The 63087-nt window shown below is 37.7% G+C and overlaps 2 protein-coding genes, 1 long non-coding RNA gene and 1 pseudogene across 4 annotated transcripts in view; 2 read left to right on the forward strand and 2 right to left on the reverse strand.

The window, feature by feature from the left end:
* The window catches only part of LOC121033388 (placenta-specific gene 8 protein), a 26931-nt gene extending 19829 nt beyond the window's left edge, over nucleotides 1-7102 (forward strand). Inside the window, exons 4-5 of the mRNA XM_040479552.1 lie at nucleotides 1931-2049; nucleotides 6821-7102. Of these exons, the coding sequence (XP_040335486.1) occupies nucleotides 1931-2035 (105 nt within the window). The 3' untranslated portion in view covers nucleotides 2036-2049; nucleotides 6821-7102. The remainder of the gene's footprint in view (nucleotides 1-1930; nucleotides 2050-6820) is intronic.
* A 5264-nt stretch (nucleotides 7103-12366) lies between these two features.
* Nucleotides 12367-53780, reverse strand: COPS4 (COP9 signalosome subunit 4). Of its 2 annotated transcripts, XM_040479543.1 has the most exons (10): nucleotides 53508-53772; nucleotides 39059-39138; nucleotides 37008-37159; nucleotides 35949-36052; nucleotides 31433-31586; nucleotides 31119-31269; nucleotides 27050-27220; nucleotides 20828-20943; nucleotides 18887-18971; nucleotides 12367-12891 (listed from the first exon to the last, which is right to left on the reverse strand). In XM_040479543.1, the coding sequence occupies exons 1-10, from the start codon at nucleotides 53579-53581 to the stop codon at nucleotides 12758-12760; spliced, it is 1221 nt and encodes a 406-aa protein (XP_040335477.1). In that variant the 5' UTR covers nucleotides 53582-53772; the 3' UTR covers nucleotides 12367-12757. The 2 variants fall into 2 exon arrangements, with proteins under 2 accessions (XP_040335477.1, XP_040335479.1); XM_040479545.1 differs by lacking the exon at nucleotides 18887-18971 and having other exon boundaries at nucleotides 12835-12891; nucleotides 53508-53780.
* LOC121033397 (uncharacterized) lies at nucleotides 28493-31112 on the reverse strand. Its single transcript, XR_005791865.1, has 2 exons — nucleotides 30155-31112; nucleotides 28493-29918 (listed from the first exon to the last, which is right to left on the reverse strand). It is a non-coding gene; the product is annotated as an uncharacterized LOC121033397 (long non-coding RNA).
* Nucleotides 45274-45734, forward strand: LOC121033377 (60S acidic ribosomal protein P1-like; annotated as a pseudogene).
* Nucleotides 53781-63087: the final 9307 nt, after the last annotated feature.

The following is a 63087-nucleotide window of genomic DNA, read 5'->3' on the forward strand; positions in this document are numbered from 1 at the left end:
CACAAAAACCTGGATGAATCTCAAGATAAATATAATTTTAAGTTGTGGGTAAAAAATGAAAGGAAATCACTAATCGGATAAAAATTAGTGGGACGTCTAAAGGGAACGAAAGGAATCAGGAAAGACCTCTGCAGCAAAAGGAAGAAAAGAACTAAAAAAAAGAAAAAAAAACATTCAGTGAATACCAAACATAGAACAATTGGCTATCCCATGAGTGAGAGAAATTTAGATTTTTCTGCTGTGCTAACATATCTTTACCTTTTGTTTACCCTTTGTTTAAGTGTGTCTTAGGGAATCTGATCTCTTGGAAGATAAGTGAAGAACGGCCCCAGTACTTCCCCCTCTCCTCTCCTAGGGCCCAAAGCCCACATCAGAGTCCTCTGTTAAGGTTATCTGCATGCTGTCTCCCGGGGCAAAGCCGCAACAGGTGGCTCTGGACTGGCCCCAGTGCTGCTCCCCAGCCTGTTCTTCTTCCTGAGTTTCCAGGTTTTTGAGTTCGCTATTTATCAAATGCCCTGCCCGTGACCCTGTTAGGTTTCAGGTTCCCTACCTCTGTTTTACCTTCTCCATCAGTGTAATCCTATCTGCTTCCTATTTCCAAAAAAGTACTCAAAATTTCTGGCCCACTAAATAACCCCACTCCTGTTTTCTAGTTTGGCTTTAATTTACTTACCACAGCTCTGCAAGCACATAGTTTTTTTAGATTATCTAATTTTGTTTTAAGTTTATTTATTTATTTTGAGGGGGAGGGGGAGAGAGAGAGGGAGAGAGAATCCCAAACAGGCTCCATGCCGCCAGTGCAGAGCCCAACTCAGGGCTCAGTTTCACGAACAGGATCATGACGTGAGCTGAAATCAAGATCAGACGTTTAACGATTGAGCCAAGCAGCTGCCCCAGGTTATCTACTTTTTGTTAAGAAAAACAGTAGTCCACAAACTTCTCTCCCCTACTGCCTCAGTCCCAGAACTCTGTGAGTGTTTCCCTCCGTATCTCCAAATCATAGACTGTATTGCTACTTTTTGAGTTTTAAGTTTGGGGCATTGTCTATAGACCTCCCGCTCTGAAAGATTAGAATTTATTTCCCTTTCTTCTCCTTCTCCACCCTCTCCCTACCCCGGTCCTTCCAATATTGTTATATGTAATTTGGGTTAAATCCATGTTTGGTACTTACATTATGAGACTTCTGTTAGCTCTTCAGAGTTGTGTCATGTAGTGAACTATGATTGCCTTTCCTATTAAACTTTGTTTTTCCTGGTCTTAATAATTCTTGGCATTTTCATTAGTAATTCTCCACTTAGCCACGAGTAGTTTTCCACTGACTTTACCTCCAAAACTACTCTTTCCCAGTTTTCTAAATTTCTTTTCAACACATTCAACACATTGGACATTCTATCATTTTTATCTTCTTGATGAAATCACTCCCTGACTTAAACTACCCTTTGAGCTAGTTGCTCTTCATTTCTGATGCTTAGATCTCACCCTGGGTTCTCCTTCACCATGAGCCTGGAGATTTCATTAGCTTCTTTCCTGGGTTAGGCTCCTGTTTCTTATATCCCACGTCTTCCTCTTTCTAGGTCTCCTCCCTCATTGTGATGGAGGTATCCTCACATAGCTTCCTGAGACAGGGATGGGGTGTGGGAAGCAAGAATTTTGAGATTTTACTTTCTGAAACTCTTTGTTTTTTCCTCTTACAGTTTGGTTGATTGATATCTTCTATTTTCAATATTACAAATATAGGAAAACATTCGATGTCATAAAAAGAGGAGTTATACGGAAAAATCAACTAACATTTTCCCAAATGTATCCATCCAAACTCTGAATTCCAAGGATCGGTTCCTTCTGCTTCTCTTCAAAGTGTCTTGAAAATCCACAAGTTCTAACTTCCTAATAGGTGGATTTTAATTTCTATTTCTTTTATCTTTTCAACCAGGGATCCATTTGTGATGACTACCTGGTGACCCATTGCTGTCCTCAGTGTTCTCTTTGCCAAATCAAGAGAGACATCAATAGAAGGAGAGCCATGCGTACTTTCTAAAAAAAAACCTAATGGTAGGTTCCAGAAACTGTGTTTTTAAAAAATATGTATAATTAAGGGATTTGTAAATTTGCATTATTTTGAGTAATGATTCAATAATAACAATTCTTTACATCTTTCAAATGTTATCTTCACATAAAGATTGATCTTGGTTTCCTCTTATGAAGAAAATAGCTGTATTACGTTACTTGGGCCACCATAACAATATAGCATAGGGTGGGTGGTTTACACAAGAATTTATTTCTCACAGTTATGAAGGCTGGGAAGTCCAAGATCAAGGTGTGGGCCAATTCAGTTCCTGTGGGGGCTCTCTTCCTAGCTTACAGGTGGCCACATTCTCACTGTATCTTCAAATGGTGGAAAGAGATCAAGAAAAGAGATCTTTTCTTATGAAGACAGTAATCCCATTGTGGGGGCTTCACCTTCATGACCTTCTTTAAATCTAATTATCTCCCAGAGGGTCTGCCTCCTAATACCATCACACTGGGGGTTAGGGTTTCAACAAATGAGTTTTGCTGGGGGCACAAACATTCAGTCTATAGCAATAGCTTTATGTTTTGAAATCATATTTTAGTAAATAAAGGGATGGTGACTTTTCTAGACTTCTCAGAATTCTCTTGATCCATTAATGAAGAACTTACCACTTATAAAATAACAGAGTGTGGTGAGATACAAAAAAAGTACAAAATAAGCCCCCTACTTAGACAAATTGACAAAAGAACTTAGTAAATAACTACAAAGTAGTAGGACAAATGAAAATTACACGCTTTGTAATATTTGAATTGATTGCAGCATAAAGCATCTATCAATAATGAGGTGAGTTTAAGCTGGAAAATCCTATTGGAAAAAGTGAATCCTGAAAGTGGTGGTTATAGAATATAGAATATTTGAAAATGCTATATAGAATCTGAACTTCTGACAATCAATCAACTCATTTCCAACTAATTTTTCCAGGATGCTCAGAATTAGCTATTGAAGATGTAGTAAAGTAGAAATAAACATGATTTTGTCAGTCCTCTATAGAATGTATCTTGAGTATGGGGAAAAAAACGTTAATTTTCCCACTCTTAGTAATACGTCACTTTCTTTTTCAAGGGAATGCGAACTCTGTATAGGTTAACAAATATAACTCATGGAGAATATATTTTAAAATATCATTTATTTAGCAGATAATGTATCAAGTACCTAGTATGATGCAGGACACTGGTAGGTCCTGTGGGGAACAAAAATAAATAAGCTGGTCTCCTTGTCTTTAAAGACTTTATACTCTAAAAGAAAGGATTAGATAGCCTTTAAATAAAATGACAGGTTTGACTAATGACTTTAGACCAAGTGCTATTTTAAGTTCAGAGGAGGGAAAGATCATATTCTACTGACATGTGTAAATGAAAGTTTCTTGGGGGCATCTGGATGTCTCAGTTGAGCAGCTGACTCTTGGTTTCAGCTCAGGTGATGATGTCATGTTCATCAGTTCGAGCCCCTGCGTTGGGCTCCATGCTGACAGAACGGGGCCTGTTTGGGATTCTCTCTCCCTCTCGAGAGAAAGAAAGAAAGAAAGAAGCGAGCAAGTTTCTTGAAAGAAGTGGTTTTTTATTCTAAAGTGAAAGTGAATATCAAGGTCACAACAGGAAACAGATGGCACTGAAATTGTAATAGTACGAGGATTGAATGAAAACTACTTACAATAAAGGTGTGGGTGGGAGGTAGAGGGAAATGACCAGGGATGGTGCTGGAACCTAGGCTAGAAACAGTTAAACTATATCACCCCTTAGGGGCACCTGGATGGCTCAGTTGGTTAAGCATCCAACTTCAGCTCAGGTCATGTGGTTCCCCGGTTTGAGGCCCGCCTCAGGCTCTTTGCTGACAGCTCAGAGCCTGCTTTGGATTCTATGTCTTCTCTCTCTGCCCTTCCCCAGCTTGTGCTCTGTCTCTCTCTCAAAAATAAATAAAAACATTAAAGAATTTTAAACTATACCACCCCTAGGCCTCAGAGAGGCAAGGAAAGAGAAGTTACTTGAAACCCAAAGGAGTGAGCTATGAGAAGGAGAAGGCGGCCCTGAGAGGAACAGTAACCTCTCACTAGAAAGACAGGAGTAGCGTGGGGCAACCTCATAGGAAGGAAGTAGTCAAGAGAAAAAATACCCTGATCTCACTTTCTGATGTCCCATCTAGGCTTCCCACTGGCTGAACCCACAGGAAGGCAGAGGGCAGGAAAGTGGTGCTGTAATATACAGGTCAGCCTCCCAGAAGATAGAGCAGGGAAGACAAGGATGAAAATGGATCAGATGGGACAAACATTAAAATTTCTGACACAAGATGTGGCTTTAATTAATAAAAATGGATGTGGCTTCTTTCTGTTTTTTCTTCAGCATTTTCACTCAGTTGCATTTTTTTTTAATTTATTTATTTTGAGAAGGGGGGGGTCAGAGAGAGAGAATCCCAAGCAGGCTCCAAGCTGACAGCACAGAGCCCCACATGGGGCTCAAACTCATGAACTGTGAGATCATGACCTGAGCGAAATCAAGAGTCAGATGCTTAACCCACTGAGCCACCCAGGTACCCCTGGATGTTGCTTCTAATCAGCAGCAGCATTCATGAAACTGTAGAAGCAAAAAAGGGAAAACATCTTTGTGAGTGTAGGTCCACTCAACTTGGTAGGAACATATAAGTAGGAAAATAATGAGAAATGAAAGACTTATAAGTGAGTTGGGCCATGGCATTTAATGTACTGAAAACTGGGCTGATGATTTGGCCTTTGATTTGGTAAGCAGTGGGGAGTTACTGTAGGCTTTATGTAAGGGGGTAACATCAATAGAGCTATACTTTATTTTTTTTATTTTTTTATTTTTTTAAAGTTTATTTTTATTTTTGGGACAGACAGAGACAGAGCATGAACGGGGGAGGGGCAGAGAGAGACGGAGACACAGAATCGGAAGCAGGCTCCAGGCTCCGAGCCATCAGCCCAGAGCCTGACGCGGGGCTCGAACTCAACGGACCGCGAGATCGTGACCTGGCTGAAGTTGGACGCTTAACCGACTGCGCCACCCAGGCGCCCCTAGAGCTATACTTTAGAAGAATTAATCTGATAATGGTATATAGCACGAACTGGACAGGATGAGGTCAGAAGCAAACATGTGGAATTAGACCAGTTTAACACTGTTTATTTAAGTAAACACATGAGACAGGTTGGATGAAATATATACCCACACATACATAATGAATCCTAACATCTGACCTATTTCTTTTAACCCCAGAGAAATTATCTTACTGAATCAGTGGGTTTGAGGTAAAATACCTTGGTGGTCTTGACTCTGGTGCATCACCTTTAACCCTACATTATTCATCAACAGTGAATCTTTAGATATACAAACACCTGAAATGGGAGAATCAAGAGACAAAGATCAAAGAAGAACATGATTTATGTTAAGAATAGGTTGGAAAGGGGTACATGGGTGGCTCAGTTGATTAAGCGTCCTGCTGACTCTTGATTTTGGCTCAGGTCATGATCTCACGATTCATTAGATCGAGCCCCAGGTGGGGCTCTGCACTGACAACGCAGAGCCTGCTTGGGATTCTCTCTCTGCCCCTCCCACCCTCAAAATAATTAAAGAAACACTTAAAAAAGTAGGTAAACCAAGGGGACATAAAAACAACTGAAAAAGCTCCCAATTGTGAACACTGGAACAATTGAGGCAACAAAGTAAAGTAGTATTAGATTATAAATGGAAAGATTATAGCCAAAATAAAATATCTATGAGTCATACTTCTATAAATACATGATTACACAAACAAATAAATGGGGGAGAGCAGATGAATTTTCCAGAAGTACGGAAGAATTCCAAACAATGTATGTATGTGTTCCTCCCTCAAGGCAACGGAGTGTAATTCCTACCTCGTAAGAATGGGTTTGCACAGTAACTTCCTTTCAAAGAGTATATATGAAAAGGAGGAAAAAAGAGTAGCCTTATCGTGGAGAAACCTGACAGAACTACTTCAGCCAAGTGACCAAAGTGAACCTCATCAGTGATAAGTCATGTTGATAGCATGTCCCCTTGAAATGATGTGATGAGAATGGCACTCTACCTTCAATGTCTTCTCTCAAAACCCCGTAACTCCAGTCTAACCAGGAGAAACACATGGGCCAAATCCAAACTGATGCATAGGTATTCTGCAAAATACCTGACCAGATCTCGTCTAAACTGTCAAGGCCATCGCAAAGAAAGTCGAGAAACAATCACAGTTTAGAGAAGCCTGTGGAAACATGACAACTGAATGTAATGTGCTGTCCTAGATGGGATCCTGGAACAGAAAAAAGACATTAGGTAGAAATTGAGAAATCTAGCTAAGGTATATACTTTTATTAATAATATTATGTATCAACATTGGTTCATTAGTTGTAACAAACCTACCATAGTGAGATGTTAACTGGTAGGGAAACGGGCAGGGGATGTAAGAGCCCCCTGTACTATCTTTGCAACTTTTCTGTAAATCTAAAATAATTCTAGGGCGCCTGGGTGGCTCAGTCGGTTGGGCGTCCGACTTCAGCTCGGGTCACGATCTCGTGGTCCGTGAGTTTGAGTCCCGCGTCCGGCTCTGGGCTGATGGCTCAGAGCCTGGAGCCTGCTTCCGATTCTGTGTCTCCCTCTCTCTCTGACCCTCCCCCATTCATGCTCTGTCTCTCAAGTAAATAAACGTTAAAAAAATTAATTCTAAAATTTAAAGTTTATTGAAAATTAAAAAGTAGATTGAGGAAGCTCAAACCTATTCTTTGTGTATCCCTTATAGGTGAAAAGCTCTCACTGAAGCAACTAAAACCAGCAGGCATACACCTCTTCAGTATGAATCCTTCTCTGCCTTTTGCAAATGAAATATGACAGATATGCTTAATCACAATCAATGGGATAAAAGAATGGAATTTTGATTTATTTTAAATGAATGTTTTTGCTTAGTTTTGCTAAATGGTTCAGCTTAGCTTCTCCTTGCTTTCATATTATTAAATTTTCTGGCTTATGAATTTTGTGTTACATTTCATATATAAACAAAATAAAAGATTTTACTAACAAGATACTATATGCTTCCTTGCTGTCAATGTCTTTAGGTCATTAGTTCATTTTAAGGGTCCATATCATCTTTTGTTCTGGTAGTTTGGTGTCTTCACAGGAGAGTTTGGTCCACAGTAACTCGGTTCTCTTTCATCTAAGAACTTTGAGATAGAATGAAAGACCATGGGTAGCTATTATAAGACACTTACAATACATTTAACTAATACTTTTTCTCCTTATCATGTTACCCAATAAGTATTATTAATGCTGACAAAGTAACAACACTCTATGTCCTGCTTCCCAGCTACACCTGATGGGTTCGTTGTGTTGATTTTCTTTCTCTTTTGAAAATGAAGTATCAGGACAAGTAACAAAAATTCAGTGATCAAATTCAGTATGACTATTTTGATTAAATATTGATGATAAATGTGTGAAGCAAGAATTTTTTTCACATTTATTACTCTCTATGTTCCACATGCAACATTTTGCCCTGATGAAAATCTCACTTTCCCAGTTTTCCTCCTACCCTTGAATCCATTTCATTTGTTGGGGTAGGGGAAGGGGAGGCAAAACTACCGTACAGGTTTATTGTGAAATTTCAGAGAGATAAAATGTAAAGGCACCTACAGGGCACCTGTGTGGCTCAGTCGGTTAAGCGTCCAACTTTGGCTCATGATCTCGTGGTTTGTGAGTTCGAGCCCTGCATTGGGCTGTCAGCACAGAGCCTGCTTCAGATCCTCTGCCCCCTTCTCTCTTTCTGCCCCAGCCCTGCTCATGCTCTCTCTCTCTCTCTCTCTCTCTCTCTCTCTCAAAAATAAATAAATATTTTTTAAAAATTAAAAAAATGTAAAGGCACCTGGACCTTAAGCTCAGCAAACTGGAGTGCTCTGCCCCTTCTTTTATTCACCTCATAGATTGTGGCGCTTTGCAAGGTTGTATCAGGGATCCGCTCCTTTTATAGCTCACGTTCTTCCTAGTGTCATCTACTCCTATGGCTTCAACTGCCTCCTATAAGTCAAGGAGGACTGTATGTCCAATCTCCCCACCTTACTATTGGTGTTCTGAATGACTCTTCAGCTGCCTACTAACCAAGTCCATCTGGATGTCCCCTAGGCCTTCTCTCTACCCAGCATGTCAAACGATACCACCACTTACTCAAATGTTCAAGAGCCAAACATCGATGATTCCTGAGTTGTCTGATCACACCCTTCTTCCTTATCCTCACATCTAATCAGACACTGGCTTCTGTCCCTTAAATTCCACTTGACATCCCCAATGGATGACCTATTTTGTTTGTTGCTATATCCCTAGTGCCTAGAACAATGCCTGACACCTGCTAGATACCCACTCAAATCATTTATTGAATGAATCAATCTGACCTCTTCTCTTTATCTTCACTGCCATGAATGTAGTTCAAACCCTAATTATCTCTTTGGAAAATCAGGCACATAGCTCCTGAACTAGTCTACCTGCCTCTAGTAACTGCCGTTCCCATTACCATCTTTCCACTCCATCATATAAACTGCCTGCCACAAGTTAAACTATGAACATTCTGAAAAAAGACCCCAGATTTTCCCTGGTCCTTCATAATATAGCCTCAGTTTACCTCTTTAGCCTATCCTCCTGCCACTTCTTCACTCATATAATTCCCTATTTTCGCTACGTTCAACACACATACATTTCCAAATTTCAAATTCCACTGTTCATTGACATATATAGGAAAGCCATGGACTTTTGTATATTAACTTTGTATTCTACAACTTTACTATACTTGTTTTTTAGTTCCAGGAATTTTTTTTTTCTGATTCCTTGGGATTTTCTGTGTAAACAATCATGTCAACTGTGAACAAAGACCGTTTTTTCCTCCTTCCCAATCTGTATAAGTTTAATTTCTTTTTCTGGTCTTATTGCATTCTTAGGACTTTCAGTATGATGTTGAGTAGGAATGATGAGAGTAGACATCCTTGTCTTATTCCTGATCTTAGGGGGAAAGATACTGGTAATCTATTTTCTATTAAATATGATGTTAGCCACAGGATTTTTTGTAGATTCTCAATTTTAGGAATAAATAATCTAGCAATCTATTTTCTCACCATTTTAAAAAAGGTTTATTTGTGCTCGCTTTGGCAGCACATATACTAAAAAATGTTTATTTTTGAGAGAGAGACAGAGAGACACAGAGCATGAGTGGGAGAGGGGCAGAGAGAGGGAGATACAGAATTCAAAGCAGGCTCTAGGCTCTGAGCTGTCAGCTCAGAGCCCGACCTGGGGCTCAAACTCATGAACTGTGAGATCATGACCTGAGCACCTGAGCCAAAACTAAGAGTCAGATGCTTAACCTACTGAGCCACCCAGGTGCCCAGTTTCTCATCATTAATATGATGTCAGTAATAGGTTTTTCTGTAAATGTTATCAAGTTGAGGAAGTTCTCTATCCCTAGTTGCCTGAGAGTTTTTATCATGAATAGGTGTTGGATTTTGTCAGATGCTTGTTGTTTTTTTTTCTGTGCCTGTTGATACAATCATATGATTTTTCTTTAGCTTGTAGATTCTCTTAGAATATCAAATATATATATATATTTAAAAATTTGACAGTAGTTGCCTTCCAGTTTGCAATATACATTTCAAGTAATCTAAGTTCATGTTTAAATAACGCTGTACTGTTTCATGGGTAGTGCAGGAATCTTAGAATATTCCCAATTCCTGCCTCCCAACATTGTTGTCAATTATTTTACTTACCATACAGTATAAACATTCAAAAATGGTTACCATTGTTAGTTGGAACAAAGTTATCTATTAGACCAAGTAAAATTTTTTTTTAAAGATTTTATTTTACCTTCATCTATTTGTCCCCTGATGCTCTTCCTTTATCCAAGTATCATTTCCTTTGCTCTGAAGAACTTTTAGCGTTTCTTGCAAGGCAGGTGTCCTGGCAACAAATTTCCTTAGTTTTTCCTCAGAGAGTCTTTATTTTTCTTTCACTTTTAAAGGATAATTATGCTGGATTAATATCCTACATTGGTAAGTTTTTTCTTTCACCATCTTAAATATCTACAGTTTCTTGCTTGCATGGTTTCTGACAAGAAATCCAGTATAATTCTTATTCATGTTCCTTAACAAAAAAGGTTTTCCCCCCCAGCATCTTTCAAGATTTTCTTGTCTTTGTTTTTTTGCAGTTTAAATATGATATGCTTAGGTGTAGATTTTTTTGGTATTTATCATGCTTGCTGTTCTCTAAGCTTCCTGGGTCTGTGGTTTGGTGTCCCCATCATTAATTTTGGAAAAGTGTTAGCCAGTATTGTTTCAAATATTTCTTCTGTTCCTTTCTCCCTGGTATCCCCATTATACCTATGTTACCATTTATATAATTGTCCCATAGTTGTTGGATATTGTTTTTCTTTTTCTTTCTTTTTTTTTTTTTTTTTTTTTTTTTTCCTATTTGCATTTCAGTTTGGGAAGTTTTTACCTACATATCTTTAAGCTCACTGGTCTTTCTTCAGGGTGTGTTCAGTCTGATGATTAGTCCATCAAAGACATCTCCATTTCTGTTTTTTATTTCTAACATTTCCTTTTAATTCTTACAGTTTTCACCTCTCTACTTACATCACCCATCTCTCTACTTACATTGCCCGTTGCCTACTTTTCCCATTAAAAACCCTTAGCAAATTAATCATAGCTATTTTAAATTCTTGGTCTAATTAATTCAAACATCCCTGCCACACCTGTCTGATTCTGATGCTGGACTTGTGTCTTCAAATTGTGTTTTTGTTTTTGTTTGTTTGCTTTTTCATTATGCCCCTTGCAGTTTTTTGGTTGAAAGGCAGACATAATGTATCAGGTAATAGGAACTGAGGCAATTAGCCTTTTAGTATAAGGTTTTATATTAATCTGAGTAGGAGCTGGGTTGCATTTAATGTTTGCTATACCTGTGTCAGAGACTTCTGTTTCCTCTATTTTCGTTTGTATTCTTCCCTGTTGTATTGTTTACCTAAGACTTCTTTCTTTTTTTTTTTTTTAATTTTTAATTTTTTTTATTTTTTTATTTTTTTATTTTTTTATAATTTTTTTTTCAACGTTTTTATTTATTTTTGGGACAGAGAGAGACAGAGCATGAACGGGGGAGGGGCAGAGAGAGAGGGAGACACAGAATCGGAAACAGGCTCCAGGCTCTGAGCCATCAGCCCAGAGCCCGACGCGGGGCTCGAACTCCCGGACCGCGAGATCGTGACCTGGCTGAAGTCGGACGCTCAACCGACTGCGCCACCCAGGTGCCCCTAAGACTTCTTTCTTAAGGAGTGTGTCCTGCAGCTCATGAATTCCACTATTATTACACTGGAGCCCCGTTTGATGGAACAGATTTGGGAAGCAATCTATAATCTTTGATTCTATCTCTGTTTTTTACTAACTGAGTCCCTGGGCTGTGATCTTCAGAAACCTCCCGCCACCTTCTCTTACATGACACAAGAAGACTCAAGAGGGCTAGAACTGTGTAACTGCACTTGCCCCATGTCAGACAAGGCTCTGGTAATGGTATTTTTCCTTAGAGGGCAGGTCTTTGTCATGGAAAATCATCCAGGTGTATTTCAAAATAGTTACTTTCCCCTCCCCTCCCCTGCCCTGCCTGAAAAACAAGGGGATCCCAATCACACTCCTGAGACTCTGATGGGGTTCCTGGGGATGAATCCTAGAAAGTGTAGGGGTTCTCCTAAGAGTGGGCCCTCAGGGGGCTTTAACCTTCCAGCTAGTTTACACTCAGCCTCCAGTAATTTGTCAGTTACCGTTTCACGGTTCATATCAGTTACTGCTCCAGAAGCTTCTGCTCCCAATAAGTTCTCTCAACTGCGATTCTACCTGCCTGTCTTTCCATTTTGTGGTGGTCTGTCCCGTGACCTCAATTCTCCAGTGGAAATAAGAGAAGCCATTGATTTTCAGCCCGTTCAGCCTTTTTCTTACTGTGAAAATAAAGTCAGGCCCTCCAAGCTCTTCACATGTTGGAGCTGAAACTGTAACCTGCCCACAAATTTTTTTAAGAAGTCCTTTCCCCATTTTCCCTGTAAAGTTAGCCTGCAATAATCCTGAGAGGCCTTCCCTGATCTCTCTGCTACCCAAAAAGCTCCTCCCCATGTGATCTAGTACTTGGTGCAACTGCAAGTATAACACATACCATCTATCGGCTCTGTGACTCTGAATGCCTGGAGAACAGGCATTACGGTCTGTCTTTGCATTTCTAGCATATGGTATAAATCGATGTCTGTTGAATTGAAAGGAAAAATGAACAAAACACCATTCACTAACTAGAAACAAAGTACTACTTTTATTTGGCTCACTTCTCCATTTATTAGAATTACCACATTTGGAGAGGCACAAAGCACTTAAGTTTTACATGACTACAAAGTTATCACAAATCCCAAACTTTTTAGCCACAGGTATTTCACTTACTCTGTTTAAAGAAAAAGCTTTCAAAACATTTGAGTTAGCTTGATACATAGAGACCCTGAATATATGGTAACTACATATTTTTAAATGCTTGCACTTTCTGTTCTAATGTCTTCTTTAAATGGAATCCAGCATAAAAGGGATTGAAATACATAAGGTCATGATGCAAATGCTTTGGAGAGACAGTGAAATTAATCTGTACAACATTGAAAAAGATGTAGTGTGCACAGAAGTTTTGTAAGGATTCACTGAGCCATCTGGGCTTCCATGGCTTGTGCTGTCCATTCTGGTGCTGTCTGGCTAATTTTCTCCAAAAGGTTATTCACTTGGAAACAAAGTGACTGGATCTGTTTGTCCCACGTTGGCAGGGCTTCTCGTGCTAAACAAAAAAAGAACAATGTACAGAGTTTACTCCATATATTCATATGGAATGTGAGTTAAAAGATAATTTATAGTAGTATTAATTTTAAGAGTTTCTTCTGAAAATCTTGGCTAATAGAGTTAAAGCTAATTAAGCAATAATTAAGGAAAGTACCCAAATTACTGGCACATGGTATAAAACAAAACCAAAACACGTACACGTAGATACATATTATTATTATTCAGGAAAACAAAATAAAACCAACCAATCAAAGCACCTCAGTCACAAAAACCAGCACAATAAAAGCCTCACTGAGCCATCTCATCACCAGTTTTTCTTGATTCACAAGACACTGCCACCTACTGGAGAAAGCAAGTCTATTTATATAGTCAAAACTGTCTCTACTTGACTGCTCTGGAGGACACATATTTTAATGATTAAACAAAAACCAAAAAAATTCATCATGAAAACGCAAGGTTTTTCTCTATACCAGCAATATACAGTTAGAAATGATGAACTCAGGGGTGCCTGGGTAGCTCAGTTGGTTAAGCATCCGACTTCAGCTCAGGTCACGATCTCACAGTTCGTGAGTTCCAGCCCCGCGTGAGGCTCTGCGCTGACAGAACCGGGAGCCTGCTTCAGATTTTGTCCCTCTCTCTGTGTCCCTTCCCTGCTCGTACTCTGTCTCTCTCTCAAAAAATAAAGAAAGGAAGAAAGAAATGATAAACTTGGGGAACATCAATTCAAAATAGCACCCAAATTTACAAAAATAGGCATAGAATTAATGAAAAAAACTGAAATAAAAAAATTTTAATAAAGGACATAAAATAACTTTAGACACAAACCATGGTCCCAGATGGAAAGATGCAGTATCATAAAAATAACAGTCCTTCCCTATCAATATATACATTTTAAAAACTTACAAAGATAATCACCCTGATCTCTGTTTTGCTTTCTACATAGGATAAAGTTATTAACTACAGAAGAAATGATGTTTGAGAACAGTCAAGAGAATTTTGCAAATTAAGAACAGTGGCATCATTGTAGGATATCTCTACAGTAGAATGTTATTCAGCCTTAAAAAGGAAAAAAGCAGTATGTTAAGTGAGAGAAGTCAAAAGCTCACTTAGTGTATGACTGCATTTACACGAAGTATCCAGAATAGGTAAATCCATAGAGATAAAATTCAGACTTGTGACTGCCAGGGGCTGGGAGGAGAAATGAGGAGTAACTGCTTACTGGGCACAAGATTTCCTTTTGGGAAGATGAAAATGTTTTAGAACTAGGTAGAGTGGGTGGTTGCAAAACACTGTGAACATACTAAGTGCCAATGAATTGTTCACTTTAAGATGGTTAATGTTATGTGAACTTCAATTCAACAAAAATACATTAGTAGATGGGTAGGAGATGCTTTTCCAACAGTAAGATTTAGTCTAAATTTGTTTATTACCATATTGTTACAGATCAGTGGAAAGAAACTGATAACAGAAAGAGACCCAAACATACATGTGGAAGCTAATATATGTCAAAGATCAGAAAGTAAGTTTTACCTAATAAATAGCACTTGCAAATTAACAATACATCTTTAAAAAAAGACAAACTAGCCCATACCTTAAAATTATATACAAAAATGAACTATAGACAGATTAAATTTCTAAATATAAAACAGTAAATAAAAATATTAGAAGAAATTTTAGAAAAATATTAGTTTTACCCCAAGGTAAGTGAGACCTTTTAAATTAATACAGGAAACTAAAAACCCATAAAATTAAAAAGTGACATATTTGGCTAGATAAGAATTTTATTTTTTTTTATTAAAAAAATTTTTTTAAATGTTTTTATTTATTTTTGAGATAGAGAGAGACAGAGCATGAGCAAGGGAGGGGCAGAGAGAGAGGGAGACACAGAATCTGAAGCAGACTCCAGGCTCTGAGCTGTCAGCACAGAGCCCGACGCGGGGCTTGAACCCACGGGCTGTGAGATCATGACCTGAGCTGAAGTCGGACGCCTAACTGACTGAGCCACCCAGGCGCCCCTGGCTGCATAAGAATTTTAAACTGTGTTTATGGTATGCATTGCCTTACTTCAAAAACACGACTGACAGAATGGTAAAAAATATTTGTATACATTAACAAAAAAGAGTTTAAATTATCATTGAACCAAAAGCTATGGCAAATTGATGCGAGAGATCTGAAGGAGAGGTGTGGGGCCAGGAAAGAAACAGACCAGAACTAATATCAACTCCACAGAAGAGGAAATGCTAATGGCCAGTTATACATGGAAAGATATTAAACTTCCCCAGTACCAAGGAAATGCACATTAAAACAATAATGTAGTATTTCCCCCCACAATTAGCAAAAGATAAAAAGAGGAATAATATATAGCTGTTGAACATTCATTTCCTCATATTGGTGAAAGTGCAAATGGCTACACTTTTCTGGAAAGCAAACTGGCAGTATCCATTAAGGATCAAAATACATATGTCCTTTGATGGAATGTTATCACTTTTGAGACCTTGTTCTATAGAAGTAAGTGTACCATATATAAAGATACGCACAAGGAAACCACTTGAATGTTCATCAACAGGTGAACAGTTGAACCCCATGAAATTCTACATAGCTATTAAAACAAATAAATTAGATTTATGTCTACTGACTTGAAAATATGTGCATGATTATTTCAAAAAGTCTGTAGAACACTGTGTGCTTAAAATTATTTTTAAGTTAAAAAAACTATGTTTTTCACATATCTATATAAGCATATAGAAGCTTTAGACTAGTACTAGTTATGCGAGGGGGAGGAAAGATATGATGAACTCTTATCTTTATTTATAGTTGCAATACTTGTTATTATGAGCATATTTTTCATGGCAATTCTTTAAATCTAAGAAAACTGGAAAGAATATTACTCTATCAAGCTGTCCTTTCACTTGGTGACACGTCTGCTATACGATTCATTATGTACTGTTTGTTTTTCCAATACTTATTTACTTCCTACTAAGAATGTGTGGGGCACTGGAACACATGCTCCATATACGATGAGAACAAAAGAGACTTAATATCTACCAGCAGGAAGCTTAGCTGGGAAGCAAAAACAGACATTTAGACAAATGGTTACAGAAATGAAAATAACTGATTAATGCTAGGAAGAAATTCAGAGTGACCAAAGAATATAGAACTATAAGCCATACCTAACCTGGAGAGTCAGGAAAATCATTACCAATTAACGTTGCTCAAACTAAGACACGGGAACAAAAATAGCTGAGAGGATGCTGGTGGAGAGAAGTGGGTATTTCAGAATGTCTGATGTGGGAAGGAATTTACAGTGCTAGAAAGAAACAAAAAGACCTATGTGGTTGGATTAGAAAGAGAAAGTTATAAAGATCAGGCAGCACCTGTTGACTTCATAGAACTTTGTTCTATAAGCCATGGGCAAGCCATTCATTACAGTGCCAAAGAAAAGAGTAACATGACCTAACAATTTGTTTTTTATATTTGTTTTGTTTACATTAAAAAAAAATAAAGATCACAATCATTCTGGCTATAACTACAGCAACTGGACTAGAAAGGAGCAATTGTAGATGTGAGGGAAAAAGCCCAGAAGGTGGGACAGGCTTCACAATAGGCTAGTGACAGTAAGAAATGAAGACAAGTATGTGGATCCCAGATACACGCAGGAGGTAAAACTGAAAGGATTCTGGGCAGTGAAGAAGAGGGGTCAAGGATAAGAAATGCTGGAGAAAGTGAATAATGTAGCTTTTGGCTGGCTGGTTGGCTGGCTGGCAGGTTGTGGGATGGAGGAAGGAAGGAGACATGGTGAATTCAGTTTTGGATATGTCCATTCTGAGATGTCCAACAATCAGTCAGGTGGAAAATACCTAGCACGCAATCAGCACCACTAGGTCTAGGACTCAGAAGAGAAATTTACACTAGAAAGGCAAATCTGAGCATTGTCTGCACAGAGATAGCAATTGAATCAATGGGAACAGATGAGATTACCAAGAAAATTTAGTAGAGTGAGGAGGAAAAGGCCTTGGGAATAAGCCCTAAGCAACTCCAATATTTACACTTAAAGGCACTACAGAATCTACGAAGAGGACTGGAAGAATACCTGGAGGAGGAGGGAAAGCAGGAGAAGGGGGTGAAGGAGACGACAAAAGCCATGATGGCACAGGGTGGTGGGGACAGTGCAAAAAGGAGTGAAGGATCAATGCTATTCGATAATGCTAAAAAATTAAAATGAGGTCTGAAAGATAAATCTTTTTATTAAAATGGGAGAGACCCAAGTAAGTTTAAATATTAAAAAAAATTTTTTTTAAGTTATTTATGTTTTGAGAGAGAGAGAGAGAGAGAGAGAGAGAGAGAGAGAGAGACACGCAGGGGCGGGGCAGAGAGGAGAGACAGAATCCCAAGCAGCTTCTGCATCACCATCGCAGAGCCCAACGTGGGGCTTGAACTAATGAACTGCAAGATCATGACCTGAGCTGCGATCAGAGTCAGATACTTAGAACTGACTGAGCTACCAGGTGCACAGCCAAGTATGTTTAAATACTGATGGAAAGAAGCCAACAGAGCAAGCAAGGGTGAAAACAGAAAACAATGGCTAATTTTAGGTTCCTAAAAACCTGCTTTTGAGGGATAGGGGCAGCAGTCAAAGAAAGGAGCCAAAGCACAAGGAGAAGAACTGGAAAGGAAGACGGAAAACACTTCCAGCAAAACACAAGGGAGGAAAAGGTAGAACTAGATGATATTTAAAATTCAGAAGGTTTTTTTTTTTTTTTTTTTTTGATGTCTACTTATTTTTGAGAGAGAGACAGAGTGTAAACAGGGGAGGGGCAGAGAGAGAGAGGGACACACAGAATCCGAAGCAGGCTCCAGGCTCTGAGCTGTAAGCATGGAGCTTGTTGCAGGGCTCAAACTCACACACCCGAAGATTGTGACCTGAGCTGAAGTCAGACACTTAACCAACTGACCCACCCAGGTGCCTGTAAAATTCGGAAGTTTTATAAATCAGATAAAGAAGTTAATTTAATTTCACCCTGACAGATTTTTTTTTTCTGTGAAATATGAAACAAGGTTTGCTGCTGAGAATGAAGGAGAAAACTCAGAGATTTAAGAAAAATGAAATCTGAAATACCCCTTGCAGAGTAGAAAAGAAGAGTAGCCTAGAGAAATGTATCAAGAATCCCAGGTACTGCTGAGAACCCAAGACCTTGACTTTGCAGTGGTACCAATCTCCAGCAATGTTAGTTAGCTACTCACGTACTGGAATGAAAAAGATGGAGAATGGGTTCATCCCAGCTGAAGTTTTGCTGGACAGCCAGAACAAAAAGTTAACAGGCAAGTGATCTAGGGCATTTGCGAAACAGTAACTGGAATAATGAATCATGGAATCCATGGATAGGAAAGAGTAGTAAAGACAAAAAAGGGCTGAGCTGACTGGAAAAAAGTAAAAGTTAATGGACTGGAGGCTCGAAGGTAGTCAAGGAAGAGCTAAAGTGGAAGTAACTGACACAGACTGCTAGAAAGACAGGAAAAACGTTGTGAGAATGGGGCATTTCAAATTGAAACTTTACAGGTAGAACAGTTCCAGTTATACGAAGGTCCAGGGTGTAAAGAGGTAGGAATAGGGGCTGAGGAGGTAATACACAATGAGAGAGTCAAGAGATCAACTTATCTGTCTGCCTCTACTAGTTTAATGAGCTGCTGAAGAGGAAATCAACTGGCATTTCCACATGCCTGATACATGGTATGTGGTTAATCTATGTTTGATGGGTAAATGAAAAAACTGGTAAGACGATTCCATCTTCCAATTTTTCTTCAGCATAAAAAATGCTGTATTAAATAGATTATTAAATATAAGCTCATAAAAATTATTCTAAATTATTTCTTTGGAAAATGAGCTCATTCTAGTAGTAATATGCTGGGTTAAAGGAAATTGTTCAACGTGTCTTAATCACAAATGTACAACAGTTTACTGCCATTTCATTATGACAGAAATAAGCAAAACTTACTTTCAAAATGAACTATTCCATCAATCTGATCAATAAATCCATTCATACGTCCTTCTGTTATCATTTGTGATGCTATCTTTTCTGCCTGTAAAAGAAAAGCCAAAAAAAATTCTCACAAACTTTAATTATCATATCCAACAGTTAGTTACTCACGTATAAAAGAACTGAAATCTCTTGGTTTAGCTACCCACATGCTTTTCGTATGCGTTCATCTGCTGTCCATTACAACAGTGAATCTAGTAAAGCTGCCTATTTTATTCCCCAATTCTCCCTGGGTATAATCGATTATTTTAAGTTAACTGGGATGTTTTTCTTGTTGTCAGATTTTGGATGAGAATCTAGTGATCTTAACAACTTTTTCCTCTGCTTAAAATCAAACTAACAATTTTTCTTCTTACTGACATGCATACACAGGAACACCCAAAGTAGTTTTTCCTTTTACTTCATCTAAATTTTCACAGTGTTTATCACCTAAAAAATTCTTTAAGAAAGTGGGGTGCCTGGGTGACTCAGTCGGTTAAGTGTCCAACTTCGGCTCAGGTCATGATCTCAGTTTGTGAGTTCAAGCCCCGCATCGGGCTCTGTGCTGACACCTCAGAGTCTGGAGCTTGCTTCGGATTCTGGGTCTCCCTCTGTCTCTGCCACTCCCCCACTCACACTCTGTCTCTCTCTCAAAAATAAACAAACATTTAAAAAATAATAATAATAATAAATTCTTTAAGAAAGTAATATTTTTGAAGAAAAAATTGTAAGGAGGAATGATCTTCAAATTTGAGATTTGAGATTAAGGGGCGCCCGGCTGGCTCAGTAGGTAGAGCATGCGACTCTTGATCTTGTAGTTAAGAGTTCAAGCCCCACATTAGGTGTAGAGCGGTTACTTAAAAAAATAAAAGCAATCATTCATTAAAAAATTATAAATAAATAGGAATTAAAAGAGGATTTAAAAGACAATTAAAGGGAACCAAAAGGTCTTCTACCTAGCTCCTAAAGACACATTTCATGTTTATTATATGTAAGAAAACTGGCTTATGACTTAGTCATTTTAGTAATTCTGACCATCTTCATGATTAATCCTAAACAGACTGTGACTAGCATTTATTGTTAAATATATATTCACTTCCCTAAGTGTCAGCCTAAGAAAAAGTATCTTTTAATGGTAACTTAAGCTTTGGTTCCCAAATTGTTCCACTTCTTGTACTGTGTATTAAATATGCACAAGTAAAGGAACCATGTTAGGAATTCTAAATTAAAATTTCTCAACAGATAAAAGGGGATGTAATCATTACTACATGACTGTAAGGTATGCAAGTTAGGTAAATGTAAGGTTGATTGCTTGTTTTTACCCTTATTTAAAATTAAGAGAATGTTTTGTAAATGATACCTGAAATACCCTCTACGTACTATTGGTACTTTGTTGGTATTTGTACACAGCCAATCACACTCTTATCGTGACTAAAAATGAAATTAATTTCCTAGTAACTCAGTCAAATTAAGATAAATCAAGCAGAAAAGTTACAAGAGAATAGCCTGGAGAATTACCACAGTCATTCTTTCAAAGAGATGAAATATTTAACCTGTGAGTCAATCCAGAGCAGAAAAAAGTAAGGCATGTATCAAAATCTTAAGTTTGTCAGAAATCAGAAACTACAATGAACTGGATTTAAACAGACACCACTCGAAATGGGTATCACAACCCAAAACCCCTTTAAGATTTTCATTCTGGTTCACTTTATCATAAAATACAGTTTAAAAGAAGCAAAAAACAAAGACAATTCCATTACAGTACTATTGTAACATTCAAATAATTTATTTCCATTTTCCTAAGGTTTTTATGTGTATTTTTATTGCAGTTGCCAATACTTATCAATTACATATTTTCTTACTACAGCAATAGTTTAGTCTCTTAACTTCTTTTTTTATATATTAGAAACAAGAAAATACCTTAGCTGCAGGAATCTCTAAAAGAGCTCCAAGTTCTTCAAAGGTAATATTATTATATAATTTGCTTGCAGACAACAAATTGTGTTCAATAACAGCTCTGTCCAAGATGCTAGAACCTTAAATAAATATAAATTAGACAGTTTTAAGTGAGACTTGTCTTACGCTTTTAAAATACTCATTCTTTTTTTCTAAAAATTTCTAGGCACATAACAACCCATAATCATTGTCTTTATTCCTCTCACCAAAATTTAAAAGTAAGGAAAATGCCTTATTTAGTAGAGTTTGAATAGTATACAATTAAATACAAATAACATATTTAGAAAATGAGTGACTAGCAAATAGTTACTAACCGGCTGAATGGATTTAACCCTTAAGGTTTGAAGTTTTACTTCCTTATGGTAGCTGTCAGATTGATTAACTTTACTTTTCTTGGTAGGAGCACAAACTTTTGTTAGCAAGAAGTGGCAAAACCCCCATGCAACCTGTTCTACAAGCTTGATAAAGTCAGTGCATGTACAGCTCAGTAGAAATACCTGTTTTCTTTTGGGCACTCCGTAAGTACCTTACCATGATGCAAAGATGAGAAATGTCTGGAAGATAGGGCCAGCTAACCATGAGAGATCAGCCATAGCATCCTCCCTTAAGTGAAGTAATATAAGGCCTGATGAAGTACTGGACACAAGGCCCCATTCTGAAAGTGCCTGTCTTGCTAGGCTCACCCAATTCTTTTTTTTCTTTCCAGTTTTATGGAGATATAATTGACACGTAATATTGTTTTTTTTTAATTATAAGGATTTTTTTCAAATTTTTAAAAAAATTCCAGTTAGTTAACATACAGCGTAACATTAGTTTCAGGTGTAGAATCCAGTGATTCCTCATTTCCATACACCACCCTGTGTGCATCACAACAAGTGCACTCCTTAATCCCCACCACCATTTAACCAATCCCCTACCCCGCCCACTTCCCCTGCAGTAACCCTCAGTTTGTTCTCTATAGTTAAGAGTCTGTTTTTCTAGTTTGCCTCTCTCCCCCCATCCTCACCCCATGTTCATCTGTTTTGTTTCTCAAATTCCAAATGAATGAAGTCATATGGCATTTGTCTTTCTCTGACTTATTTTACTTAGGATAATATTCTCTAACTCCATCCACGTCATGGCAAATGGCAAGATTTCACTCCGGTGGATGAATAATACACACACACACACACAACATCTGTATCCATTCGTCAGTCGATGAACATTTGGGCTCTTTCCATACTTTGGCTATTGTTGACAGTGCTGCCATAAACATCAGTGGACACGTATTCCTTTTGAATCAGTAGTTTTATATTCTTTTTTTTTTTTTTTTAATTTTTTTTAACGTTTACTTATTTTTGAGACAGGGAGAGACAGCATGAACGGGGGAGGGTCAGAGAGAGAGGGAGACACAGAATCCGAAACAGGCTCCAGGCTCTGAGCTGTCAGCACAGAGCCCGACACAGGGCTCGAACTCACGGACCGCAAAATCATGACCTGAGCTGAAGTCGGATGCTTAACTGACTGAGCCACCCAGGCGCCCCAAGTAGTTTTATATTCTTTGGGTAAATACCGAGTAGTGCAATTGCTGGGTTGTAGGGTAGTGCTATTTTTAACTTTCTGAGGAACTTCCATACTGTTTTCCAGAGCAGCTGCACCAGTTTGCATTCTTACCAGCAGTGCAAGAGGGTTCCCCTTTCTCTGCATTCTCATCAATATCTGTTGTTCTTGTGTTGTTAATTTTAGTTATTCTGACAGATATGAGGTGATATCTCATTGTGGTTTTAATTTGTATTCCCCTGATGATGAGTAATGTTGAGCATCTTTTCATGTGTCTATTAGTTTTCTGTATGTCTTCTTTGGAAAAATGTCTCTTCATGTCTCCTGCCCATTTTTTTACTGAATTATTTGTTTTTTGGGTATTGAATTTTGTTAAGTTCTTTATATATTTTGGATACTAACCCTTTATCAGATGTGACCTGTATTAGTTTAAGGTATACAACATAATGATTTGATATATGTACACATTGTGAAATGATTATCACCATAAGTTCATATAGCATCCATCACCTCAAACAATTTTTTTCTTGTGGTGAGAACTTTTAAGATCTACTCTCTGAGCAACTTTCAAATATAAAGACCTAAATAAATGGGAAAATAGAAAGACCTAATACTGTTAAGATGGCAACAGTCCCCAGGTTTGTCTATGGAGTCAGTGGAATCCCTATCAAAATTCCAGCTGGCTTCTTTGCAGAAACTGACAAACTGATTTTAATTTAAAAAAACTTTTTTTTAAGTTTATTTATTTATTTTGAAAGTCGGGGAGGGACAGAGACAGATGGAGAAAGACAATCCCAAGCAGGCTCTGTGCTGATGTGGGGCTTGTGAGATCAGTTTGTGAGATCATCACAGTTTATGAGCTCATGACCTGAACCAAAATCAAGAGTTAGACGCTGAACCAACTAGGCCAACCAGGTGCCCCCCCACCCCCCCGCCAATTTTGTTAAGTAGGCTCCATGCTCAGCATGGAGCCCAACATGGGGCTTGAACTCAAGACCTTGAGAACAAGACCTGAGCTGAGATCAAGAGTCAGGCACTTAACCGACTGAGCCACCCAGGTGTCCTGACAACTGATTTTAGAATTCAAAGAGAATTCTAAACTGATTTTAGAATTCAAAGAGAAGCCAAAACAATATCGGAAAAAAAGAAACCAAAAAACAAAAAAAACAAAAAAACTTGCACATCCTGATTTCAAAACTTACTACAGAGCAACCAAAGGGCACATGGGTGGCTCAGTTGATTGAGCATCTGACTCTTGATTCTGGCTCAGGTCATGCATGATCTGATGGTTCGTGGCTTTGAGCCCTGTGTCAGGCTCTGTGCTGATGGTACAGAGCCAGCTTGGGATTCTCTCTCTCCCTTTCTTTGCCTTTCCCCCAGTCGTGCTCTCTCCTCCTCTCTCAAAATAAATGAATAATTAAAAAAAAGAAAAAAAAAAGAGCAACCAAGATAGTGTGGTACTGGCATAAAGATAGGCATATAGGATAAAGGAAAACAACTGAAATTCCAAAAATAAACTCTCACATTTATGGTCAACTGATTGCCAACAAGGATGCCAAAATAATTCAATGGGAAACTTCTAGTCTTTTCAACAAATGGTGCTGGGACAACTGGATACCTACATGGAAAGAGTAAAAATTGGACCCCTATCTTACACCATATGTAAAAATGAACTCAAATGAATGTAAGAGCTACAACTATAAAACTTACAGAAAAAAACACGGCAAATCTTCACGACCTTGGATTAGGCGATGGTTTCTAGATAGGATACTGAAAGCACAGCAAAAACAACAACAACAAAAAAACCCAGATAAACTGGACTTCATCAAAATGAAAAACTTTAATGTTTCGAAGGACACCATCAAAAAAGTGAAGAAACAACACACAGAATGGAAGAAAATATTGGCAAATCATCTGATAATGATCAGGTCTAGAATATATAAAGAATTCCTACAATTCAGTAATAAAAGGACAAATAACTCAATTTAAAAACTGAAAAGGATCTGAGTAGACTTTTCTCTAAAGATACAAAAATAGCCAATAAGTACACAAAAAAACTCTTCAACATCATTAAACCTAAGGGAAATGCAAATCAAAATGACAAGATACCACTTCATACACACTAGGATGCCTAAATCAAAAAGACAGATAATAAATGTGGGCCAAAATAAGGAGAAATTAGAACCCTCACACACAGCTGGCAGGAATATAAAAAGGAACAGCTATTTTGAAAGCAGTCTGGCAACTTTTCAAAAGACTAAACACAGAGTTATCATACGACCCAGTCATTCCAGTCCTAGGTGTATAACCAGAAGAATTAAAAATCTGTGTCCATACAAAAACTTGTACAAGAATGTTCATAGCACCATTATTAATAGCCCCAAAGTAAAAATAACCTAAATTTCCAGCAACTAATGAAGAAATAAAATGTGGTATATCCATATAACAGAATACTATTTGGCAATAAAAAGGAATAAAGTACTGATAAATGCTACAACATGGATAAACATTTTGCCAAGTGAAAAGTCAATCACAAAAGGCTACATATTGTGTGATTCCATTTACATAAAATGCCCAACACAGGCAAATCTATTGAGCAGAAAGGAGATTAGTAGTAATGTTATACAACTCCAGGAATATACCAAAAAACAATTAATTGTAATGAAAAAAAAAAAAAAAAAAAGCCTCAAGATTGCTAATGTATGGTTGTAATGCCAGAAGACAAAAATGTCCATGGGTGCTTGGGTGGCTCAGTCAGTTAAGTGTCCGACTTCAGCTCAGGTCATGATTTCACAGTTTGGGAGTTCAAGCCCCACATCGGGCTCTGTGCTGACAGCCTGGAGCCTGGAGCCTGCTTCAGATTCTGTGTCTCCCTCTCTCTCTCTCTCTCTCTGCCCCTCCCCCACTCATACACTGTCTCTCTCTCTCTCTCTCTCAAAAATAAACATTAAACAAAAATATTAAACAAAAATGCCCAAAAGAAATAAATAAGAAAAGCAATAAGGTCTAAAATGGAAGAAGATAACAAAACACCTGTCCTCTCTATATAGTCCCACATGAGAAATCTGAGAATCATTTGCATCCTCAGAGGTCCTAGTGAGTCTCTTTCTTTTTAGGAAAGAATTATGTGATTACATTCTTTTCACATTTTTTTTTTCATGGCCAGAAACTCAAAGTCAAATCTGAGGCTTGACTATATCAATTCTGGAAACTTTTTCTTTTTATCTATCTTTTATCTAGTTTGTCAGACACCTTCTTGCAAAAAGAATTTAAAGCTGCTCAGAAGAATATACAGAAGATAAGAGAATTTAAAAGTAGCAACAATCAACATACATACACACACACTATTTACAGTTGGGTTACAAATTTAACAAGGTTTCTAGCAGCCAAGATAAAAAAAAAAACAGTTTATAGTTTGTTTAATAAGATAAAAACTAACTGTTCAGGAGAATCACAACTAACTCTAAGATTGTGAAGGAATTTTTCCTGAGGATCTGCATAACAAATATCCTATAGAAAAAAAAAAAAAAACACCTCCTTTAGAAAGAAAGATGAGGATCAACTAGTTTGCTTCTTGATTTTTTTATTTTTATTTTTTTCATGTTTATTTACTTTTAAGAGAGAGAAGGACAGAGAGTGAGTGGGGAAGGGGCAGAGAGAGGGAGACAGAGGATCCCAAGCAGGCTCCACACTGTCGCACAGAGCCTGATGTGGGGCTCGACCTCACAAACTGTGTGATCACGACCTGAGCCAAAACTAAGAGTCAGATGCTTAACCAACTGAGCCACCCAGGCCCCCCTCAATTAGTTTGCTTCTTAAAGTACAAATTAAATGAAAGAAATTCCACAGGAAGTCACTATAATCCCTTCAGCAGTCTGGTTTAACTCCAGCCAGTAAGACTGAGTGAAGTGAATACCTTTTAGCAAACCCCTGCATAAATGACTCTTTATAGATAAATTCTCTTTGGTATAGGATGACACTGAATCCAAGGAAGTGAGTCTAACAGATCTGTATGTTTATCTTGACCTTTTTCATGTTTCTGATGGTCTATGTGTTTACTTTTATTATTATGTATGTTACTGTTATAAGCTTCTTTAAAACCTCTGTAGACAAATGTACACAAAGTAACTGATGCTATAAACAGACAACTTATTAAAAACTTCTTTTCTGGAACAGGTAGCCTGACATAAGCAAATACATCCTTGAACTAGGAAACACGACACCAAGTTCTATTCTTACAGGCAAAACGTTCACCCTGATTAACCTTAGGCAAGTTACTGTGCCAAATTTTGCTCTATCTAAAATAGGACTGGATAATTATACTCTGTTACAAACTGATGCTTAAGATTAATTAAGGTACTTATCGAAGGGTTTGAGTTTTTAAAAAACCAGGTCTATAATTCTGCCCTTACAGTTTCCAAAAATGCATTATTCTACAATATGTTTTCCAATAGGGCTACTTTTATAATTCAAACCCGTATTTGTATATTATACTCATCTTCAGTCAATGTAATATTCCTTTTTTGGTCATCAAATGTTGGATAAAAATATTATAGAAAGATATCAAGATGCTTCAAATTTAACACACTTTTCACTAGAGTGTACCTAAATATTTGCTCCCACATATTTATAAGACATGATCATTACCATCAGCTGTAGTTGCTTTTTGGTGAGGCATCAGCATGGCAGCAAATTCTTGAAGCTGGTTTCCTCTGATGATTCTGTCTAGGTACATTTTCTCTAGGATCCCATAAGCAGCAAGTTGCTGGCATCTTTCATCCTTAAAAAGGGTAGCTAGCATCCGAGAACGCTGCTGTCCTAAGGGAAACAAATGAGCATCAAATACTCTCACAATCTATTTCCCCAATAAAAAACTATGTTATGACTTCATTCTTGCCTACTAAAATATACAGCCAATTCTCGGGATTTGTGGCAGTTATGTTCTACAAAGTTGTTGCCAATTCCTACTTCTAGGGGAAATACAGGATTAGGCTCCTATGAGCCTCTGGACACACTGTTTTTGTCAACTGATCAATATGTAACCTTGCTTTATGTTACTCTGTTAAAGGTACTTTATTTAATATATATTGTCGGTTATATTTAATATATATTGTCAATTCATCATTGTTCATGATGATACATAAGGAGGGAGTGTCACGATGGCCTACAACGAAAGAAAGCAAATATAACAAACAGCTAAGAAAATTTAGGAAAAAAAAGTCATGAAGGGGGAATAGCCCTGCCAGATAATAAAATAATAATCAATAAAATAAAATCAATAATACTATGATAATGCCAGTAGCATAGTACTAGTATATCCATAAATAGGCTAATTAACGGAACAGAATACTAGATTTAGAAATCTGTAATGTGCTAAATCAATAGGGGAAAAAGATTACTTAATAAAAGATACTAGGTCAAATAGCCATTTAGACAAAAAAAAAGGGTAATTCCCTATCTCATTCCCTACACCAAAATAAATCCAAACGGATTGAGACTTGCAGGTAAATTGAAGTGAGAAATAGGCAACATTAATCTAAATTAGTGATTAATCTGGGGCAGGGGGTGGGGGGGTGGCAGTTGGAGATAGTGCCTAGAAGGAAGCATCAAAGTAAAATATGAAAGCCTAAAGCAGCAATTCTCAAAGGGGGTCTCCAAGACCCTTCAAGGGATCAGTCGGTGAGCCAATGCTATTTTATAATAGTATAAAAACATCCTTTATGTTTTTTCACTGTGTTGGCACTTACACTGCTGGTGCGAAAGCAATGGCGGCTAAAACAGCTGGCACCACCGCACAAATCAAGGTTGTGGCACTGGCAACGAACTGTATTGTGCCACACACTCAACAGTCAAAACAAAAGACAGCTTGCAGCAGAAAGGAGTTATTTTTATTAAGTACCGACATGAGAACACATCTTTTTAATATTCTGTGCAACAAAATGGGAAATGCACGTAAAGCATTTCTGCTGCAACCGAAGAACAATGGTTGTCCCAAGGAAACCCTGCAAGCTGAACACCATTTACGTAAGACAATGACTAACAGACAAAATGATGGGTTTTCAGACTTGGGTATTTGGTAGATATTTTTTAAAAAATGAACAAAGCAAGCCTATCAAGTCCAACCAACAGTATTTGTTGTCGCTGATAAAATTAGAATTTTTAAGAAACACTCAGAATTTTAGAGAACTTCTATCTGCCACCATGAGCTTGACAGCTTTCCAATAGTTAAAGGTTCTTCTGATAAGATCAGGTGTAATATATTCAAATGTAATTTTTATATGTTGTATAATAAAGTATGTCAATATTTGGATTGCATAACTCAGTGAACCAATAGTATCCAAACAACCAAACATAATGATACAAAATGGAGTAAAGGATCCATTCAAGCGCAAGACAGACCAAGACTTTAACATTAACAAGATGCAAAAAGTTCATTGATATGGTTTCAGATGCCACACTGCCACTAACCTATAAGAAACTTTACCACTGGTCAAGTTAAGTGTAGCATGAAAGAATATCACAATTATCTGAAAAAGTCATCAACATGCCTCCTTTTTCCAATTACACACTGTGAGCTGGATTTTCTTCATATACTTCCTTTAAAACAACATATCAAAGCAGGCTGAATACAGAAGTACTTTTAAGAATTCAGCTTAAAAAAAAATTCAGTTTTTGTCTGTTAAGATAGACATTGATAGGATTTGAAAAGATGTAAAAACAACTTCATTCTCTTAACTTTTTTTACTTTAGAAAATATAGTTATTTGATAAAAATGTCACTTTTTATTTATATGTAATGGACTTATGATTGCTACTTTTAAATGAATTATTATTTTTTAAATTTATTATCTCAATTGCTAATATAGTATCAATAGATATAACCTACATAAGCAAAGGAAAGGGTTCTCAATTTTTCAGTGTAAAGGGGTTCTGAGACCAGAATCTGAGGATGTGGGAAACTAAGGTACTGAAAGAAAACATGTGGGAATTTAAAATACCTAATTTCAGAATAGGAAAGACCTTTCTAAGCAAGTAAACAAAACCCAAAGTCCATAAAAAAAAAAAGAGATTAATATATTTAACCGTATAAAAATAAAGAGTTTCTGCATGGCAAAAATTTCATAGACAAAACCAAAAATGAGACAACAAATTGGGAAAAAAATTGTTAAATTTCTTATATACATGAGGCGCTTTCATAAGTCACCAAGATAAAAACTCAAAGCCTGGCTAATAAACATAAACAGATAATTCATTCAAAAAAATACAGGTTTTTCAATAATGATTTTTCTTAACATATGAAAAGATGCTCAAGAGCATTCCTAGTAAATGAAATGCAAATTAAAACTGGAGTGAAATACTACCTTTTCATCCATTAGCAAAGATGAAAACATTTGGTAATACAGGTGTGAGAAATCAGGTCTGCATGGACATTGTTGCCTGGAAGGTAACACTAAAGGGCAGTATATAATTTCTATCCAAAGTTTAAAGGTATATACCCTGGGACTCAAGAATTTAACCTATAGGGGCGCCTGGGTGGCGCAGTCGGTTAAGCGTCCGACTTCAGCCAGGTCACGATCTCGCGGTCCGTGAGTTCGAGCCCCACGTCAGGCTCTGGGCTGATGGCTCGGAGCCTGGAGCCTGTTTCCGATTCTGTGTCTCCCTCTCTCTCTGCCCCTCCCCCGTTCATGCTCTGTCTCTCTCTGTCCCAAAAATAAATAAACGTTGAAAAAAAAAAAAAAGTTAAGAATTTAACCTATATATATATTCATATATGTGCACAATCACTATAGCACTGTTTGTAACTGACTAAATAAATTATGATAAAGCCAAACAATAGAAGATCAAAAAGAATGAGAGATATGTATTGACATATAAAGATCACTGATATATACGTACAGGAAAAAAACAGGTGGCAAAAGTGTGTATATCATGCTACTGTTTATATAAAAAAAAGGTGGGGGGGGACAGACACTTTTACATTGAAGGAAATACAAGTAATTGGTAAAAGCTCGTTAGAACTGGAAGCAGTACCACGTTATGTATTGCCTTTTCAGTAACAAAAATGTAATAAATAAGATCACTGCTTCATAAAGAATGAAATGTGTAGTGTGAACACGTCATTAGGCTCTCAACCAAACACAGATCAAGAACAGACATTCTAAAAATGACTTAGAAAAGCCAGTTTAGAATTACCAGCATTTCTCCTCAATGCCCTTTCTGCTTTGTAAGTTGAGTGATGTACATGTTATAATTTAGTAAAAGAGAACAAAGAATATTTTTCACATTTACCAAAGCAAAGGATAAATGTGAGATCTGAAACTAAGGCCTGAAGGTTAAAAAAGATCTCAAAAGCAGTGTGTTAATTATCATCAATCTCTAGATTTTAATTTTAACTTCTCTTTATGTAATTCTCACATAATTTTGTTATTCATTTTTAAGTTAACTATTAGGCGAACTAAACTCCATATTATCTCTCTTAATTACTCCTAACACATGTAGGTAATAGACTGATACATATTTAAAAACTTTTGAAGTTAACAATCTATTTTATTGCTGGTTTTAACTGTTTAAAGTGTTTAAACTAAATTTACCATAATGGTAGTAATAAGACCTCCCCTTGAAGAATAAATAATTCCTTACTAAATCCTCCAATAGTAACAAACCTGAAATTATTAAGCAAAGAGAACTGTTTATGAAAGCACAAATTACATGTTTACCTGCTGATGCTAAGATGGTACAGTGCAAAGCATGTTTTAAGGCCTCTAGTCTTTCACTTTCGTGCACTATTGTCTTGTAGGAGAGCTCATTGTACCTTTGTGCAGCTTCAATGAATTTTCTTCTATAATCAAGAACACGTGCATAGCATACCTACAGAGGGGAAAATGTTTCAATTAGGGGGAAAAATTAAAAATCAAAGCAAAAAATAAAAGAGAATTTCTAATACATAACACCATTTATCAGATATCTGGAATATCTCAGTATAGTAGGACTCTCCAATACAAAATTAATTCCGAATCAACTCATCTGTTACCTTATAATGTATCTGTAACTGTTCATTGGTTGATTCATTTTGAAGCAATGATGCTCGATTTATGTAAGCCTCTGCCTGGACTGGGTCATCATCCTCCAGATATAGCCTAGCAATCTTCAGGTAAGTCTCCAACTTATAATCTACATTGTACTGCCTACGATATAACAGAAAAATATAATGACTAAATATTTTATCAAGAAAATTTTTAGGAGTGGTAAAAAATGTATTTTTCCTCCATACATGCTGTTAATATAAGCATATCAAATTTTTACTGCATTAGAGAAAAATCTAAAACAATACTTCCAAAATAAATGTTATTGAATTTTTATTTTATCATCATGATTGCTCCATTGTATTTTAGTTTCCTTTAGTCCTCAAATAATCTCACAGTCAAAGAACTTAAAGGAAAAAATGCCCAGTTTAGGGGTATACCATATACTGGTGCTGGGGCTATTAGTACAACCATCCTGGAAAACCATTTGGCAATATATTCTCCAATCATTCTTTGAATCTTTTAAAATGCATATATTCCTTATCTACTATATTTTATTTCTAGAAAACAAATCGCAAGAAAATAATAAGGGATGTGCACACATATGTACAAGGAATATTCATTTGTAAAGCTACTCATAAATACGTGTAAGAGAAAAAAATTAGAAATCACCTATTAAGATATTTTTAATAATCAATTAAATTGTGGTACATAAAGATGGTATAATAATATAGTTATTATAATCATTACTATGTGAAAATAGTCATCATGTGTTTTTGCTAAGACAAAAAATAGGATAAGAGCATGGAAGACACCATTAGAAAGTATTTCTATACATATGTATGAAGACGGTAATAGCAATTATTTCTAGACACTGAGATTCCAGGTGGCTTTCATTTTCTTCTTTATCCCAGTAGCCACATTTTATGCAAGAAATGCACAACTGAACACCTCACCTAATTCAAAACTCACATAATTCACGATTAAGCCTTAGAGAAAAATGAATCTTTTTTATTGCCAGCAAAGTGATGCCACCATGTGGCAAGAACTGAGTTTACAATTTACATGGCCCAACTCTGAAATTAATTCTTTACTTTTTAAATTTTTTTATGCAAATTCGAATTTTTTCCACAAGTCATGTATTACCGACATTTGGCACTACACTGTTTCCTTTCACAACTCAAATTTACACAAACTGCTATACATAGCACTATACTTTTTCAATTTTCCAATTTTATGCCAAGTGTATCTATTAAATGTATTACTTTAATTATCAGAATGAAATCATAGTTTAAAGAAATGAGTTCTCAACCGTTTATCCAGATTTTACTTTTAATCACTTTTAGGTTAATTTGTTTAGAAAACTTCTAAATTAAAAAAAACAATGGCTAAATTTTTCAGTTCTCTGATATCCTCACAAAGATAATGCTATAGGACTACCAAAATGATAAATCCCATCACTGCAAAGAACAGTATCTAATTTTATATTTATTTCAACTACCAGTGAAAATAAATCAATTGCCCTGTACTAGGAAGAAAATACTCCAGACAGAGTAAGACCAAAGCCAATAAGCCTAGCCTTTTCAAACTATCAAAGAAAAAAACTCAAATTAACAAGAGGCCTTGGAAAGCAAAATTCAGTATCTACATAACAAAACCATTTTCATAAACTGGTTGCTTTTTCAAGGAGCATCACTGCCTAATAATTTCATAAGTAATGCAGAAAAGCCAAGATGCCTGAAGTAGTGTCTGCCTTATCATCCTTCATAAATATTAATGAAGACCAAAAAAGAATCCCTCATTTCCCTGGTAAAAAAAAGTAGAGAAGCAGATGAAACATTTTTAAGTCATTCACAGTTGGTTACTGAGAGGGGAAGTGTGTTTAAAAAGTGTAACCAAGAATCTCACATCTGTCTTCTTCCTTGTACAATATACGTCGTCGGAGGAATGTTTCATAAAGCACTATAGATGTTTTTAAAAATACTTAACAAAAAGTTAAGATTAACTGAATAAAAGTTACAACCTATCATCTTAATTTTTTCTAATTGTTTCTCCATCTCACTTCTAGCATCTCAAATCCAACAGCCCACTGAACTCACTGTGACCTCCAAACCACTGATCTTATTACATTGTTACCTCTTTTTCCCCTTGATGGCCTCACTTAACTCCTAACTAGCTTAAGCCCTATGGTGAATCATTGTAATTATTGATTTGAATGTGCATTCATCTCCCTTGTCCCACTTTTGCTGTCACACTTGGCCAAAATCGTAACTCTGGTTAAACCTAAGTTTGCCTACTCCTTTCCTGCACCCATATAGCTGAACTCTGATGGAGAAAACACCTAACCAATCTGAATGACCTCATTTCAATCACTACAACCTTCAAATGAGCCCTTTATGCTACCAAGTATATTATATATTCCTACTCCATTCACTGTCTCACTCTCCTAGAAAATTTTTTCTCATATTCCTGCCTTCCCTCAACTTTGACACTCCCAACCCGGTCTACACTTCCCACTGATGACTGATTCTGACTTCATTAAGAATACCAGAGCAATCAAAGAATACCTGCACAAATGCCACCACCACATTGCTAATATCAATATCACATACTCTGTATTCCTAGCTGTTACTGTAGATCACTGGGCACTGTTCTGCCCATCAGGGAACATGTCTCAATGTCGACAGACATTTTGACTATCACAACTAGGGGCTGTGATGCTACTGGCATCTAGTGAGTAGAGGTCTGGGATGCTGTTGAGCATCTTGCAACCCATGACAAAGAATTATTCCATCTAAATGCCAACAGTGCCTGGGCTGAGAAACTCAGCCATAGATCAACTATCCATGCCCCTGTCTAAAAACTCTCTCTCCACTAGATTCCTTCCCCTCCTGTCCACTCCTGCAAGAATCCTCTTCTCTACCCTCCCATATTATATTTTTGCTTTCCAAAAAATTAAAGAAAAAATAATCTCTTAACCTAACCTCTGCTGCTTCTACCAGATTTCTTTCTTTTTGTGAAAACTTCTGCAAAGAGCTGCCCATACATACCATTTCCAACTCTTCTCTTCCCATTCTCTCTTAAACCATTCCAGTCAGGCTTCTTCATTCTTACCATTTCACCAAAACAGCTTTTGTCAAGGGCCCCAGTGACCTCCACTTTACTAACTCCAATGGTTAACCCTCACTCCTCGGCTTAATTGACCTATCAACACCAGAGCAGATCACTTGCTCCTTCTTGATACATTCTCCTCATTTGGCTTTTAGGCTGCCATATTCCACACTCTTCTGGTTTTCTTCTCAATCCTCATTTGATCTATCTTCTTCCTGCCCCTCACCTCTTAGTGTTGGAGAGTTCCAGGCCTTAGTACTCAGTCCTCTCCTCTATCTATATTCCCTCTCTTGGGGATCTCATCCAATCTAATGCCTTTAAATTCCATCTCTCTATATATATCAGTGACTTCCAAATGTATATCTCTAGCCCATATCTCTCTTTTAGTATATTCAACTCCCTACTAGATATTTCCACTTAGTTATCACATGTCCAAAATGGAATTCCTGCTCTTCCCTCAAAACCTATTCTTTACCATGCAGGAGACGACAACTCCATCTTTCTAGTTGTTCAGACCAAAACCAGGATTTATCATGGCTCCTTTTCTCATACTCCATATGTAAGCTACCAGAAAATCCTTAGCTCTACCTTAAAAACATATCCAGGATCCAACATTTCTCACAATCTCCATCTTATCTGCAGTAGTACATAAGCCTCTTCACTCATGTCCTTACTTCTATCATTACTTGCCTACAGCTATTCTCAACCAAGTACTCAGAATAATTTTTTTAAAGTAGGCTTCATGCCCAGCACAGAGCCCAATGCGGGGCTTGAGCCCTGAGATTAAGACTGAGCTGAGATCAAGAGTCAGACGCTTAACCAATTGAACCACCCAGGTGCCCCCAGAATGATTTTTAAAAATAGAAGTCAGATCATGTCACTCTTCCACACAAAATCCTCCAATGGTTTCCCTTCATTTCACTTACAGAAAAGACAAAGGCCTTACAATGAGTTACAAGAACCTATATAATCTGGTCCCCAGTACTCTCTGATCTCAGCCCCCCCACCTTCTCTTGGCTTACTCCATTCCACCCATACTGGTCTCCTTGATCTTCTGAAAATACTCCAGGTATGCTCTCATCTTAGGGCCTTTACACTAGCCTTTCTCCCTAAGAGGATCTACTTATAATCTTCCCTAAACTCATGACTACTTCCTTCAAGTGTCTGAGAAGATATATCTGGACCACTCTACTACTCCAATCATCCTGTTTAATGATACAACCTGCTCCCTACTTTCCCTTTACTTTTCTCCCTGGCACTTAACACCTAACATACTACAGAATTTATTTACTTATTAACTTGTTTATGATGTTGCTTGCACTAGAATGTAAAAAAAAAACCCAAAAAACCCACACATGAACAACGATACATATCCTATATACATCTCCATCCAATATCCACTATTTACTATACTTTTGTCCTGTTTCCAAAGGAATTCCCACCAACACTTGGGCTGCATTTCTCCAATCTTCTTCTTTTTCATATATGGATGCAAGATGCTGTCTTATGGAAGCAACCTGAAATAGTAGGTAGACATTTTAAATTATTTCAACTGACATTAGTAACTAATTAAAATAAATGGATGGTAAGTTTATCTATTGTGATAATGTTTTCATTCAACATTCTAAGATAGCAAGTAAATAGCGCAAATTTATCTAGACCACCCCAAATTTTTTTTAATGAATTCTGAATTCATGGAATATCAAAATACTGAACTGAAATTAACACATTTCTGCAATGTGGATTATGGCAATAATTTAATTTAAATATTAAGTTTTATGTTTATGTTAACTGCATATATAACACTGGTGTTTTCCTAAGGTTTCAGCCTTATTAACAATTTTACTGACTTTTTCTTTTTTTAACTTGTATTAGTTTTTACTTTTACAATCTGTTTTTATTCCCAACAGAAATGAGGATAGAATAACTTATTCTTCTCTGAACTGTGGTCCCAGGGTTTTTAATCTATTTAAGGCCATTGACCCCTGAGACCCTATTCACCGAAGAATATAGTTAAGCTGTTCAGACTTGGCCTGGCCACTACAGACTACTCACCACCCTATCCCTCCTCTTCAAAAACAAAGAACCTGCATGCTGTGCAAGCTAGTCTCCTCACTGTGGAAATTAATATGCTCATTTCTAAACTTGGAAGGCAGTTAGTGACTAAGCCTAAAGTTCCAAAGACCAAAGATCTAGAACTGAATCCTGGCTCTGCCACTCAGAGTCTGCAATTTTACTGATTTTTAAAAATTGTCTAAAGAATAATATTTGATTCATAAATCAAATTGTAATATCTGAGCAAATGTCAGCTGGAGTTACAACATCCTGGAGTTTTTACACTGTAACATGCTGTTTGGCACACTGTTTTGCCAAAAATAAAATTGGATGATCACCTCCTTTAAAAATGTAATAATATCTCTCAAAATAATTACTGCTATCTCATGTTCAAAACTCACTGTTATAGATTTTTACCTGCTCCTCAAATGAAATGACTCTAGGCTGGATCTTTTCCAAGGTGAAATGATAGATTTCTTTGGCTGTGCTATCAGGCAGGTTAGGGAGATGTGTACAGAAATCAGTCAGCAACTGTCGAGAGATCACGAGACTGACATTCTCATTCACCACTTGTCAAAAAAAAAGAGAGATAAAAAAATATGAATAACTTACAAATTTTCATTAAGCCATCAGTTTTTACCTAAAACTATTATTAAAAACAATATATATTAGTACAACCCTCAATGCATTATTCGGGGATTTCCAAACGCGTATCATCTTATATAACAGAATCGGTTTTCCTTATGCAGAATTATTTGATTATATAATGACTACACCATTAAATACTACACCAGTAAAAGTCCCTTAAGTTTTCTAAGAAACAAGTGGCTGGGAAAAGTTTTGTTTTACATTTAAGAATTTTATATCTTCCTAAAACAAGTGGCTGGGAAAAGTTTTGTTTTACATTTAAGAATTTTATATCTTCCTTTCTCTTCCTTTATTCTTCCACAAAGGGAAGGTACAGAAACATCTATACTTTCATCTTTCATCCTATCTCGTTATAAAAAGGAGTTAAAGAAGAAACAGTGAAATAATTTTCATGAAATTTAAATAAAGCAAGTAGTGACAGTTACTGACACTTGTACTTTCCTAATAAAAACAACAAATAATAACTGAGGTCAGCACCAGATGTACAGACATACTTAATGACACTATTTATAAACATTTTATTACTGTATGTGATTAAGGAAGAAAGCTCTGAGGCCACGCATGATTAGATGCCCTCACACAAGAAACTTAACCTCTTTGTGCTTCTGTTTCCCCATCTGTAAAATGTGGATAAGGATGCTGTGAAGCTCAAATGCAATATATAGAGAGCACTATGAACAACATGTGGCACAAAGCACTCAACAAATGTTCACTATTATGATCATTATTATTATAGTTTAAAAGATACATCATGCTTGTGACCACTACTCAGATAAATTAAGTCTCAAAACAACAGTTACTGGGGAAAAAACTGTTCAGTCAATATAAAGGATTTTAACAGTAGACTGCTTTTCTTGGTGGTTCAGTGGATTCAAAGTTTATATAAAGATCAAAGTTTATAAAAATCATTATTCTTTCGCTATCATATTGCAATGTTCTCAATAAAACCATTCCTAACAGCACTGTCAGTTCATCACACATTGCAGGCCACAATTTTTGAGGCAGTAACTTACAGTAACCTGTAACAAAGCTTGTCATCAGTTTATGATGTATTAATTAGAATTCATTATTGGATAATACTGAATGCAGCTGAGCAAACAGTTTCATTATAAGTGCCATTAGGCACTTTCAGCTGTTAGAAAGAAATTACCACACACACTAGCACTTCTCATGATAATGTGCATGAAAGCACTCTCAAGTATCATTAACACTGTTAACTGAGCATAAATTCAAGCCTGAATTTTGAGTCATTTTCAAGATAACTGGATATGTTTAAAGTCAGGAAGTGGGAGAGAGTGTTTTGAAGAATGGAAATTTCTAGTTCCCATTCAAAAGGAATGTTCTTAACGTTAATAACAGTTAACAATTACATGGCACTTATTAAATGCCAGGTACTATTCTAAGCACTTTACTATGTATATTAACTCATTTAAACTCCCAACACTTCTACAGGGTTGCTATCAAATCCCTCATTTTAGAGACAAGGAAAAGGAGGCACAAAGGAACTAACTTACTCAATAAAGCAGCAGACCAGGTTGAATTTAGACTATTCTCTTTATCATTATGCTATATTGCCTTCCATCAGTGACTGTATGAATAACTATACAAAACCTTAATTGGTAATGTAACTCTGAAGACAACTTACTGAAAAATAATCAAGTTGTAAATAGTTTAAATTCTAAAATCAATCAATGTCAATGCATATTTAATTTAATCTCAATGAAAATTATATTGATAATTTGATATAAAACAAGCTTGAGCAAGCTTTGAAGTCCTAACTCAATAATACAAGGCAGACGTGGAATTTTCGTTCTACTTACTTGCTTCCACAAAAGCTTTCAAAGCTTCTAGTTGTTCTGCCCCAGATAACTGAACGGCTTTTTCCAGGATCTGACGATACCTGAAACAATACCAAATAAAAAGAATCTTCAGAGGACACTATATATTCTAATGCTAATCTGATGTTTATTCATTTCTATTTCTGCTGGTTTCTTTCATAATGCCCTAGTTTGTGCTTTTATTTATAGTACACCACAGATTTTTGTTGTTGTTGTTGTAGGTTCCCAGTCTATAAATTCTAAGGTGCCACTTCTAATTTCCTCTACAGTATACCACAATTTTTTAAGTTTTCAAACCCCCGGGTACTGGCTAGCTCAGTTGGTTAGGCATGCAACTCCTGACCTCAGGGATTGTGAGTTCAAGCCCCACATTGGGGATACAGCTTACTTTAAAAAAAGAAAAAAAGTTTTCAAGCCCATCACAAGAAAGAGTGAATCTGTAACTCTCAGTTACTGGATCTAAGGTGCCATTTTTTTTGGAAAAAGTTTTAGTTTGGAATTTAAACTAAAAAGTCAACTTTCTTTCAAATGCCTTAAAAGATAAACTATACTTCAACTGTGTATTACACAGACACACAAGAATGTTATATGAGGTGACCCAGAATGCTTTCCTCTTGTGGACCTAATGAAACTAGGGTCACCAACAATAGGATAGTGTTGACTAGGCAGTGAAACCAAATATTAGAGATTAAATGTCTTCGTATGTACCAAATAAACTTCACCAAGCCAAATGTACTGATACAACACCCTTTATGTTGTCAGATGGTGCCTATATATTCTTTATCTGCAATCATTTCTAATAACTATTCTAATATTCATGAGCACATAAGATTGAAATCAGCACTCTAAAAAGGATGGGGGAAATGCTAAAAATAGGAACAATGACAATTATCAGGCAATGGCAAATTCCTTCCTAAAATGTAAACTCAACAAGGACAAGGATTTTTGTTTGTTTTGTTGACTGCTATATACACAATGCCTAGAGCAGCATATCACAAGCACTCAAATATTCAACATTTTAGTAAATTTAAAAAAACAGTATTTTATTTCTTAAACTGAGTGGTGGGTACACAAGTATTATACTATATTTTATCCCTTTTGTCTTTATGGTAATATTTATTAAAAGTATTAGTTAGGGGCACCTGAGTGGCTCAGTTGGTTGATCATCTAACTTCAGGCCAGGTCATGATGTCACGGCTCATGGGTTCTAGCCCCATGCTGGACTTTGGGCTGACAGCACGGAGCCTGTTTAGGATTCTGTCTCCCTCTCTCTATGCCCCTCCCCCCGCTCACACATGCACTCACGTTTGTGCACTTGTACATGCACTCATACATGCTCTCCTTCTCTCTCAAAAATAAACATTAAAAATTTTTTAAAAAGCATTAGCTGGGACACCTGGGTGGCTCAGTCAGTTAAGCGTCTGACTTTGGCTCAGGTCATGATCTCATGGTTTGTGAGTTTGAACCCCGCCTTGGGCTCTGTGCTGACAGCTCAGAGCCTGGAGCCTGCTTTGGATTCTGTGTCTCCTCCTCTCTCTGCCCCTCCCATGCTCATGCTCTCTCTCTGTCTCTCAATAATAATAAATAAACGTTAAAAAAAATTTAAAAAGCATTGGCTAATGCATTTTACAAAACTAATAGCACTTCAACTATTCAGAAAATCATCCAGAATATACTCAAGAAAAAAATATACAAATAGGAAAAAATATGTATATGAATAGAGCCCAAACTCATTCAAATTTATGATTTGTATTTTTAAAGCACACCTTCAAGCTACCATTCAACATTTACTGATTCTCAACCCATACAATATTCTCACAACCTTGGTTATATGATTTCTCAAAAACACAATGAATCAAACTGACTTTGTAAGAAAGGTATACAGAAAGAAAAGACAGTGAACTCCAAAAGAAGAGAGAAACTACTCTAATAAAGCAAGGAAATATTATTAAGATTTAAAATAAAAATTATTTTTTAAATTGTTTTTAAAATTTGAGGAAGAATATTCAGCCATCTGAAAATTCATTACGGAATATCTCATTTTCTCTATACATAAACATACACAGATGTGCACATATATGATTTCCCATATCTATATTTATATATCTACTTTATTGCTCTGGGTATGCTTTTATTTAATATATTCAATGGTTTATTCTTTTTTTATTATTCTTCATATTCATATTCTTCACATTCATGGCTAAGCCCTCTTAATTTTAGATCCCCATAAATTATTTTATACTAACATTACATTCAAAGATGACAATGTCGGGGCGCCTGGGTGGCGCAGTCGGTTAAGCGTCCGACTTCAGCCAGGTCACGATCTCGCGGTCCGGGAGTTCGAGCCCCGCGTCGGGCTCTGGGCTGATGGCTCAGAGCCTGGAGCCTGTTTCCGATTCTGTGTCTCCCTCTCTCTCTGCCCCACCCCCCCATTCATGCTCTGTCTCTCTCTGTCCCAAAAATAAATAAACGTTGAAAAAAAAATTTAAAAAAAAAAAAAAAAGATGACAATGTCTCACAGAAATTTTCTTTTTAAAAAAAAATTTTTTTTTAACGTTTATTTATTTTTGGGACAGAGAGAGACAGAGCACGAACGGGGGAGGGGCAGAGAGAGAGGGAGACACAGAATTGGAAGCAGGCTCCAGGCTCTGAGCCATCAGCCCAGAGCCCGACGTGGGGCTCGAACTCACGGACTGAGAGATCGTGACCTGAGCTGAAGTCGGACATGGAACCAACTGAGCCACCCAGGCGCCCCTCACAGAAATTTTCTGATTAACCTAAGTTTTAAATCATTACTTCATAATTATCATCTATATAGAAAAACACCATCCCCCCCCCCAAAAAAAACCTAAAAAGTGACAAAAGTTTTATATTAACCACATCATACAACTTGCCAGAGAATTACAAACTGCCTACTCAAACTCTCAACTTCTATGGACTAAGAAAGTGAGGTGCAGAGTTAAGGCTAGATGTTAACTTGCTCCTTCTCTAATATATAAATTCTAGTATCTAAGGGGCGTCTGGGTGGCTCAGTCAGTTGAGCATCCAACTTTGGCTCAGGTCATGATCACGTAGTTCATGAGTTCAAGCCCTACATCAGGCTCTGGGCTGACAGCTTGGAGCCTGGAGCCTGCTTCGGATTCTGTGTCTCCCTCTCTCTCTGCCCCTCTCCTGCTCGCACTCTGTCTCTCTCAAAAATAAATAAACATTAAAAATAACTTTTTTAAAATTCTAGTATCTAAGAATAAGAAATTACTTTTTCACAATAATATGGAATGACTAACAAACCTAATTTAAATCAAGGATTTAAATAATTATTTAATATTGCCATATAAAATCATCCAAAATTCAGCACCTAGGGTTTTTAAAATGCTATATAAGATTCTGTGTATGACACTAAAGGAATTTTAAATAACCTTAGTCTTTGAAGATATTATAATACAGTTAGGCAAATAAAAATTTACAATTCAAATAATATTATCACACATTAAATTATAATAAAACAAATGTTGCAATAAAACTAAACAATATAAGAAATATAACTGTTAAAATAAATGAATTCAGTAAAGTTGCAGGGTACAAAATCAATACTCAAAAATCTGCTGTGTTTCTATATGCTAATAACAAATTATCAGAAAGAAAAAACATCCTCTTTACAACTGCATCAAAAAGAATAAAATAACTAGGAATAAATTTAATCAAGATGAAGGATTTGTACACTGAAAACTAGAAGACCCTGATTAAAGAGATTGAAGATATAAATAAAAGGAAAAATATTCTATGGTCACGGATTGAAAGTATTACTATTGTTAAAATGCCCATATTACCCAAAGCAATCTACAGATTTAATGAAATCCCTATCAAAGTTCCTGGGCGCCTAAGTGGCTCCGTTGGTTAAGTACCCAACTCTTGTTTCAGCTTAGGTCATGATCTCATGGTTTGTGAGATCTGAGCCTGTGTCAGCCTGACAGCACAGAGACAGCCGGCTCAGTATTGTCTGTCTTCCTCTCTGTCTGCCCCTGTCCAGCTCACATGTGCACTCGTGAGCGCTCACGCATTCTCTCTCTCAAAAATAAACAAACATTAAAAAAAATTCCAAAGGCATTTTTCACAGAAATAGAATACATAGTCCTAAGATCTGTATGGAACCATAAAAGACCCCAAATAACCAAGCAATCCTGAGGAAAAAAAAGCAAAGTTGGAGGCATCACAGTCCTGATTTCAAGTTATTACAAAGCTACACTAATCAAATGGTATGGTATCAGCATAAAAACAGACATATAGATCAATGGAACAGAATAGAGAGCCCAGAAATAAACCCACACACATATGGTCAATTAATTTACAACAAAAGAGGCAAGAATATACAATGGGGAAAGGACAGTATCTTCAATAAATGGTGCTGGGAAAATTTGACAACCACATGCAAAAAAATGAACCAGGACCACTATATTACCCCATACACAAAAATAAACTCAAAATGGATTAAAGACTTCAATGTAAGACCTGAAACTATAAAATTCCTACAATAAAACACAGGTGGTAAGCTCTTGACACTGGTTTTATTAATATCTTTTTCAATCTGACTCCAAAAGCAGTGACAACAAAAGCAAAAATAAATAAATGGAGTTACATCAAACTAAAAAGCTTCAAGTGGAGGAAACCACCTACAAAATAAAAAGGCAACCTACAGAATAGGAGAAAAATACTTGTAAATCATGTATCTGAGAAGGGGTTTGTATTCAAAATATATTTTAAAAACTCATACAAATCAATAGCAAAAAAAAAAAAAAAATGTGATTAAAAAATGGGCAGAGGGACTGAGGGACTGAATAGACATTTTTCCAAAGAAGATATACAGATGGCTAAAAGGCACATGAAAAAAAAATGTTCAACAGCACTAATAATCAGAGAAGTGCAAATCGAATCCACAATAACATATCACCTCATACCTGTTAGAATGGCTTTTATCAAAAAGAGAAGAACAAGTGTTGGTGAAGAGGTGCAGAAAAGGGAACTTTCATGCACTGTTGGTGGGAATGTAAATTAGTACAGCCACTATAGAAAACAGTATGAAGGTTCCTCAAAAAAACAAACAAACAAACAAACCCACAATATGAAGTTTCCTTAAAAAAAAAAAAAAAAAAAAATAGGTGTCCCTGGGTACCTTAGTTGGTTAAGTGTATGACTCCTTGATTTCAACTCACGTCATGATCCCGGGATCACGGGATCAGCCCCATGACGGGCTCCTCTCTGAGTGTGAGGCCTGCTTGAGATTCTCTCTCTCTCCCTCTGCCCCTCTCCCACTTGTTCTCTTTCTCTCTCTTAAAAAATAAAAAAATAAAAAATAAAAAGTCCACCCTGTGATCCAGCAATTCTACTTCTGGGTATTTATCCAAAGAAAATGAAAATATTAGTTTGAAAAGACATGTAAATTACTATGTTCACTGCAGCATTATTTATAATAGCCTAGATATGGAAACAACTTAAGTGTCCATCAATGAATGCATGGATAAAGAAAATGTGGTATGTAAACACAATGGAATATTATTCAGCCATAAAAAAGGAAATCTTGCTGTTTGCAACAAGATGGATGGATCTTGAGGGCATTATGCTAAGGGAAATAAGTTAGACAGAGAAAGACAAATACCAAATGATCTCTCTTACAGTGGAATCTAAAACAAAACAAAACCAAGCTCACAGATACAGGGATCATGTTGGTAGTTGCCAGAGGCATGGAAAGGGGAATGGGCAAAATGGGTGAAAGAGGTCAAAATGTACAAACTTCTAATTACAATATAAATAAGTCATGGGGATATAATGTACATCCTGGTGATAATAATACCGTGTATTGCATATTTGAAAGGTGTTAAAAGAGTAATTCTTAAAAGTTCTTACCACAAGAAACAAAATTTTGTAAGAATAAAAAAACAGATGTTTCTTTGAAATTAAGAATATCTATCAATAGCCATTAAATTCCATTAGAAAAGTGACGCATTGTTTCCTCTGTTCCTGCTAAGATGCTCAGTCCTTCTGAGGAATCTAATGCCGTGCTGGGGTAAGGCCCTCATCTCATCCTGAGACTAGCACTAGCACACCGGGAGCCCCAGCACCAGCTCGCTCAGCGCTCAGTGCTCAGCGCTCAGCACTGGCTCATGACTCTTTCGCTCAGAACTTGCTTAGCACTTACCCGCTCCATGGCCCCCGTCTTGGAGCTGGCCAGGAGCAACTCCGCCCTCATCCTGCAGAACAATGAGGTGATGGTGATGGATAAAGATCAATGCCCTCGTTAAGCAGCACGTGTGAATGTTGAACCTTTCTGGCACGGCTTGCTTGCAAAGGCCCTGGCCAATGTCAGCATCAGGAGCCTCATCAGCAAGGTAGGGGCTAGAGGACCCGCCCCAGCAACTAGTGCTACACCACAGGAGGTCCCGCTTTTTCCACTACTGCAGTCCCTTGCTGTGAAGGAAGTGGAAGCCAAGAAAGGAGAATCAGAGGAGTCTGATGTCATGGGCTTTGGTCTCTTTCACTATGCCTCTTCTGTAATCTGTTCAATAAAAAGCTGAACTCTTAAAAAAAAAAAAAAAAGTAAAACAAGAAAGCCAGTAAAGATATTTGTAATCCATGGATTTGTAATCCGTGTTATTTGGCAAAAAAACAAAAAAACTAAAACCCTCCTATCCAGAATATATTTAAAATGCCTGTAAATCAGTAAAAAACAACCCAATTAAAAAACAGACCAAATGTTTAAATAGGCACTTCACTAGAGATAATATCCAAATGCCCATTAAGCATACTAAAAGGTACTCAACCTCAATACTCATTAGGTTAATGCATATTATAAGCACAGGAAATACCGTTACACTTCCACTAGAATGAGTAATATTTTAACAACACTAACAAACCTGAGTGTTGGTAGGGATATAGAAGAACTAATCTCATCTATTCCTAGTGACTGGGTAGTGACTGGGAAGGGACATGAGGGAACCACTGGGCATGCTGTAAATATTCCCCAGCTTGTTCTGGATTAAGTTGTTACATATGTATGTATGTGAGAAAACATACTGGTCTCTACCGTTAAGAGTAATGTACTTAATGCAATGTACTTTAAAATATATACGTATCTGTATACACGCATATATATTTTTATTTATTTATTTAAAAACATTTTAATGTTTATTTATTTTTGAGAGAGAGAGAGACAAAGCGTGAGCAGGGGAGGGGCAGTGAGAGGGGGAGACACAGAATCCGAAGCAGGCTCCATCAGCACAGAGCCCAATGTGGAGCTCAAACCCACGAACCGTGAGATCATGACCTGAGCCGAAGTCAGATGCTTAACCGACTGAGCCACTCAGGCGCCCCTATTTTTATATTTTTTAAGTTTTATTTATTTTGAGAGAAAGAGAGTACGTGTGTTGCAGAGGGGCAGAGGAAGAGGGAGAGAGAGAATCCCATGCTTGTCAAAAGAGGAAACACTAGCACTTTGGAAATAAGATTACTAAGGATCATCTAGGGAAACCAAAAAATTCTGAAGCCTTTGTCATAGCTAGGTAACCCTCAGGCGACTGGCAGAAGAAAATGAAAATCCTCTCTGAAAGATTACATTCTAAGCCTCCAAATGTTTCTAAAAGTATATTTTTAAATAACTTGCCCAACAAAGATTACAAGGCACATGACAATATGAACTAGAATCAACAAAAGCAATAGACAATAGCAACAAGCAGGGACTCCAGGTACTGGAGCGATCAGAAAGACTGTAGTACAATTATATGTTTACAAAGATAAACTCAAGCTTTAAAGTTTCAGCAAGTGTGGAAGTTGAGAAACTCAACAGAAGACCATAGAGGAAGGGAAAGAAAAAAAATAATTACAAACAGAGAGGGAGGCCAACCATAAGAGACTCTTAAGTACATAGAACAAACTAAGGGTTGATAGGGAGTGGGTGAGGTGGGGAAAATGGGTGATGGGCATTAAGAAGGGCACTTGTTCGGATGAGCGCCAGGTGTTGTAAGTTATGAATCACAGGAATCTATTCCTGAGCCACGAACATATTGTATACACTGTATGTGAGCTAACTTGACAATAAACTATTAAAAAAAAAAAGTTTCAGCAAGAAACTGAAAACCATAAAAAGTGTCATTTGTAAAGAGAACCACTGGGATGCCTGGCTGGCTCAGACTCTCAATCTCAGGGTGGTAAGTTCAAGCCCTGTGTTGGGCGTGGGGCCTACTTAGAACAAAAACTTTTAAAAACTGGACGCCCGGGTGGCTCAGTCGGTTAAGTGTCCGACTTTGGCTCAGGTCACAACCTTGCGGTTTGTGAGTTCAAGCCCTGCACTGGGTTCTCTGCTGTGAGTGCAGGGCTGGCTTCAGATCCTATTTCCCTCTCTCTGTCTGCCCCTCCACTTGCACTCTTTCTTTCTCTCTCTCAAAAATAAATAAATAAACATTAAAAATTTTAAAAATATATTTAAAAGAAAAAGGAACCAGCAAAAACTATAGAATTAAAAAATACTATAACCAAGCTTAAATATTCAATGATGATCTGAAGAGCAGATGACACTTTTGAAGAAATGATAAACTAGGAGCAGGTCAGAAAAATCTACCCAGAATTAGGGGCGCCTGGGTGGCTCAGTCAGTTAAGCATCCAACTTTGGCTCAGGTCATGATCTCACAGTCTGTGGGTTCAAGTCCCGTGTCGGGCTTTGTGCTGACAGCTCAGAGCCTGGAGCCTGCTTCAGATTTTGTGTCTCCCTCTGTCTCTTCCCCACCCACATGTTCTGTCTCTCTCTCCTTCAAAAAATAAACATTTAAACTGAGCATTGATGGGGAGTGGGAGGGAGGGGGGGTGGGTGATGGGTATTGAGGAGGGCACCTTTGAGCACTGGGTGTTGTATGGACACCAATTTGACAATAAATTTCATATATTGGAAAAAAAACATTTAAAAAATTTTAAAAAATAAAAGAAAATAAAAAAATAAAAGAAAAACCTACCCAGAATAAAGCACTGAAATGGTAAGTACAGAAGACAGAGTAACAGACGTAAAGGTCCTAGTAAGAGGGCCTAACTAATAGGGATTTCACTGAAGTCCTAGAGAAGTAAACAGAATGGGACACAGGCAACATTTGAAGATATATAGCTGAAACATCTCAGGACCATGAAAGAATCTAATCTATCCGATTCAACAACTGCAATGAAGCACAGCCAGGATAATGCAAAATTTACAAACAAAAACAAAACAAAACACCACAATTCTTTATAAAAAAAAAGTTTTAATTTTTATTTATTTTTGAAAGAGAGCGAGAGAAAGTGTGAGCGGGGGAGGGGCAGAGAGACAGGGAGACACAGAATCTGAAGCAGGCTCTGAGGGCTGTGCTGTCAGCACAGAACCTGACACAGGGCTCGAACTCACAAACGGCAAGATCATGACCTGAGGTGGTAGGATGCTTAACCAACTGAACCACCCAGGAGCCCAAAACACAATCCTTTCACCTCCTGTATCTATGCCCTCTTGGAATGTGAGTTTGTAGCTCTTCACATCAAGAGGTAGAGTTTTTTTCCCCACCCTTTGATCTTGGCTTGTTTTGATTAACAGAATTTAATAGAAGTGAAGTGCTTGTTCTGAACCTAGACAGACCTCAAGAGGTCTTGTATGTATCCTTTTCTCTTGGAACACTGCTGTGGCCACATGAACAAGCTCAGGCTAACATACTGGATAATGAAATATGTAGCCCAGTCACCTCCACTGCCCCAGCCAACAGACCAAAGCAGTACTGCCTACCTGCCCTGCAGCTGACTACAGACACATGTAGGAGCTCACGTGGAACCCAGACCATGTGGAACAGAGAACCATCCAGCTGGGCCCAGCCCAAACTGCCAACCAAATTAATTATAAGGAAAGTAAATGACTGTTGTTTTAATCCACTAAGTTTTAGAGTGGTTTATTTCACAGCAAAAGCCAAATGACAGATAAATATTAAAACAAATCCACACATGGGGTGCCTGGGTGGCTCAGTCGGTTGAGTGGCCAACTCCAGCTCAGGTCATGCATGATCTCACAGCTCGTGAGTTCGAGCCCCACATCAGGCTCTGTGCTGACAGCTCAGAGCCTGGAGCCTGCTTCAGATTCTATGTCTCCCTCTCTCTCTGCCCCTCCCCTGCTCGTGCTCTGTCTCTCTCTCTCTCTCTCTCAAAAATAAACATTAAAAATTTTCTTAAATAAATAAAAAATAAAACAAATCCACACAGATATATCATAAAGATGTTTCAGAAAATTAAACACAAAATCTCAAAGACAGGTACGTGCTAATATACTTAGAAGGAATAATTTCCTAAATGAGGTTGGTCTTTAAGCATTCTAAATATTTCAACATAGTGTCAAGTGGGAAAGAGTAGAGGCAGACAGGTATTCTAGGCCCCCCCCTCAAAAAAAAATCACTACCTAAAATGTAGTCCAGTTTGGGGAAAATAATATAAGTCCAAAAGGTACATGTGCTTAGAGTTTAGGGCTATGAGCCAAACAGATAGGATATATCATGGCCTTGCCACTAGCTATGTGGCCTCGAGCATACTTCACCTCTGTACTTCAGTTTTCTCATATGTAATGTAAATATTACTTGTTAAGGATTAAAATATGTAAGCAAAGATGTAAACAAACATAACACTATATGATAAGGAACTTCACTCTTGAGATGGGAACCACTAAAACTTGTATGTGGGAATAACAGAGAACCAGAGAATCTGAGTTACAAGGGGCCTTGGAGATTAAACAGTCTATCCTCTAATATGTGTGTGTGTCCTCCATTTTTTCACATTTTTTTTTTAATGTCTATTTATTTTTTGAGAGAGAGTGAGAGGACGAAAGGGACAGGGGCAGAGAGAGGGGGACAGACAGGATCTGACGTGGGCTCTGCACTGTCAGCAGAGAGCCCGATGCGGGCTGGAACTCCTGAAAGGCGAGATCATGACCTGAGCCGAAGTTAAGACGCTTAACTGAGCCACCCAGGTACCCCATTTTTTGACATTTCTATTCCACTCTATTATTAGAAAGTTCTAATCCAAAGTCTACCTCTGTAAGATAGAGGAGTCTATTTTCTTTTCTGCAAAATAGCCTTTCTAATAGTCAAAGAAAGCTAAAAGGTCTCCCGTTACTCTCTTTTCTCTAGGTTAACAGCTTCTTGTAAAATGAAATGTTTACACTCCAAAGGCTTGCTATCCTCTTGTGGGTACCTTCCTTATAGAGAACTGAGAAGAAGGAAAAAAAAGGCCCTATTCTACAGAATTAACTGAACAAAGACCTATAATCTATAAGATCATACTTGTCCTCAAAGAGATCACATTCCAACTGAAAAAGCAGACAAGTAAACAAACAAGCGCTATGGTAGAAGTAAAAATTGTCTGCCACTGGGCTAACAGCAACTAACCAGGTACTCTGTGAGGGTAGTTATGAATGTGTGTTGGTGGCTGTTTAGAGAAGGCTTTTTGGAAGAAATAACACTGCAACTGAGTTTCAAAGAACTAGTAGGTTTTAGCCAAGTAAATAAGACAGGCTATCACAACAGCTACCTATTCAAATGCTCCCTCTTCAAGGTTCTCCTCTTCTAAAGCTTTGTATGAGGATAATGAACACAATGTATAATACGTAGAGAAGCAGTTTATAAAATCTGCAAAAATGAAATCTCGTACGGCCAATTTCTTGCATCGACTTTAGAATGTTCTGTTAATTCATGGTTATGAGAAAGCATTTTTTTGTTGTTGTTTATTTACTTTTGAGAGACCAAGAGACAGACAGACAGACAGACAGGCATGAGTGGAGGAGGGGCAGAGACAGAGGGAGACACAGAACCCATGAGATCATGACCTGAGCCGAAGCTGGACGCTCAACCGACTGAGCCACCCAGGCGTCCCTTGAGAAGGCATTTCTTACTGGAGATTGGACAAGAAAAGACGTATAGGCAAGTAGGTTAAAAATAAGCTTTTTAGAGTAGACAAACCTGGGTTCAAATATAAGCTCTACACCTTTCTAGCTATTCAATGATTCAACCCAATACTTATTAAAGGACTATTCTGTTACAGATACTCTGCTAATTGCTGGAAATACACAGTATCAGTATTTTAGGAGCAAATGTACTCTGCCATTCCTTAACAAGGATTCCTCTGTCATTCAATTCCTAACATAAATCCTAAAACTACTGACAGATTTCAAGAGTGTTTTCCTCATAGACATGTAGCTGGCAGAACTGTATTGTTATGAAAATAATTATCCTGACATGTTCTTGTCCATAAAGGACCAGATATACCTGCAGGCAAGGCCAAGACTTTCCTCAGAAAGCACTGGCTATGAGTTATCAAGCACATTATTTATTTTATCTTCACAATAACCTCATCTGGTAGATGGTTAGAGTAATGGCCTCTAATGAATCATACTCCCATCTGCCCATGCCCCTTTGCAATGTAACTTGGCTACTCCTCCCATAAAGAGGTAGACTCCATCTCTCCTTCCCTTGAATCTGGGAGGGTCATGTGACTTACTTTGACCTGTTTTAGAGAACTGACATTATGAGATTTCCAAGGCTCGCCTTAAGAAGTCTAGCAACTACCACTCTCACCCTTCTGGAACACTCCCATGGCTCTGTAAGGAACCACTGAATGAGAGACCACACGGAGAAACACAGTCAGCCAACAGCCTGATATATATGAGTATATTTTAATTCCACCAGCCCCAACTGAGCTGCCAGCTGACTCTGCACCTGCATGAGTAAGCCTAGATCTGAACCAGCAAAACAATCCAGTCAACCCAGAGAATCCTGAAAAATAAGAACTGTTTCACACCACTAAGTTTTTGGTTTGTTACATAGTAATAAACAACTAAAGTACTCTATAAGATAGGTACTACTGTTTATCCCCAATTCAGAGCTGAGGAAGTAGATTCTTAGGTTAAGTTTCAGAATCCTGCGAATACTTGAAAAACGGTATGTCTTCCGATAAATAATGTACTTCGTGTTCTTCAACATAACAAAAAAGAAAGCAAGCATGAGGGGAAATATAAGCTGAGCATGGTGAAAAATATATGCTTATTTGACTTTCACTCAAATCTGTGAAAACTGCAAGTGAAAAGGATTAAGCCAGGAAGACACATTCAACTTATTTACAACTCATGGAATAAGTCAATATATGTATTGACTAACTGCTTTACAATAATAATAGTACCAATGACAATCTTGTGGCACTAGGCATCAGATACTGCTCTAAGTGTACGTGTGATATAAGTGTATATACATATACATACTCACTTTGTCCTCAGACAAGAATAAGTCATATTATCCTCATTTTCATGAGGAGGAAACTGCGGTACATAGTAGTTAAACCCAAGATACATAGCTAAATTTCCCACTGATAAAACTAGATTACATATACCACCAGAGAAAAGACAGCAGAACCTACATAAAGCACAGTCAAGGCTTCAACGGCCAGGTTAGAGCAGGTGTATCCCGTTAATATAGATCAATGTGATCTCAGCTGTCAGAATGTAAATATTACCATTAACTTGAGACTCAAACTTTAAACAGAATGCAAGTTCATTAGAAAAGAATGGTGCTACATAATCTACAAAGAGAAAAGGGGCAATATCTATCTATCTATCTATCTATCTATCTATCTATCTATCTATCTAAAGAGAAAAAGTACAATATCTACCTACCTACCTAAGATTAACACTACTGAATAACTGCTTCATGACAGGCACATGTCACAAATTTTAACGTGGAGTGGACCTAAACCTTCAACATAAAGTCCAAGAAATTCCTAAGTAATTCAGATTTCTGCAAACATCACGAATCTAGACATCCTGACCGACGTAGTGAGGACTTTCCTATGTGGCCCTGTTCAGAGTTGGTGGTGCAGAGAACCCAAAACACAAGGACTCACAGAAGATGGTCCAAGTAGTTCTGATCATGATAGCGGCCATACCTCCTCAGCTCCCGTCAGCCTCAAGAAGCCATCTCCTAGAAAACTCTTCATCAAAATCCCAGAATATAATTTTCTCTCAATCAAAAAAGAAAAAAACAGGGGGGGGGGGGGGCCCAAAGAGAGACCAGAATTTGGTGTGATAGGCCAGCAGCAATGGAAAGAGGCACCAGGGAAGGCTAAGAAGGCCGTGAGAGCAGTCGTCTCTCATACCGTGCTTCTTAAGAAACTGGTAAGGAAGCTATCAAAGATAGAATATGTTGACAGTCACCCAGGTCTGTTGCCCCAAGGGTTCCCTGCACCAGCTTTCTGCTGCTCCTAATATCTGCGTCCGCAGACGACCTCAGGCCCGCCCCCTTGGTCGTCAGGCCGGCTCCTGGCCTCACATCCCAAAGCCGCCATCAACCCAAAGAGAACAGGTCTGTGGGTTCCCTCTCCACCTCCCAGGCCCCTGGGAAATACTCACTTGCCCGCCAGATCTTTATGAGAGCCGCTCGAATTCATGAGCTGGGCCAAATCCTGCCGCACGGCTGCCGCCATCTTTCTTCCAGCTCAGCAGAGGCTACCGGGCCTCTCACCCCCAAAAAGAAAACGAGCGTAGTCCTCCAGAGTGCTGCTAGAGGGAACCTGAGGTGCCACAGAGTAGCGACTGTGTGGGCCAGAGCGTCCGCTATGAGAGCCGGCTCGAGGTCCGTCCCCAGAGTTGAATGACGCGAGGATCCACTCAAGACTGAGGCCCGCCCAGGATTCTCCCACGGGCTCAGGCTCGCACGCTTCCACTTAGGATTGGCGGATGAAGTTCAAAGGCGTGTGTTGCCTGTGCAACTCCAGGAAGTGCCGGGTAGCCAAAATTACCGCGTTGTCATCGAGTTCCACCTCTCACTTGTGGTTTACTGTTGTTCTTCGTTCTTCACGACAGTCCTAAACTTGTGCTAAAAACCGAATTATTTCTAATTCACCACGGAGTGGTACTGTTGTAAAATACAATAAAAACGTATATATTTCTTGTCCTATTTTGTGCCCTTTGTATAGGTTGATCATGCATCCCCGTTTGTCCAGGATGGTGCCATTTTCATCTGTTGTCCTGGAGTGATTATTAATAACACGCCCTTTCACTGTACAAACTGTTCCATTTGGATGTCAAATCATATGGTCACCTATCTTCATATGTAATTGTATTAATTACCCATGTATCCTTATAGAATTTCTTTCTGCAAATAAATATGTGTTTATTATTATTCCTCTTAATTTATTTCACTTTTTTTGGAGATGTTACCATGTATGTCCAGAGAGCTTCCTCATTATTTTTTTGAACCGGAGAGTATTACATATAATGAGGGGATGTCATAGTTTAATTTTTATAGCTAGACACTTAAGTTGTTTTTAATCAATCAGCCAGTGCTGTGGTAACTTCCTACCAACAATGTGTAGGAATGCAATTTTCTACAGCCTTGCCTACAAAGGATGTCAAACTTTTGAATTTTTGCCATCATGGTATGTGATAAATAGCATGTTCCCTCTATTCAGTATGGGAAAGAAAAGAAGACCAGAACATGGAAATCCTTTAAGAAAGTAAAGTAGATATTGCCCACCTCAATTCAGATCTCAGGCTGTTGGCAAAAATTTAAGGAAAGTGGATATTACCCACCTCAATTCAGATCTCAGGCCGTTGGCAAGAATTTAGTCATATAACCATGCTTGGCAACAGTGAGGCTGGAAATCTGATTTCCAGTTGGGCAGCCTTTTACCTAAGAAAAAGAAAAAGATGAGTTTAAAGGGACAATCAGTGGCTTCTACTACAATCTGCCTCTCTGATCACCTAAACATCTGTGTGTATCTTTCTTACAGTAAAACACTCTTACCCGTGAAGAAGAGAGATCAGTTCTCTATTCAGTTTCAATACCAACCCAAAAAGCAGGACGTCTGATGATGCACAACCCTCTCCATCAGATTGGGATATGTCTTTTCATGGCCCAGAGCCATATGCACTATAAAACAAATTATCTGCCTCATGCCCATACATGTAATACAAAACAACAGTGGAACAGGAACAGGATAACCACGGTTAAAACTCAAAAAAAGTAAGAATGTGAAACTCATAGCAGTTACTTGTTCATAGCAATGGTGGAATCTTGGGCAGGAATTATGAATACTCATTACCCTAGTAGTAGAGTAAGTTCCTTGGGTAGAACCTGGTTCTGCTCTTTGAGAAGAGCTCCATTGTCCATTACACTCTGTGGGCCCCAGCTTTGCCCTAGGAATACAAGTTAACTGGATGTTGGAGAATATTCCCTCTTTGGGGGAATGCCTTTGGACTTGGATCGAGAGCTTTTGTAGGCCAGGCTTTTCAGTATTACTTTTTTAAATGTAATTTAAAATTGAATATTTAGTAAACTCTGACTGCTTCCAGACAGTTTCAGGTTCCAGGAACCACACCCACAGTTGTTTCCAGAAACAGTTGTTAAACGTGGCCTATTCCCTGGCTTCTACACTCGAACCATTCTTAACATCTTTTTAATGATGACAATCTTGAGATTATCTGAAGCAACAGGCTTAAGTGAAAAGAGAACTCTATTAATTTGATTTTTGCCTCAGTTTATCTTTGTTTTCTGTTGTTTTCTTGTTCATTTATGTTTGTGAAAAAGCCTTAATGGGCTATGGAAAATCTCTAAGCCAAGTCTTCTCTTCTGGTGTTTAGGGGTACCTAAGCAGTTGGCTTTTTCAACTTAGTGAAGCCCAAGAATTTCCAGACGTTCTATTTGCTTTTTAACCTGACTTCGAACTTTGTTTGTAATACCTTGCTGAGAGCAAAAAGGAGCCAAACACACAAACTGGTTCTTTCCATGTACCTCCCTTAGAGCTACAAGCTAGGCAGGGAATTTGTCTGCCTTCCTGGCTGCTCATTCCATGTACCTCCCCTAGAGCTACAAGCTAGGCAGGGAAGTTGTCTGCCTTCCAGACTGCTCATTACCCCTGCCCAACCTCTAAGAGAATCTACATGTTTTTAGGTTTTATTTACAGCAGGGAGGAAAAACAAACAAGCACGGCACTGGAAACTTATTCTCTCTTTTCAGTTGCTTAGCAAGAAGTTAGCTAGGCACATCTGAATTAGCAAATCCTAGTTTTATATCACTATGCAAAACCTTAGGTCCAAGCCAACACCTACTGAATCAAAGCTGTCAATATTAACAAAATCATCTAGTGATGCTTCCACATGAAAGTTTTGGTAACACCGCTCTAGCTTAGATGTCCACACCACTAGATGAATTGTTTTCACTAAACTCTTGCATATTAATGGCTATGAAAGCCATTTCCCTGGCCAGGAAACTCCCATTTTTATATAACCAACTAGTTGGTCTCTACCCCCTCACAATTTCCCTACAGATATGCAGAAGAAGTCATCCTGGGATCCTATTCCTGGTGCTTTTTCTACTCTGTCCCATGTGCCCAGCTGAAATATGCCTTGCTATAGAAGAAAAAAAAAAAAAAGCATAGGTGATTGCATATGTTCTGCTGTTTTCTGAGCACCCATATTTACTCTACATTTATTCCACATGTTGCTAACGCTGTGTGACAAAATTATTCTAGAGTCATCTTGTGTGTTTCCTAGTCTAGACTCAGAATCAATTGTTTCACCAAGAAGTCCTTGTTCCTTTAGTTCCTTTTAGGAATGATATTTACAGATAACAATCTGAGTGCTAGGGTGCTCATTGCTACTGTCTTGGACATTTGGAACCTTTTCATAGGGCAGAACTAGGAAATATATACATATTTTAAGAATAAAATAAGTCAGGGGCGCCTGGGTGGCGCAGTCGGTTAAGCGTCCGACTTCAGCCAGGTCATGATCTTGCGGTCCGTGGGTTCGAGCCCCGCGTCGGGCTCTGGGCTGATGGCTCAGAGCCTGGAGCCTGTTTCTGATTCTGTGTCTCCCTCTCTCTCTGCCCCTCCCCCTTTCATGCTCTGTCTCTCTCTGTCCCAAAAATAAATAAAAAACGTTGAAAAAAAATTAAAAAAAAAAAGAATAAAATAAGTCAGGAGTTCATACTGATACTTCCAATTTAGGTGATTTTACTAAATTCCAATTTAGGTGATTTTACTTAACCTCTTCTGTATTACATCTATATCTCCTTACTTCCACATCCAGAATCCTGGTTCACAAGTACACAGATTACAGAATCAGAATATTCCAAAATTATTCATTTCATTCCCTCCTGATTGTACACACAACAACTTTGGCATAGCAATACTAATATTACCATCCCCCATATGATTGCTGAAGAATTCAGCATTTTCCTGCTATTTCTCTCCCATTTACTCTCATTTTTCATAATTGGACTATATCTATATTGTGAGCCCCCAGAGCTATTACAAAATATATTTTCTTCCTCTTAGTCCTCATTTAGTCTTAGTTCTGTAAGTAATACACATGTAATGCTCACTGTTGGCTCTTATATTGAAACCTCTCTAGTTGTTTTAGTTGATGGAAGCTAGTTCTTTAATAGGTTTCTCAGGAAGGGCTTCTGGAAAACATAATTTTGAATGTTCTTGTATGTTGGAAACATCTTGTGCCTTTCATGTTTGAAAAATCAGTTTTGTTAGGTATAATAATCCTTGACTCACTTTTCTTGAGAATCTGCAGTGTGGTGTTCCATTTTCTCATGACCTAAAGCATTGCTGAGAAATATTTCATGAGAGTTTAATTTTCTTTTCCTTGTAAGTCACCTACTATTTTTGCCTAGATGCCCTCCAATTTTTTCCCCTTTAACATCAAGTAATTTTACTAGACCAAGGTTTGGTGTTAGTCATTCTGGGTCAATATTCTTCAGTATACAGTGTGCTCTTTCAGTAGATAGTTTCAGTATTCAATTTTTCAATAACATTATCTATAATTATACTTTTTGTACTTGTTCTATTCCTTTGGCTTCTTTTCTTGGGCACTACTATTGTCTTTATGTTAGATCATCTTTACCTCTTTTAATGTCAGTCAATTTTCATCAAAATCTTTTTATTTATTTTTTCACATTTTTTGATTAATTTTTTTCTTTTCATTCTATTTCTCTTAAGGCATTATCTGTCACTTCTATTTACTCCTCGTTTCCTATGAATCGAGTCTTCATTTCTAAAATGATGTTTTTTACTTCTAATTCTTACCTGAGTTCTGCCGCTCATTCTGGGTGTTCCATTTCTTATTATGCTGTTCTGTCATGTCCTGCATCATTTCTTTTCAATTTAACTAGTGTGAAAAGTGTATTAAAGCTCATCTTCTTTTCAACTTAACTGGTGATTACCTTCCCTTTTCTGACAATCACTATCACTTTTTCTTTAACAATATATGAGGACAGGTTTTTAGCCCTATCCTCGCTTCTGGATGCTTTAGTCCCCCATTGCCTCTGTAAAGGCATTTACCTCAGTAAATGAGATGCATAGAATATTTTTATTTCCACATCCTTTGCTTCTAGTTGAGACCTTGAGAATATACTGACTTCTGGCCCTTCCACCCTTACTGAATTCCTTAGTTGCACTGAGATAGGTTGGCACTTTGTTCCACTTCAGCAAGTACTTGCTTTTCCTTTGCAGTATGTCTCCCCTGTTTTAGGAATCACTAATTTAACACTTGTGCTATTAATTCCCAGCTTCATTGTCATTTTTCTCTTACATTACTTTATAAATTCAAACTAAATTAATCATTACAGATTCCCCCTTTCTTCATCTGCCCTGTCTTGATAGGAGGTTTCTGCTCTGATTGTTTTGTTGTTTGGTAGTGCTCCCTCTTTAAAGTTTTTTTATGTTTCTTCATTTTTGAGAGACAGAATGCAAGCAGGGGAGGGGCAGAGAGAGAGGGAGACACAGAATCCAAAGCAGGCTCCAGGCTCTGAACTGTCAGCACAGAGCTGGGCTCAAACCCACGAACCATGAGATCATGACGTGAGCCGAAGTCGGACACTTAACTGACTGAGACACCTAGGTGCCCCTGGTAGTGCTCACTCTTCACTGATCCCTCAGAGGCTGTGCATGGGTAATATATTTGTGAATCTGTGCATATTCACAAATATCTATCATCTTGATGGTTGAATGGGATTTGGGCTGTGCTACTGTCCTTTTCCCTCAGCAACCTTAGAAATGTTACTCCACAGTCTTTCAGTTTCCAGGATTTCACATGAGAAGTCCAATGCTAGTGATTTCTCTCCCTCTCTTCCTCTCCCTCCTTCCTTCCTCCCTCCCTCTTCTCTCCATTCTCATTCTCTTTCTTCTCTTTGAGAGACTGAGTATGCAAACAGACAATGACAAGACCATATGTAAAAATAAAACTGACCTGGGGCGCCTGGGTGGTTCAATTGGTTAAGCATCCGACTCTTGATCTTGGCTCAGATCATGATCTCACAGTTTGTGAATTCAAGCCCCACATCAGGTTCTGTGCTAACAGTGTGGAGCCTGCTTGGGATTCTCTCTCTCCCTCTCTCCCTGCACCTTTCCTGCTCATGCTCTTATGTTCACTCTCTCTCTCTCAAAATAAAATAAATAAACTTTAAAAAATAAATAAATAAACTGACAAAGTAGTCTTCAGCAACCAGTCCAGGAAAGCAACTCACCATCTGCAGCCACCATCCCAGGAAGCCAAACAACTGTAGTTATCAACCCCCAATGGCCACCACTTGATTAATTACTGACAGCTTCCCTAATTTTTGCCCCAACCAGGGAAAGCCAAATACACTCCCCTAACCAAATATGTAGGATACCCCACTTCTAGGTAGCTTCCAACAGCTCCCCCATGCCAGCAACCTCCAATCAGGGCATACCTGAATTCCCTTTTCCCACTATAAAGCTTTCCATTCCTCTGCCTGCCTTTGAGTCTCTGTCAAACACAAGTGATGGTGTCTCAAATCCCTTGCTATAGAAGTTCTGAATTAATAGCCTTTGATTGTTCTCATTTGGCTTTATTTCTGCACCTTTCTTCTCCTTCTCCCTCTTTTTTCTCTTCTTCTTCCTCTTCTTTCTCTTTTTCCCCACTCCTCCTCCTCCTCCCCCAGCCCCACAGTCTCCTTTGTTCTAAGTAACTTGTTCTTTCCACCTAAAAGTTTTAAAAGATCTTTTCTTTATAGGAATTTTCCTCAGATATGCCTAAATGTGTCTTATGTCATTGACATTACCTGGAACTCAGTGACCCCTTTCATCTGCAGACGCACATGTGTCTTTAGGTCAGGGAAATTTTCTATTATTATTTGTTTAATTATTACCTCTCTTTATCTGTTCCTTTCTCTCCTTCTGCAATTCCAACTGTCATATTTCAGGTCTTTAGGATGTATCTTCAAAGTAATGTGCCTTTTACATCATAATTTCTCTCTTTATATTTTTTTGCTCTGTGTTTTGAGATATCCTTTCCACTTTTCAGGCCACTTAGCAAGATTCAATCATTCTTCAGTGTATCATCAGTTTTGTGCTTTTAAAATCATGATTTCCATTTGTTTACTTGTGTAAAAATGTTATAGCTGCTTTATTTATAATAGCCTCAGGGGAAAACAACACAAATGATCATCACAAGGAAAGTGGATGGAGAAACTGTGGCATATGCATTCAATAGAATACCGCTCAGCATTAGAAGGGAAAAAACTACAGATATGTGCAAGAACATGAATGAATCTCAAAACATTATACCGAGTGAAAGAAATCAAACCTCAAAAAGTGAATATAATAGGAGTCCCTCTACATGAAGTTCTTTTTTTTTTTTTTTTAATCCAAACCAGGCTCCAGGCTCCAAGCTGTCAGCAAAGAGCCCAACACAGGGCTTGAAGTCACAAACCATGAGATCATGACCTGAGCCAAAGTCAGACACTTAACCGACTGAGCCACCGAGGCACCCCTGAGGTTCTAAGTCAAACAAAACTAATCTGTGGTGATAGAGACTCAGAAATTACCTAGGAAGGAGGAAATTTAAAAAAAAATGATGATTTACTAGGGAAGTAGCAGGAGGTGGTGGAAATATTCTATATGTTTATAGAGGTATGGGTTATGTGGGTGGTATGGTATGGATTTATCAAAGTTTATCACACTGTACACTTAAGATCTATGCATTTTATTGAATGTGGAACCTCAATTTAAAAAGGGAATAAAATGGTTTTTGTTCAATAGTCTTGTGTGTGTATTGAATTTAGTCTTCTTGAGGGCTTTTATTTATGTATTTATATATTTATTTATGGTTTAAGATGTCTTTGGTCTTCTCCAGCAGTTTCAAAAGCTAGTGCTATATGAGCTTCAAAGGAAGAGAAGTTTCAGTGCAACAATTCTGCTTCCTCAACGCTCCTCTTTGTCAGAATGACCCAGCAAGTCCATTTTATTTCCTTTTTTTTTTGAAAATTTATCTCATTTTATTATATTTTTAATTGAAGTATAATTAACATGGCATTATATTACTTTCAGGTATATAATACAGTGATTCACAGTTCTACATATTACTCAGCACTCATCACAGTGAGTGTGCTCTTAATCCCCATTATCTATTTCACACATCCCCCTCACCCACCTCTCCCCTCTAGCAACCACTAGGTTGTTCTCTGTGTTTAAGAGTCTGTTCTGTTTATCTATATTTTCTTTATTTGTTTTCTTTCTTAAATTCCACATAAGAGTGAAGTCATATGCTATTTGTTTTTCTCTGACTTCTTTCACTTAGCATTATACCCTCTAGGTCCATCCATGTTGTTGCAAATGGCAAGATCTCATTCTTTTTTATGGCTGAGTAATATTCTACTGCATATATATATATATATATGTGTGTGTGTGTGTGTGTGTGTGTGTGTGTGTGTGTATCTCCCACATCTTCTTTATCCTCTCATCTATCAGTGAACACCTGGGCGGCTTCCATATGTTGACTATTGTAAGTAATGCTGCAATAAACATAGAGGTGCGTTTATCTTTTTGAATTAGTGTTTTTGTTTTCTTTTGGAAAATACCCAGTAGTGGAATTACTAGATCATATGGTAATTCTATTTTTAATTTTTTGAGGAATCCCTGTACTGTTTTCCACAGTGGCTGTGCCAATTTGCATTCCCATCAACAGTGCATGAGGGTTCCTTTTTTCTCCACATCCTTACCAACACTTGGTATCTCTTGTCTCCCAAGCCCCATCTCCAATTAAAAAACAAATCTGGGAGCACTTGGGTGGCTCAGTAGGTTAAGTGTCTGACTTTGGTTCAAGTTATGATCTTGTGGTCTGTGATTTCAAGCCCATGTCAAGCTCTGTGCTGACAGCTCAGAGCCTAGAGCTGCTTCGGATTCTGTGTCTCCCTCTCTCTCGGTCCCTCCCCTGCTCGCACTCTGTCTCTCTCTGTCTCTCTTTCAAAAATAAATAAATATTTAAAAAAAGAAAAAGTTTCTAGTCTCTCTAATGGCAAAATTTTTCTTCCTCTATTAGGTGGAAGATGAGCACATTTCTTCAAACACATTAAACTCTGGGTCCAGATCCAAATGAGCAAGGCCAAGAGACTGGTAGCACTTTGCTGTCTGTGTGAGCCCTTCTTTCAAGTTCCTATATCCTGTCTTGCGATGTGCCTTTTCTCAGGATGACTAACACTGGAAGTACTTCCTTCAAGGGTAAAGCCCACTTGTAACACTAGGGATGGTTACACCCCTAGCAAGACAAGCGCTGGCATATCCGCAGGGGATATGTTCTAAGCCTCCTGGTAGATGCCTGAAACTGCAGATAGTACTATACCCTACATATACTATGCTTTTTCTTGTACATACATACCTATGATAAAGTTTAGTTTATAGTCACAGTAAGAGATTAACAATAGCTAATAATAAAATAGAAAAATTATAGCAATATACTGTAATACATATATAAAAGTATATGAATGTAGTCTCAAAATATTGTACTGTACTCACCTACTTGTGATGATGTGAGATGATAAAATGCCTACATAATAAGATAAAAGTGAGGTGAGTGATGTAGGCATTGTGATTTAGCATTAGGGTTAGGCTGCTACTGACCTTCTGATGACATGTCAGAAGGAAGATGTCTAAATTTAAAAAAAAAAAAAAAAAAAAAAAAA

Source organism: Herpailurus yagouaroundi, unplaced genomic scaffold, assembly GCF_014898765.1.
Source record: "Herpailurus yagouaroundi ecotype Mexico unplaced genomic scaffold, PumYag 28, whole genome shotgun sequence".
NCBI classification, from domain to species: Eukaryota; Metazoa; Chordata; class Mammalia; order Carnivora; family Felidae; genus Herpailurus; species Herpailurus yagouaroundi.

What these genes read in the sequence shown, in the direction of transcription:
- COPS4 (XM_040479543.1), bottom strand. Translation starts at nt 53,581, where the DNA reads ATGGCGGCAGCCGTGCGGCAGGATTTGGCCCAGCTCATGAATTCGAGC. An exon ending in CATAAAGATCTGGCGGGCAA is followed by an intron (nt 39,139 to 53,507) that starts GTGAGTATTTCC and finishes GTATTGTTTCAG; the next exon opens with GTATCGTCAGATCCTGGAAA. An exon ending in TCATTTCATTTGAGGAGCAG is followed by an intron (nt 36,053 to 37,007) that starts GTAAAAATCTAT and finishes CTACTATTTCAG; the next exon opens with GTTGCTTCCATAAGACAGCA.